Source organism: Microcaecilia unicolor, chromosome 11 (assembly GCF_901765095.1).
Source record: "Microcaecilia unicolor chromosome 11, aMicUni1.1, whole genome shotgun sequence".
Classification (NCBI taxonomy): Eukaryota; Metazoa; Chordata; class Amphibia; order Gymnophiona; family Siphonopidae; genus Microcaecilia; species Microcaecilia unicolor.
In genome coordinates this window covers 63,898,780-63,970,394 of record NC_044041.1, presented here as the reverse complement: position 1 = coordinate 63,970,394, position 71,615 = coordinate 63,898,780, and the positions used below count along the sequence as shown (strand labels likewise).

Sequence of the window (71,615 nt, the reverse complement as noted above, 5' to 3'; positions counted from 1 at the left end):
GTTTGTTTTGCTGCTGCATCAGGCTTTCCTCATGCAAAACGCTGCCCCTGCTCCCTCTTCTGATAAAGAGGTTGAGGTTCCCAGAGGTAAACGCCCTCGGGTTGATTTCCAGGCCTTGGAGGACTTTGTCTCCTCCGATGTAGATGAGGGCAGCGTGTCTGAGGTCTCCCAACGGTCCTTTGCGGATTCCTTGGAGGAGATAGATCCCCGCTCGGATGGAGCGGATGACCCCTCTGCAGCGCGGCTTTTTAGCCCAGAGGATTTGCCCAACCTGTTTTTACAGGCCATGGACACTTTGAAGATTTCCTCTCCGGAGGACTTCTCTCCCTCAGCCCCTGTTGGCTCTGCCATTATGCTGGGGACGAAGCGCCCGCCTAGATCCTTCCACGTGCATGATGCCATGCACACCTTAATTGCGGCTCAATGGGATGTCCCGGAAACGAGCCTTAAAGTGACTAGGGCTATGTCCCGCCTCTATCCTTTGGCTGTGAGTGAACGTGAGGCCTATCTGTGGCCTACCGTGGATTCTTTAATCACTGCGGTGACTAAGAAAACGGCGTTGCCGGTGGAAGGTGGCACGGCCCTAAAGGACGCCCAAGACAGAAGATTGGAGGCGGCCTTAAGGTCGTCCTTTGAGGCAGCTGCTTTAAGTTTGCAGGCCTCAGTTTGCGGCTCCTATGTGGCCAGGGCGTGCCTGACTATGGTGCAGCGGGCTTCCCCCTCGGATCTTTCCTTGAGGGCTGATTGGCCGGCCCTGGAATCGGGCTTAGCCTATTTGGCAGACTTACTGTATGATGTCTTGAGAGCCTCAGCTAAAGGCATGGCTCAGACAGTCTCTGCGCGGCGGTGGCTTTGGCTGAAACATTGGTCTGCTGACCACGCCTCTAAATCCCGCCTGGCTAGATTGCCTTTTAAAGGCAAGCTGCTCTTTGGGGTCGAGCTGGACAAAATCGAGACCGATCTCGGCACGTCTAAGGGCAAGAAATTACCAGAGGTCAGGGCTCGGGCTAGTACTCGTCCCGGTACCTCCAGAGGACGGTTGCTGGAAGCCCGTCGGTACCGCCCGGGCAAGTCGGGTTCCTCTGCCCCCTCTTCCTTCAAGAGGAATTTCTCCCCCAAGCAGCATTCCTTTCGCAGAGACCGCCGTCCCGGAGGTGCTCCCTCCGGTCCTCCCCCAGGGTCTCGTACCCAATGACGGGGCCTTGGTCCACGCCCCAGTGCAGATTGGAGGACGGCTGTCCTCGTTTCTGGGCGAGTGGACCACTATAACTTCAGACGCGTGGGTGCTGGAAGTCATCAGAGACGGCTACAAGCTGGAGTTCTGCCAACCCTTAAGAGACGGGTTTGTACTCTCTCCCTGCAAGTCTCCGGTCAAGCTGTGGCAGTGCAGCAGACCTTGGACAACCTGATCCGCCTGGGTGCGGTCGTTCCGGTGCCAAAAAATCAGATTGGCAAGGGACGTTACTCCATTTACTTTGTGGTTCCAAAGAAAGGAGGTTCTGTCCGGCCTATCCTCGACCTCAAAGGGGTCAATCGGGCCTGGAAAGTGAGGCACTTTCGCATGGAGACTCTCCGCTCTGTTATAGCGGCAGTGAAGGCAGGAGAGTTCTTGGCTTCCTTGGACATCAAGGAAGCGTGCCTGCATATTCCCATCTGGCCTCCTCTCCAATGCTTTCTGCGTTTTACAGTCCTGAGACGACACTTCCAGTTCAGAGCCCTCCCTTTCGGGTTGGCTACTGCTCCGCGGACCTTTTCCAAAGTAATGGGGGTCATAGCGGCCTTCCTGCTAAAGGAAGGAGTACAAGTCCATCCTTATCTGGACGACTGGTTGATCCGAGCCCCCTCTTATGCAGAGTGCGGCAAAGCTATGGACCGGGTAGTTGCTCTTGTGAGCTCCCTGGGATGGATCATCAACTGGAAGAAGAGCCAGCTGCGCCCGACTCAGTCCCTGGAGTATCTGGGAGTTCGATTCGACACCCAAGTGGGCAGAGTGTTCCTGCCAGACAATCGGATTGTCAAGCTTCAGGCTCAGGTGGACTAGTTCCTAGTAGCCTCTCCTATTCGGGCTTGGGACTACGTGCAGCTGTTGGGCTCTATGACGGCCACGATGGAAGTAGTGCCCTGGGCCAGGGCTCATATGAGACCACTACAGCTATCTCTGCTGCTGCGCTGGACTCCGATGTCGGAGGATTATGCTGTGCGCCTTCCCGTGGACCCAGCAGTGCGCAAGGCGCTGAGCTGGTGGACGCAGACAGACAAGTTGTCTGCAGGATTGCCTCTGGTGACCCCGGAGTGGATTGTCGTCACGACAGACGCCTCTTTGATGGGCTGGGGAGCCCACTGCTTGGGAAGGACAGCGCAGGGGCTCTAGTCTCCTGCAGAGGCAAGTGGTCTATCAACCTCCTGGAACTCAGAGCCATTCGGTTGGTGTTATTGGAGTTCATCCCGGTACTGGTGTTGTAGCCTGTACGGGTCCTGTCGGACAATGCCACGGCTGTGGCCTATATCAACCGCCAGGGAGGTACCAAGAGCGCCCCTCTAGCCAAGGAGGCTATGAGTCTTTGCCAGTGGGCGGAAGCGAACCTGGAGCAGCTTTCAGCGGCCCACATTGCCGGAGTCATGAATGTCAAGGCGGACTTTCTCAGTCGCCATACCTTGGATCCCGGAGAGTGGCAACTATCTGCTCAGGCGTTCTTGGACATCACGAAGCGCTGGGGCCAGCCGAGCCTAGATCTGATGGCGTCATCGGCCAATTGCCAAGTGCCGCGCTTTTTCAGCAGAGGACGGGACCCTCGATCCCTGGGAGTAGATGCTCTTCTCCAACAGTGGCCGACACAAGAGCTCCTCTATGTGTTCCCGCCCTGGCCCATGTTGGGCAGGGTGCTAGACCGGGTGGCAAAGCATCCCGGCAGGGTAATCCTGGTGGGTCCGGATTGGCCCAGACGTCCCTGGTATGCGGACTTGATCAGGCTCTCAGTCGACGATCCTCTGCGGCTGTCAGTGGAGCAGGGCCGGTTACATCAGGGTCCCGTGGTGATGGAGGATCCCTCTCCCTTTGGTCTTACGGCCTGGCTATTGAGCGGCAGCGTCTGAGGAAGAAGGGCTTCTCAGACAAGGTCATCGCCACTATGCTGAGAGCGAGGAAACGCTCTACTTCTACTGCTTACGCCAGGGTTTGGCGTATCTTTGCAGCATGGTGTGAAGCAGGCTCACTTTCCTCCCTTCACTGCTCCAATTTCTTCAGTGTTGGCGTTCCTGCAAGAAGGTCTGGAGAAAGGCCTGTCGCTCAGTTCCCTTAAAGTCCAGGTAGCGGCTCTGGCTTGCTTCAGGGGCCGCCTGAAGGGTGCTTCCCTGGCTTCGCAGCCAGATGTGGTGCGCTTTCTCAAGGGAGTTAATCACCTGCGCCCTCCTCTGCACTCAGTGGTGCCTGCGTGGAATCTCAACCTGGTGCTAAGAGCATTGCAGAAGCCGCCTTTTGAACCCTTGTCGAGGGCATCTCTGAAAGACCTGACGTTGAAAGCAGTCTTTTTGGTGGCTATCACTTCAGCCAGAAGAGTTTCCGAGCTCCAGGCGCTCTCATGTCGAGAGCCTTTTCTGCAGTTCACTGAGGCAGGAGTGACTATTCGCACAGTGCCTTCCTTCCTGCCCAAGATTGTTTCTCGCTTCCATGTGAATCAGCAGCTCTGTCTCCCTTCCTTTCGTAGGGAGGACTACCCAGAGGAGTACTCTGCTCTTAAATATCTGGATGTGAGACGAGTCATCTTCAGATACTTGGAAGTGACCAATGATTTCCGGAAATCGGATCATCTGTTTGTCCTGTTTGCAGGTCCTCGTAAGGGTCTGCAGGCTGCTAAGCCTACAGTGGCAAGATGGGTCAAGGAAGCCATTGCAGCGGCTTATGTGGCCGCGGGGAAGGTGCCGCCTATCCAGCTGAAGGCTCACTCCACGAGAGCTCAGGCGGCCTCGATGGCAGAGGCCGGATCCGTCTCCTTGGAAGAGATATGCAAGGCGGCAACTTGGGCTTCGGCTCATACATTCTCCAAGCTTTACCGTTTGACTGTGGCTGCACGGGCGGAGGCCCGGTTTGGAGCTTCAGTGTTGAGGTCAAGGATTTCAATGTCCCGCCCTGGGTGAGTACTGCTTCGGTACATCCCACCAGTCTATGGATTGATCAGCTTGATGATATGGAAGGTAAAATTACGTATAATCATACCTGATAATTTTCTTTCCATTAATCATAGCTGATCAATCCATAGCCCCTCCCAGATATCTGTTCTGTTTTTATTCTGGTTGCATTTCAGGTTCAAGTTTAGTCTTCAGTTATTTCAGAAAGACTTCGTGTTCAAGTTCTTTCACTTGGATTCTTCAAGAGTTGAGACGAGTTTGTGTTACAGTGAGCTGCTGCATTCCTCTCCCCTCCGTTTTACGGGGCTGGATTGAGACATAAATTCTGCCGGCACTCCCTCCCGCTTCTTGCGGCTGTAGGGCAGCTTTGTACCCCTCCCGCTTCGGCGGTGTTAGGGTCAGTCAGCTCCTCCCGCGGTTGCGGTTGCAGGATAAGCCAGATCCCCCCGCATCGGCGGGTGTGGTGTCCCTCCCCCGCTCCGCGGGGATGAGCTGGACGGATTCCCCTCCCCCACTTGTGTGGGGATGAGCTGGGTTAATTCCCCTCCCCCGTTTCGGCGGTGGTGAGCTGGGCAGAGTGTCCCTTCGTGGGTGTAATTCTCTAAGTGCTGAGTCCTGCGGATGGAGCTTTGATATCGACATACTGAGGAGTTTCCGGCAGCACATGACCACATATAGGGAGGCAAAAGTTTGCTCTCTATCTCCACCTGCTGGTAGATGGACACAACCCACCAGTCTATGGATTGATCAGCTATGATTAATGGAAAGAAAATTATCAGGTATGATTATACATAATTTTACCTTTTGTTCTCAAAGTGGGTTTCTAGTGTCTTGGGCTTAAGGTAGTTGCCCTAGGGGGGTAAGGGAAGAATGAAAAGTGGTAAGGGACCTTAGTATTTTGTAAAGAACTGTATTGTGGGCTTTAATGATTTTATCTCTGTAGTAATGCCTTTTTTGTTGCTATAAGAGCTGTCTTATATGAATGGACAGTACTTTTATAGATACAGATGGACAGGTGAAGGATGATGGCACCACATCCTTTCTGCCCGACAAAGCTGTCTCTTATGTTGTAATTCTTTAGTGTATCATGGGCTGTGTTTACGGTATTCAGGCAGCTGATGAATTTGTAAGCTGATCATTCCACGTTTGAATTTGGTCTTTTAGAGAAGAGGTGCTAAAATAGATAAAGTCCAAATTAGAGTAAGGTAACAGGGATGAGGAAATAAATGCCTTAAGATACCTATGTGGTACCTTCCTGATTAATGGTGAAATATTTGAAGCACAAGTCATATAAGTAAAGAGGATAAGTGAATGGTCAGACCAAGGTAGTGGATGCACTGAGGAAATGTGCATTAAATGGGAGGGAGCTGGAATAGATAGAATGAGATATAAAGTATTCCCCACCCCCCATGTATAGCTCCGATTACATATTAAAATAATTTAAGGTCGGAGGTAAGAACTAAAAAATCTTGTGTAAATGGAAAGGTAGGGTCATCAAAATGAATATTGAAGTTGCCTAAAGGATGGATTTGAGTAATGTTGAAATGGGGGGGGGGAGGGGGGAAAGAAAGAAAAACAGCACACATTAACAGTATTTTCAGATGTGCATAGAGAAGGAGGGAGAAACATCAAAGATGACCCAAGGTTTGTCACCAGAGGAACTGAAAGTTGAGAGTGCCATCTACAGAGATAGAAAAAGAGAGAAGAGGAAAAGTTGGGTCACGAGCAAAGATGGAAATTCTGTTTTGGCTATGTTTTAAGGTGGATGGTGGGATATCCAGGTGACAACTTTGGACAAACAAGCTGAAATTTGAAAGTGGATTCTTAGTGAAATTTCTGATTACGGAGAGAGAGATCTGGAAATCATCAACATAAAAATGGTACTGGACGCAGTGAGAGGAGATTGGAGCACCAAGGGAACAAGTGTAGAGAGAAGAGGGGGCGTGTGCCTGAGTCTGAGGTACACGGACTGATAGTGGAATAGCAGTGGAGGAAGAATCATCAGAGGGTACATTGAAAGTATGATGGGAGTGGTAAGAAGGATTTCAGAACTCAAAAATCTACAATTAGTCAAGAAGATGGTAATTAGCATTGTCAAAAGCAGTGAACATGTTGAAGAGGATGAGAACAGATTAAAGGCCAGTGGACATAGCCATAAGAAGGTCCCTGGAGACTGGCAAGATAAGTTCATGTGGAATGTGGAGGTAAAAAGCCAAACTGGAGTAGATGTAGAACAATTTGAGATCAAACTAAAGATAGTGAATGTGAATGTCACATGGAGCAGTTTTTATACAGAAGGGAGGAAGGAGATGGGATGAGTTTTTGAGGAGTTTTGTAATTCTATTATGGTTGAACAGTTGCCATGCAAAGCACTTGATTGAAGATGTCACAAATAGAGAGGATGACTCAAGATAAGAGAGACTTAAAAAGCTAGGAACAGGGTCATAGAGATAAGTAGTGGGTTTAGAAGAGGAGAGGTGGGCAGTTCCAATCCTTGTGATTAAAAAAAAAGAAGGGACAAATTGTAGTGTAGGGGTCAAAGGAAGGAGAAATCAAATGTAAAATTCAGTAAGGAAAACGACAGGGAAAATCCAATGAGAGCTTTCAGCTGCCAATGGCCTGATTTTTATTTACCTGTTAAAAAAATACTGAACAGTGCTTCAGTACTTCTTATCCTGGTCATATTATATTGTCATGTTCAGAGATATCACTTTAACTATGCATTCTAATCTTGAAAAAGAGTGTGCTGTGAATTGTTCATTTTTATTTTTGAAACATAATCCATTCCATGTAATGGATTTTATAAAGATGTTTGTCTTTGTTCATCCTGAAGACTTATGTTCCTTTGCAGAAAGTGCTTCTCCCAAGCACTTAAGCTTTCACAAAGTTTAATTTATTGGTTAAATGTTAGCAAATACATATAAAGAAACCTACAACTCACTGAGTCACTCACCATGAAAAGGGGTTATTTGGACTGTCAAAAGTAGTCATAAAGCAAGAATTCCAAAAAACCCTAGCAATCATCATAATGGGAAAAATTGGGATGTACAAAACTTTTAATCATATCAACATATAAAACAAAAATATTATTCAGGGACTCTTTTTACAAAGTGTAGGTAAGGCCAGTTTGGGCTTACTGCATGCTAACTCGGGAATACCGCTGGCCCAGCCTGGCTGCTGGTGGTAATTCCGGCTTGTGTATGCATCATTTCTGGCGTGCTGGAATTTTTTTTTTTTTTTTGATAGTACAGTGCTAACCTGGCAGTAATTGGGCATCACCACGTGCTGCCCGGTTACCGTGGGAGAGCCCTTACGGCCACCTCAATGGGTGGCGGTAAGCGTTATCTTGCTGCATGGCCATTTTTTTTGTGTGTGTGTGGGGGGGGGGGGGACTTTTAACCCGCTGCAGTAAAAAGGGCTCTGGCGCACGGGTAAAACGACCCCTGTCACTACCATAGGGCCCTTTTTTCCTGCAGCTTAGTAAAAAGACCCCTCCAGTGTGGTGGGTTGCCAAAATCCATCAGTGAGGCTGACAATAATACAGTCATTGTCCACTGTTAGTAGGTTGTATTGGAATCACCAGATACCAAGTGCCTGACATGTTTCGTTGTATTGCCTACTTCAGGGACTTCTCGTTTGGTGCAGCAGTGTGCCAACTACTAACAAAATGGAAATAGCTGTAAAAATTAAAATAAACACAAAATAAATAAAGAGAAAAAATGATGGCAACAAAAGAGAGTTGTCATATATACTTTACCACCCAATTTGTCCACATCAACTTTGAATGTCAAATGTGTGGGTGACTTCTGGGAAAATGCAGTGGTATAATAAGCAAACAGAAAAGAAAATTAAAAAGTTTTTATGCACACACACATGTAAAAGGTCTGGCACACATTGCTTCAAACCTTAGTAATGTCTCGAGTGTACTATAGCAACATGGCTTATACTGGGGTTTGTCGATATGCCCTAAAGTGTTTGGAGAAACTACAAAATGCTGCAATCTGTTTGCCTTTTTTGTGGCTAACCCTAGCTTGTTGGAATCTGCTTCCCATTTACTATTGGTTGGAAACTTCCTATAAGAAATTTTAAAACCTTATTGAAAACCAGCTTCTTTCAAAAAGCTTTTCAGGCATGGTCTAGGGATCCTACTGTGACAGGAAGGTACCTGTGAATGGATGTGTGTGCCCTTAATGAATGTGTCTTAGTGCTTTTGTATTGATTTTTGTAGTTTTTTTTATCTTGCTGTTTTTATGATGATGTACACCACCCTGACCTGTTATAGATTTGGCAGAATATCTAGGTTTAATAAATGATAAATGCTACAATTTTGAGGATGTGTCCTTTGATTTTAGGTACCCATTCAGAAGAGAGGTAAACAAATTAATTGTTGCTCAATGTTAGATCTGTGGGTGGTAAACTGAAATGTTAGAGATTTGATTATTGATTGTAAATTGTATGTTTTATTCTTATTTGAAATTTGAGTTAAAATGAAGGGGTCATAGTCTCTTTAAAGATTGGTCTCCAGGGTTTCTTAGAGGTGTATAAAGTCTCAAAAAGGAAGGAGCAGGTGGGGATTAGCAGTCCTTTTTGACTCCTCACAAGTTTTTATGATTTTGGAATCTAGGGGTGTTGGTTGCATCGAGTGTCTACTTGTTGGTTCCAGTGGACATTATCTATTTTACTTTAATTAGATCTCCATATATGTGTTCAGATAAATTATTGGAGCTAGCAGATTTTATTTCCAGCTAAGTGGATTATCTGTGTGATTTTAATATTCCAAGGATTTCTATTATGCAAGGTTTAGATACATATTTTCTGTATTTGTTGGATGATCTGGGGTTATCTTAGATAAGAAGTCTGATACAAAAAGACTGAGACATTTTACAATGCTCATTGGTGGGTTTAGGTGTGTTGTTTCCAGTACGTTGGTCTGATCATTTTTTTATCCTTTGAAATTGTTGTAAGAGGAAATTTTTGGGATGAGAAAATAGAAGGGCCTTCTTTAAAAAAAAAAAAAAAAAAAAGGAAATTACAAAAGTACCAGGGTCTAAATGTTGCTCCAAATTTAGGGCTTCTTTTATAAAGCTGTGCTAGCGATTCCTTCGCAGCAGGGCTTCCTCTCATTTGCCTCACAGGAATTGCTAATTTGGCTTTGTAAAAGAAGCTCTTAATAAATTAGATATGAACTTTGATGAGGATTTATTCTTGGATCATATGTAAAAGTCCCTTAAAAAAATCAGATTTCTTTACCAGTCACCTTTATGTATAAACAGTTTTTATTACGCGCAATAAACCATGAAATACAACAGCACAGTATCCATCAATTTGCATTATTGCATAAGAAAACAGTGTAACATTCCAACCACTCCCCCTCCCCACCCAGCTTACCAGCCAACTTTAAAAAGACTTTAAAGTGACAGTTGGGACATTTTCAGTGGATCTGGCTAAAGATTTGTAGACAGGAAAATTAGAATCAATATGGGATCTGTAATAGGTTCTGTCAATCTGAGGTAAGAGGAGGGAATGTGTTTATAAATATATATATATATATATTTTTTTTTTTTTTTTGCAATAGGTGGTTAACGCTAATAATCAAAATTTGCTCCAACTGGTAAACTTTCTGTTGGGTAAAGATATAGGGAAAGGGGATGAGACTTGATATACTGCCTTTTTGTGGTTATAATCAAAGCGGGTTACACATTATATACAGGTACTTATTTTGTACCTGGGGCAATGGAGGGTTAGGTGACTTGCCCAGAGTCACAAGGAGCTGCAGTGGGACTTGAACCCAGTTCACCAGGTTCAAAGTCCACTGCACTAACCACTAGGCTATTCCTCTACTCCCCCCTCATTCTATAACTTTGCATCTAAAGTTAGGTGTTGATTGCATGTGTAATTTATAGACTACTAGCTCTTACACATATATAATGCACACTTACATTATAAATGCTAGGTGCTATTCTATAACGTGCAGAAGTCGCTTAGGGCAGGCCTTGACAAATTTTTATTAAATCTAGGAGCCAGCCCAAAAACTTAGGAGCCAGCAGTTGAGACCTCTCTCAGTTCTCCTTCCCCAACCCTCCGAGAATCCCCTCCCAGATCAGCAATAGCACTTTGGAAACTGATTTACTAGATTCTTCCTATTCTGTGTCTGTGAGCAAAGAAACATCAGTAAATCAGTCCCAGAAGCCAGCAGTCCCCCTTCCCAAAGCATGCTGTCAGCAGTGTGACAGTACCACCTTGATAGGTGAAGCAAAGAGGCACAGTCCCCCAGCAGCACACCAAAATGTATTAAAGCCAAACAAGTTCTGCATCAACAACCCCCCCCCCCCCCGACCCTCTACCCAACAATGGGTGCGGAGCCAGAAAATTTCCCCATAAAACTCACCATACAGAAACATATCTAGTGTAATCTAGCTAACTTCAGCATAAATGCTCTCATTCCCAGGTACATTGTGAAGTAATACAACCCTACAAAAAAGTCACATAGGACCCAGATCAAATCTTCCATGCCAGCACTAACTTCCAAAACAAAGACCCTACTTGCATCCTTGTGTCACACCAAACCAAATTTTACAAGTTGTCATATTTGCTAGTCATTGGCCACTAGCCACATAACTGTGAAGTGCCAGAAAATGCACTTTAAACTAAAATGTACAGTATTAAAAGGGTAAAATATAGAAGAAGAGTATAAAGATCATGGCAGGATTTACTACATGTCCAGCTGTCCCTCTCCCCCCACACAAAGCCAGTCTGTCCATCTGCCACTTCTTTACGCTCCCTCTTCTCTCATACACCTACAGACATCCCATCCCTTTCTTTCATCTCTCTCCCCTGAGTTCTCACATGACCAGACTGTCCCTGTTTTTTGACCCCCTCCATTGCCACCACTTTCTGCCCCACACATTTCACAAACCTACAGCTAGCATATCCATCTCTGCCCCCCCAGTGCACATGACCAGCCTCTCCATCTCTACCCCCTTCACGCAATACACACTATCACCTCTTTCTTTCTGCACTATCCCCCACACACACACGCACTTACAGCCCATCCCATCCCTCTCTTGTCCCCTCCACCCCCAATTTAACATGGCAAGCCTGATCCTCTCTTTTGTTCCCTCCACCACCATGCACACTACCATCTCTGCCACCCCACCCCCCATCTACAGGCAAAATATCCCTCCCTATACACACGGCAAAACGTCCCTCTCTCCCTACACACACACACGGCTAGCCGGTCCCTCTCTCTGTCCTTCCCCAGTGCACATGGCCAGCCTGTCCCCCTCCTCTCTCTGATTCTCAAATGCACACTGCCACCTCTTTCTGCCCTAAACACAGCCAGAATATTTGTCTATGTCCCTCCCTCCCACACACAGCCAACCTGCCCTCTCCTCTTTCCCCAATGAACATAGCCAGCATGTTGCAGCATCATATAATGTTCTGCAAACCCTTATTACTGATCACTGTCTTTCCACAGCTTATCCCCTTATCCTTGGTGATTTTTATATCCATTTTGATGATTTAACTGCACCTTATAGTGACGATCTTCATGCATTTATGCTGTGTCGCATTCCTGTATGGCTTTGTAAAAGGGGAGGAGAGGAATCTGCCATAATGATGGAGCTGTTGCACCCATTGCTGACCCTGAAATCTGAGGAAAAAAATTGGCCTTCAAAATTTAAAATGGTTCTTTTGAAGAGTTAGACTAAATTTATCAAATACTCTTTTGAGATGAATGTGGTTGGAGCATATGTGTTTTTATTTTCTGTGATATGCTAGTTTATAAGGAATAGGCCAGTGGATCTCCTAGTGTATGTTCTGTACTGGCTAGAAATTGCCAAGACTGGAGTGTAACTTCCAATAAATAATACAGATACTAAAAAAAACCCAGCATAACCAGATAGTCTTGCTCAGACTATGGCACAGCGTTTTCCCTTTTTTTTTTTTTTTACAGATCTTCACTGAAGTTCATATAAAGCTAGAATATTTAGGTGAGTAGTGTTCAAAATTGCTATTCCTGAGGAAAAAAAAAAGATTTTAATACTTTCAAGGTTAACTCTATTCTGGATCTTCAGGCCATATGAGTCCCTGTAAAATCAATATTCAAAGTGATTTAAGAAGGCAGGAGAAGCTCCTGCTCACTTAAATCGCGCTCAGTGGGCCAGCCACAGATATTCAGTGGCATTGCCACTGAATATTGGCTCTAACTGCATAAGATAAAGCTGAGCAGTGTAAGGGTGTTCCAAGGGCAATGGGAGGTACTGGTGTATTCAGTGCTAGTTCTGGCATAGCTAGGCAAACAACCTTTTTGTGTAGTCCTATCTTTGGATGTCGATAGTGGCCTGATAGGTAGTGCGTTGTCCCCTTCCCTGAAAATGAGTTATGCCCTTCCCCAATCAAGTGCTCCTCCTGAGTTTCAAGTTTTTCATTTTGATATACCATCCTTTTGAAGGCTTTCAGAGTGGTGTACAAATATAAAACTTATTTAAAGGGAGAAGAAATCCATATTAAGGTAGAATAGGCCCCCCAATCAAGTGCTGCCTCCTGAAGACCCACCCACCTATAGGCGTTCCCGGGCCTACTTGACTGTCCTTGGTGGTTCAGTAGGGTAGTGCAGACAGACTGATCCACACTTCTGCCCATGGCGGCTTCAGGTTCAGATTTGCTGCCTCGACTTCTAGCAGCAGTCTCATGGTATTGAGGTAGTACTTGAAACTGCCAAGGTCATGGCAGCCATTTTGAATCTGCAGCCACCATGGGCAGGAGTGAATGGTTATCACTCCTGCCTGCTTTATTTTGCTGGACTGCCAGGGAGAGTCAGGTAGGTCTGAAGGGGCCTGTAGGTAGGTGGCATCAGAAGGCACACTTGATTTGGGAAGGGGGAGGAATGGACAGACTTTGAGGTACCCTTATGTGGGTCCTGGTTGATCGGCCAGGATCCGCATAACTCCCAGTGACCAGGCCATCCCATGCTGGTGCTTAGACATGGCCTAGCATTGAATATCTAGGTCTAATTTAGCTGGCAACAGTGCTTGAAAATCCTGAATATTTGGGGGGGGGGGGTAAATTTTCTGTATCAAGGGGCAAGTGAGAGGTGCTGCTTAATTTTCAAAATATAAAATATAATCCTTGTGGTTTTGAAGGACCATTACCCCCACCTTATGTGGTGGTTTGTCCAATATATTTCACTTCTGCCCTTTGAAGAGAGGTTTTTATGCCTGTGAGGAGCCTTATGTAAAGTCTGTGAGGACAATAGTTTGACTAGGGTCTGATGCTTTTCTTCTCAATTTAACTTTTTCATTTAATTCTATTTCTTGAGCATTTTCCAGCAAGCTTCCTGATCATATAATTGGGTTCTGATATTGTGGTCTTTATTGTTTTAGAATGCCTTGTAATATTGCCCCATTTTCGGATACCTCAACCTTGCAATCCTCCTGAGCTCTTACCAGCCACTGCCATTTAATCTGGCCCTGTTTCCTCCCTCATAAAAATTTACTCATTCATTTATCAAGTACCATTAGCCATTTCTGTTGATACCCAGATGGGAAGAGCATTAAATAAGAACATGTAGCCACAGCTGCACAGTAAGGCTGAGCCTAATGGCCACTCCCAGGTTCCTAGTTCCTGGACTGGACATGGTTGAGCGCAGACCATGTTCCTACTGTCCCCAGTCATACTACTTAGTGTCCCCATACCCCTCCCCGTTATAGCCTATACACCCTGTTTGGGTATTTCTCCTCCAAGCTCCCTTGCAGCTTCAAATAGGTTGTGCCTGGTTTAGCTTTATTCCCTTGTTCAGGGAATAAAACTAATTGAGGAAAAAAAAAAAAAGACTAAAGAGCAGAGCTTTTTTTTGAGGGGGTACTGAGTACCGGCACCTTTTCCATTGTCTTATAAAATTGACCCATGGACCCCAATGAAAGGTTCTACACACCGATTCTACCTTTCATAGAGTCTATGACTGGTTGCAGGGGGCCTGGCTATTCTGGGATGAGTCCCTCAGTGATCACCCCACCCCTGAAGGGTGGCCTAGCATTTAAGTACCGGCACCTTTTTTGCTAAAACAAAATGCACTGGTAAAGAGCATGCCCCAGTGAGAGGGTGGAGAGGATGGCAGAGATACAAAACTCCCAGGCTGAAATTGGCCCGAGCAGTCAGGCCTGCCTGTGACACTGTTCTGCCTGTAAGAGATTGCAGCTGAATACAGCTGCCAGCTCTGTCTACCCCTCTAGAAATGGACCGTTTTCAACTTTGGAAAGGGGGTGGGGTGTGACTGGAGCTGGCACTGAGGTTCCCTGCACAGAGGCATTGGGTCCTATGAGAACAGCAGTCATGGTAGAACATGCCTCTTTCCTGCTACAGTTTCTGTGCAGCAGGAAAGTTCACAGCCCCATCAATGTTTGCTGGGGTGGGGGAGGGGTCCCCACTCTGGATTCATCTGCAGGGGGAGGGAGTCCTGCTGGGGCCTCTAGCAATTTTTGGTTCCACAGTTTAACCCAGATTAAGCAGGCTCTGCAGGTGGAGCTGGTACCCTGGCTAGTGCCTGGAGAGACCTAGCTGGAGCTCCTTTCTGGGGGCCACGTGCCACAAAGGGAATCAAGTGGTTTCTGAGGCTCTGGATAGTCCCTAGAGGATCTGTAGGGGCTTTCAGACCACCTGTCCTCTACAGATTCTGATTCTGAACAAGATCCTCCGAGAGAGAAGGAAGATCAGTCTCGCGTGCTCCTGCTTTTCCGGTGGGAGGTGCTGTCTTGTCTTATTGACGTAGTTATGGAGGCTCTTGGGCTCTCTAGGCCCTCTGCTGCTAACCCCTATAAAGGAGACTCTTTGTTGGAGGGATTAGTAGGGCCCCTGAAGCATTTCTCATGCTACAAGGCCCTCTCCCACATGAGTTGGCACAGTGGGGGAGTCTCTGGATGGGACTCTCAGGGAGGACCAGCCCTTGCCCTGAGGAAGTGGAAATGTACTGGACATACCCCAGAGTGGACACACAGGTCATGCTGGTCACGAAGAAGACCACCTTCCCTGTAGAAGGGGGCTTGGCCCTCCAGGAGCTCTACGAGAAGCATGTGGAGCAGCCATCTCTCTCCTCTTCAATCTGTTCAAAACTCTGCCGCATGACTAATATTTCGCCAAAGCTGTTATGCCCATATCAGCCCTCTCCTGAAATCACTTCACTGGCTCCCCATCCGTTTCCGTATACAATTCAAGCGCCTCTTGTTGACCTATAAGTGCATTCACTCTGCAGCCCCTCACTACCTCTCCACCCTCATCTCTCCCTACACTCCTTCCCTAGAACTCCGTTCACTAGCCTTCAAATCCAGGCTAAAGGCCTACCTGTTTGATGCTGCTTTCGACTCCTGACTTATAACTTTTATCTTATTCTTATGTGTCCTTCTGTCTGTCCTTCCCTTCTCCTTTTTGGTCCTGTCTGTTTGTCCTGATTTAGATTGTAAGCTCTTTTGAGCAGGGACTGTCTTCATCATGTTCAATTGTAAAGCGCTGCATATGACTGGTAGTGCTATAGAAGTGATTTATAGTAGTAGTAGCAGTTTAGGCTAGGGTTTGCCTTTGAGGCATCTGGTGTTCAAGCTGCCATCTGTTTGGAGCTACATGGCTCAGGATATGCTTTGTTGGTTGCAGCCTTCCTGGCTGATGTCCTTTTACTCTTTGGTGCATCTTTGGTGCACCTTTCCTTCCAGTCAGTGGCCGCTGTTGTGCCATTAGACAGCAGACGTGGCCTCCAAGAAGCTTCTCAGCCATCTGCCCTTTCAGGGGCATTTGTTATTGGGATAGGACCTAGAGAAGTTAGTGAATGATAAGGGGGAGGCTTGACCTCTCCGGTTTCCTGAGCTAAGGCAAAAAGGTTCTCAGTAGTTTGCAGAAGTTGCTCCAAGGGAGAGGGTTGTTCTCAGCCAGCACAGGCTTTGGGTGCAGGGGCTTTTTAACCTAGGTTCCTTTCGTGACCCCGAAAAGATCTGGAGACTCAGGTTTCTCCAGCAAGGTGCTGGAGCTGCCAGGCCTGTCCAACAAGGGAGCACAGGACCTCTCGGTGGTTTGGTAGGCAGCAGGTGGGCCCACATCACAGATCAGTGGATTGAGTACTCCGTAGATTTTTTGGTGTTTCCCTGTGGCTTGGAGCTGATACTCTACAGCATCGTCTCGAGCTGGGGGTGGTGAAGCCTGTTCCATTGGTGAAACAGGGACTGGGGCGTTGCTCAATATACTTTGTGGTCCCAAAGAAGAAGGGAGGCTTTTGTTGGCCCATCTTGGATCTCAAAGGGCTGCATGTTTGCCTCTGCGTCTATCACTTTCACATGGAAACCATTCAGTCTGTGATTGCCTTGGTATGTCCAGGTGAGTTTCTGAGCTCCTTGGACCTCGTGAAGGCCTATCTGCACATTCTTACAGTGGATCATCACAAGCAGTTCTTCTGCTTTTGTGTGCTTGGGCACCGCTTTCAGTTTTGGGCCCTTCTCTTCGTGTTGGCCATGGTACCCCAAACCTTTTCCATGGTGATGGTGGTAGTGGCGGCACATCTGCGCACCAGGCATTAGGGTTATTCTTATCTGGACAACTGGTTGATTTGGGCCGACTCGGAGGTGGAGGCCAGGTTGACCACTTTTTAGGTCATTACCCTCTTGGAGGGTTTGGGTTGGGTGGTGAATTGTCAAGATTCACCTGCCCAAGTATTCCAGGACTTGAACTTCTCCTGGAATATTTGGGAGTCCACTTGGACACTGCTTGGGGGATGTTTTTTCCCAGAGGACCAAGTGGCCAAATTTCAGGTCCAGAAGCGCAGACTGTGCAAACTGCTGGCTGTCAGGGTTTGGGGCTATCTACATCTCTTGGGCTTTATGGCTGCAACTCTGGAGGTGGTGCCTTAGGCACGAGTGTACATGTGGCCTCTTTAGTCAGCTCTCCTGTCTCACTGGGCCCTGGTTTCTCAGAACTTTGAGTGCCTTTTGCCACTCCCCACAAGGGTGAGAGCCAGTTTGGAATGGTAGGACAGTATGTTTTCCTCCTGTGTGTGTGTATGGGGGGGTTTCACTGGACTCTCCTGAGTGGGTGGTGGTCACCACCGATGTAAGTGTCCTTGGATAGGGAGTGCACTGCCTGGGCCGAGTGGCACAAGGGACCTTTAAGCTTCTTGGTACATCAATCGCTTGGAGACTCGGGCAGTATGACTGGCCTTGATGGAGTTCCTTCCTGTGCTTTGGGGGAAGGCGGTTTGAGTGATTTATTTTAGTGCATTTCTACCCCACATTTACCTGCATGAGCAGGCACAATGTGGCTTACAATAAATCAGGTGGTTACAATACATGACAAAGATGGTATAGTAACAGAAAGTGACGGGTAGGGACAGGGGAAAACACAGAGGAAATGACAGGGGCGAGGCGACGGCAAGTGGGATATGCTAAATAGTGGAGCTGCCTGTGGAATAAGCCTTGCTGAATAAGAACGTCTTTAAGGACTTCTTGAACAGTTGGTGGTCGGCAAGCTCCTTAAGCTGTTTTGGCAGGACATTCCAATATTTCGGACTGACGTAAGGGAAGGATGATGCAAGAAGAGTCTTATATTTAACATTCCAGCAGGTTGGAAAATGGAGGACGAGGTAGGATCTTGCAGATATTATAGCATTTCTAGCTGGTAGATCAATGAGATCGAGCATGTATTCTGGTGCCTCGCCATACATAATCTTATGAGTAAGTGAGCAGATTTTGAATGTGATGCAGTCAGCTTCTGGGAGCCAGTGTAGCTGAAACCGAAGATGTTGAGCAGGTTCAAAGCGTCACGTCCCCAGAATGAGCCGAGCAGCCGTGTTTTGGACTGTCTGAAGCCTTTTCAGTATGTAATCCCGACATCCAGCATAGATCCCACTGCAGTAGTCTATATGGGATAGGACTAACCAGTGAACTAGGGTACGGAAAAGCTGTCTTGTCACGAAGTGTCTTATATGCTTCAGCCTCCACATGGTGAGGAACATTCTTTTAGTGATGATTTGCACTTGGTTATCCAGTTGTAAATGGCTGTCCAGCACGACACCAAAGTTTCGTAGGCTCGGTGATACCGAAAGTTTGTGATCCTTTAGGTTAAGCGTGGTTTGGACTACTTTATTGTACCGGGTCGAAAGGATGAGACACTGCGTTTTTTTTCTTGGTTAAGTTTAAACAGAAATGCCTTCGCCCAAGATTCCATGATGGAAAAACTTGCGTCTATTTTATCGGTGATATCAGCTAATGTGGTTACGTCGTCCACATAAATGAATGGATTAAGGCCAAACTCAGAGCATTAGCTAATGGAGTCAGCATAATGTTGAAGAGGGTCGGAGACAGCGGCGAGCCTTGAGGCACCCTACAATTGGATATCCAAGGTGCAGAAATGACGGAAGTGGATTTGACTTGGTATGTACAGAAGGTGAGGAAACCCTTAATCCAGTTTAGCACATTCCCACTTAATCCAAACGTGTCCAGCAGGTAGAGTAGAAGCTCATGATCCACCATATTGAAAGCACTGGACATGTCAAATTGAATTAATAAGATTTTGTTACCAGTGGACATTTCCCTTTTAAAGTGAGACAGAAGGGTGACCAGAATGGTTTCGGTACTGTACTGCAGATGGAACCCTGACTGATGACAATGCAGAATATTGAAATTATTCATGTAGTCAGTTAACTGAGAATTGACCAAACTTTCCATAGTTTTGACAAGCAATGGTATTGATGCTACTGGTTGATCGCTCTGAAAGATGAGTAAAAAAAGCAGTGCGCCGCTGTGGGAAAGCGAACGCCTGACCACAAGGCAAATAGAACGAGGCCTTGCCCGCCATGTTTCACCTAAGTCGCGATGTCAGTCTGAATCGGGCTCGGTTTCTTCCTGAGAAGAATGCAACGTAGGTACCGACCCAGCCCCTGCACAAGCCTTTCCGGAAGATATAGTCAAGAGCTTGGAGGCAATTCAAGCTGAGATTTTATCATCTAAGGAGGGAATCCTTGAACATGTAGACGCTTTGAGCTCGGACTTGAGAGAGCTTGGGGGCCGGGTGGAAGCCTTAGAGGTGGAAGCCTGAGGTACAAGGGGAGAAAAATGACGAGCTAGACAGACGTATGAACAAGCTTACTGATCAAACAGACGAACTTCAATATAAATTAGATGACCTCGAGAACCGGGGACGCAGACAAAACCTCCGGTTTCGAGGGATCCCAGAAAATGGCGATCGTGAGGCTGTCCAGACTGTAGTGCATGCCATATGTGCTCAGCTGATGGGAGATGATTTCGACTCCACCGCAATGGGTATTGATAGAGCACACAGAGTGCTGGGAACAGCGCGCAACAATAAACCGAGAGACTTTAAAAAAAAAAATTTTGTTACATTTGTACCCCGCACTTTCCCACTCATGGCAGGCTCAATGCGGCTTACATGGGGCAATGGAGGGTTAAGTGACTTGCCCAGAGACACAAGGAGCTGCCTGTGCCTGAAGTGGGAATCGAACTCAGTTCCTCAGTTCCCCAGGACCAAAGTCCACCACCCTAACCACTAGGCCACAAATTATACTTGTAAGGATCAAATATGGCAGAAAGCTAGAAAGAGCCCTGACCTGGAGTTTAATGGGGAACGTGTGGCTATATACCAGGACCTTTCTTTGTTTACCTTGAGTTTAAGGAGAGGCATGAGACCGGCTATTGAGATTTTGATGGAGAAGATTTATGATAGATGGGCCTTTCCATTTGCGCTATGCTTCTTAAAAAATTTAAAAAAAAATTTACTACATTGTAGCTTCATCGCATGCCCCCTAGTCCTAGTATTTTTGGAAAGCGTAAACAGACGCTTCACATCTACCCGTTCAATTCCACTCATTATTTTATAGACCTATATCATATCCCCCCTCAGCCGCCTTTTCTCCAAGCTGAAGAGCCCTAGCTGCTTTAGCCTTTCCTTATAGGGAAGTTGTCCCATACCCTTTATCATTTTCGTCGCCCTTCTCTGCACCTTTTCTAATTCCACTATTTCTTTTTTGAGATGCGGCGATCAGAATTGAACACAATATTCGAGGTGCGGTCGCACCATGGAGCGATACAAAGGCATTATAACATCCTCATTTTTGTTTTCCATTCCTTTCCTAATAATACCTAACATTCTATTTGCTTTTTCTTAGCCACAGCAGCACGCCCCTCCCCTTTCAACCCTGAAGTGTGGCTATGCCCCTGATCCACGTTGTCATTCTTTATTGTTGGTCCATCTGTAAGAAGTCTAAAGCTGTTTCAGTTGGATAGGCAGTGCCTTAAAAGGTGGAGGAGAAAAGAAATAACAATTGAATATCACTAAAACATCTTCAAAAATTATTGTAGCTGGTAGAGAAACTGCAATTATAAACTCTGTAGTTTGTGCTCATTTTTCTTCACTGTTGTTCTATACAATATAGATGGCCAGATTTCAGTGATGACATCCTGCTTCCTGATGGGTTCATCTTAACTGTTGTTGTAATCTGCCTTGGGAAGCCTGGGTTATAAATATGATGGAATATATTGAAATTAAATGGAGGTAGAATTAAATTCTCCTTTCTTTGGAGCACATGGAATCACATCTTCATCTGTTTTGTAGAAGTGTACCTTTTAGATACACAAATGGATTATTCTGTTTTGAACGTGTTTCAGGGGCAAGTGGTTTTATAAGTCAAAATAAAATAATATCTTTCATGCAGATCTCTTTTGTTTAAACGATCTGCAGCCCCTCACTACCTCTCTACCCTCATCTTCCCTTACACTCCTACCTGTAACCTCTGCTCACAGGACAAATCCCTCCTCTCAGTACCCTTCACCACCGCCAACTCCAGGCTCCACCCTTTCCGCCTCGCCTCACCCTATGCTTGGAATAATCTCCCAGAGCCCATACGCCAAGCCCACTCCCTGCCCATCTTCAAATCTTTGCTCAAAGCCCACCTCTTCAATGTCGCTTTTGGCACCTAACCATTACACCTCCATTCAGGAAATCTAGACTGTCCCAATTTGTTTGACTGCACTTTTTGTCCTTTAGATTGTAAGCTCCTTTGAGCAGGGACCGGCCTTCTTTGTTAAATTGTACAGCGCTGCGTAACCCTGGTAGCGCTTTAGAAATGTTAAGTAGTAGTAGTATAAGCCCCTAATGCAATCTATTAGTTTTCTTATATTTTGTTCTTCTGATGACTGTGCCAAAACTAAAAACTCTTAGCTCTATTTGGTTGATAATAAAAGGAACACTATCCACCCTAAAAGGTTGTTTTGTGGCTGTACATGAATTGTGATATTGAATAAATAAGTGTATGTGAGTGGAGGAGTGGCCTAGTGGTTAGGGTGGTGGACTTTGGTCCTGGGGAACTGCAGAGCTGAGTTCAATTCCCACTTCAGGCACAGGCAAGTCTGGGGCAAGTCACCTAACCCTCCATTGCCCCAGGTACAATTTCCTATCATCAAGCCGATCAATCCATAGACTGGTGGGTTGTGTCCATCTACCAGCAGGTGGAGATAGAGAGCAATCTTTTGCCTCCCTATATGTGGTCATGTGCTGCCGGAAATTCCCCAGTATGTTCTCTATCTCAGCAGGTGTGTGGTCACACAGCAGCAGCTCTGGCTAGGTCTCCAAGCCTAATTGTTTAGGTTTTGTTGAGTACCTGGGGTTGAGGGCTCTTTATGAGCAAGTGCAAACCTGGTGGTGCCAGGTCCCTCCTTTTCTCCCCCCTCCCGCTGGCTCCGTTAAACAAAAAAAAAAAAAATTTTAAAACGTTCAAAAAAGGACGTCATTTGCAGCTGCTCACTGGAACAAGTCGTTCCATATCATCAAGCTGATCAATCCATAGACTGGTGGGTTGTGTCCATCTACCAGCAGGTGGAGATAGAGAGCAAACTTTTGCCTCCCTACATGTGGTCATGTGCTGCCGGAAACTCCAGTATGTTCTCTATCTCAGCAGGTGGTGGTCACGCACAGCAGCAGCTCTGGCTAGGCCTCCAAGCCTAATTTTTAGGTTTTGTTGAGTGCCTGGGTTGAGGGCTCTTTTGAGCAAGTGCAAACCTGGTGGTGCCAGGTCCCTCCTTTTCTCCCCCCCTCCCGCTGGCTCCGTTAAAAAAAAAAAAAGAAATTTTAAACGTCCTTAAAGGCGTTTATTTCGACGTTTATTTAAACGTTCATTGCAGCTACTCACTGGGACACCAGTTCGTTACAGCTCGGAGCGGACAGCAGGTAATTTTACCTTTTTATAGCGGGCAGGGGGTTCCCCGATTCTTCTCCTCGTGGCATATGGCGTCGGAGGGCGAGGGCGCAAAGGGTCGCTCCCCGGATCGCTTGAGCGCTTCTAGAGGGGATGCGGGGGTCTTACAGCCTGATTCGCCCTTGTTGGGTGACAGTTTCGTGACCGATGAATGTCCCCGGTCCTTCCTCCGGCGTGGCGGTTTTTCCTGCCATAAACGCCCATCCCCCGCTCCTCGCCTCCGCCATCTTGGCCGGCCACGCGGCTCGGACGGCTTCTTCGTGGGCCGCCCTTGAGGTTGGAGACATTAATGCCATGAACGCCCTTAATTTGGGCGACGGCACAAAAGCGGCTAAAGTTAAGCGCCGTTCTTCCCGCGCGGCTCCTTCGCGGAGTGTCGCGCCGGACGCCATTTTGGATGCGCAGCATGTCTCTCCCCCGCTCTTGCGAGCGCCGGTTGAGGGTGCGTCTAGGGCTGTTGCCCAGGCTGCGGAAGTGCACAGTCTGGGGGGTTTCTCCCCCGAGTTTGTTTTGCTGCTGCATCAGGCTTTCCTCATGCAAAACGCTGCCCCTGCTCCCTCGTCTGGTAAAGAGGTTGAGGTTCCCAGGGGTAAACGCCCTCGGGTTGATTCCCAGGCCTTGGAGGAATTTGTCTCCTCCGATGTAGATGAGGGCAGCGTGTCTGAGATCTCCCAACGGTCCTTTGCGGATTCCTTGGAGGAGACGGATCCCCGCTCGGATGGAGGCGAATGACCCCTCTGCAGCGCGGCTTTTTAGCCCAGGGGATTTGCCCAACCTGTTGTTACAGGCCATGGACACTTTGAAGATTTCCTCTCCGGAGGACGTCTCTCCCTCAGCCCCTGTTGGCTCTGCCATTATGCTGGGGGCGAAGCGCCCGCCTAGAACCTTCCACGTGCATGATGCCATGCACACCCTAATTTCGGCTCAATGGGATGTCCCAGCAGCGAGCCTTAAAGTGGCTAGGGCTATGTCCCGCCTCTATCCTTTGGCTGTGAGTGAACGTGAGGCCTATCTGTGGCCTACCGTGGATTCTTTAATCACTGCGGTGACTAAGAAAACGGCGTTGCCGGTGGAAGGTGGCACGGCCCTAAAGGACGCCCAAGACGGAAGATTGGAGGCGGCCTTAAGGTCGTCCTTTGAGGCGGCTGCTTTAAGTTTGCAGGCCTCAGTTTGCGGCTCCTATGTGGCCAGGGCGTGTCTGACTATGGTGCAGCGGGCTTCCCCCTCGGATCATTCCTTGAGGGCTGATTGGCCGGCCCTGGAATCGGGCTTAGCCTATTTGGCAGACTTGCTGTATGATGTCTTGAGGGCCTCAGCGAAAGGCATGGCTCAGACAATCTCTGCGCGGCGGTGGCTTTGGCTGAAACATTGGTCTGCTGACCACGCCTCTAAATCCCGCCTGGCTAGGTTGCCTTTTAAAGGCAAGCTGCTCTTTGGGGTCGAGCTGGACAAAATCGTGACCGATCTCGGCACGTCTAAGGGCAAGAAATTACCAGAGGTCAGGGCTCGGGCTAGTTCTCGTCCCGGTACCTCCAGAGGACGGTTGCAGGAAGCCCGTCGGTACCGCCCGGGCAAGTCGGGTTCCTCTGCCCCCTCTTCCTTCAAGAGGAATTTCTCCCCCAAGCAGCATTCCTTTCGCAGAGACCGCCGTCCCGGAGGTGCTCCCTCCGGTCCTCCCCCAGGGTCTCGTACCCAATGACGGGGTCTTGGTCCACGCCCCAGTGCAGATTGGAGGACGGCTGTCCTCGTTTCTGGGCGACGTGGACCACAATAACTTCAGACGCGTGGGTGCTGGAAGTCATCAGAGACGGCTACAAACTAGAGTTCTGCCGACCCTTAAAAGACTGGTTTGTACTCTCTCCCTGCAAGTCTCCGGTCAAAGCTGTGGCAGTGCAGCAGACCTTGGACAATCTGATCCGCCTGGGCGCGGTCGTTCCGGTGCCAGAAAGTCAGCTTGGCAAGGGACGTTACTCCATTTACTTTGTGGTACCAAAGAAAGGAGGTTCTGTCCGGCCTATCCTCGACCTCAAAGGGGTCAATCGGGCCTTGAAAGTGCGGCACTTTCGCATGGAGACTCTCCGCCTCTGTTATAGCGGCAGTGAAGGCAGGAGAGTTCCTGGCATCCTTGGACATCAAGGAAGCGTACCCTGCATATTCCCATCTGGCCTCCTCATCAACGCTTTCTGCGTTTTGCAGTCCTGGGACGACACTTCCAGTTCACAGCCCTCCCTTTCGGGTTGGCTACTGCTCCGCGGACCTTTTCCAAAGTAATGGTGGTCATCGCGGCCTTCCTACGAAAGGAAGGGGTACAAGTCCATCCTTATCTGGACGACTGGTTGATCCGAGCCCCCTCTTATGCAGAGTGCGGCAAAGCTGTGGACCGGGTAGTTGCTCTTTTGAGCTCCCTGGGATGGATCATCAACTGGGAGAAGAGCCAGCTGCGCCGACTCAGTCCCTGGAGTACCTGGGAGTTCGATTCGACACCCAAGTGGGCAGAGTTTTCCTGCCAGAAATCGGATTGTCAAACTTCAGGCTCAGGTGGACCAGTTCCTAGTAGCCTCTCCCCTTCGGGCTTTGGGACTATGTGCAGCTGCTGGGCTGTATGACGGCCACGATGGAAGTTGTGCCCTGGGCCAGGGGCTCATATGAGACCACTTCAACACTCTTTGCTGCAGCGCTGGACTCCGATGTCGGAGGATTATGCTGTGCGCCTTCCCTTGGACCCAGCAGTGCGCAAGGCGCTGAGCTGGTGGATGCAGACAGACAAGTTGTTTGCGGGAATGCCTCTGGTGACCCCAGAGTGGATGGTCGTCACGACGGACGCCTCGTTGTCGGGCTGGGGAGCCCACTGCTTGGGAAGGACAGCGCAGGGGCTCTGGTCTCCTGCAGAGGCAAAGTGGTCTATCAACCTCCTGGAACTCAGAGCCATTCGGTTGGCGCTTTTGGAGTTCATCCCGGTACTGGTGTTGAAGCCTGTACGGGTCCTGTCGGACAATGCCACGGCTGTGGCCTATGTCAACCGCCAGGGAGGTACCAGAGCGCCCCTCTAGCCAAGGAGGCTATGAATCTTTGCCGTGGGCGGAAGCGAACCTGGAGCAGCTTTCAGCGGCCCACATTGCCGGAGTCATGAATGTCAAGGCGGACTTTCTCAGTCGCCATACCTTGGAGCCCGGAGAGTGGCAGCTATCTGCTCAGGCGTTCTTGGACATCACGAAGCGCTGGGGCCAGCCGAGCCTAGATCTGATGGCGTCATCGGCCAATTGCCAAGTGCCGCGCTTTTTCAGCAGAGGACGGGACCCTCGATCCCTGGGAGTAGATGCTCTTCTCCAACAGTGGCCGACACAAGAGCTTCTCTATGTGTTCCCGCCCTGGCCCATGTTGGGCAGGGTGCTAGACCGGGTGGCAAAGCATCCCGGCAGGGTAATCCTGGTGAGTCCGGATTGGCCCAGGCGTCCCTGGTATGCGGACTTGATCAGGCTCTCAGTGGACGATCCTCTGCGGCTGCCAGTGGAGCAGGGCCTGTTGCATCAGGGTCCCGTGGTGATGGAGGATCCCTCCCCCTTTGGTCTTACGGCCTGGCTATTGAGCGGCAGCGTCTGAGGAAGAAGGGCTTCTCAGACAAGGTCACTCGCCACTATGCTGAGAGTGAGGAAGCGCTCTACTCTACTGCTTATGCCAGGGTTTGGCGTATCTTTGCAGCGTGGTGTGAAGCAGGCTCACTTTCTCCCTTCACTGCTCCAATTTCTTCAGTGTTGGCGTTCCTGCAAGAAGGTCTGGAGAAAGGCCTGTCGCTCAGTTCCCTTAAAGTCCAGGTAGCGGCTCTGGCTTGCTTCAGGGGCCGCCTGAAGGGTGCTTCCCTGGCTTCGCAGCCAGATGTGGTGCGCTTTCTCAAGGGAGTTAATCACCTGCGCCCTCCTCTGCACTCAGTGGTGCCTGCGTGGAATCTCAACCTGGTGCTAAGAGCATTGCAGAAGCCGCCTTTTGAACCCTTGTTGAGGGCATCTCTGAAAGACCTGACGTTGAAAGCAGTCTTTTTGGTGGCTATCACTTCAGCCAGCTCCAGGCGCTCTCATGTCGAGAGCCTTTTCTGCAGTTCACTGAGGCAGGAGTGACTATTCGCACAGTGCCTTCCTTCCTGCCCAAGATTGTTTCTCGCTTCCATGTGAATCAGCAGCTCTGTCTCCCTTCCTTTCGTAGGGAGGACTACCCAGAGGAGTACTCTGCTCTTAAATATCTGGATGTGAGACGAGTCATCATCAGATACTTGGAAGTGACCAATGATTTCCAGAAATCGGATCATCTGTTTGTCCTGTTTGCAGGTCCTCGTAAGGGTCTGCAGGCTGCTAAGCCTACAGTGGCAAGATGGGTCAAGGAAGCCATTGCAGCGGCTTATGTGGCCGCGGGGAAGGTGCCGCCTATCCAGCTGAAGGCTCACTCCACGAGAGCTCAGGCGGCCTCGATGGCAGAGGCCGGATCCGTCTCCTTGGAAGAGATATGCAAGGCGGCAACTTGGGCTTCGGCTCATACATTCTCCAAGCATTACCGGTTGACTGTGGCTGCACGGGCGGAGGCCCGGTTTGGAGCTTCAGTGTTGAGGTCAGGGATTTCTATGTCCCGCCCTGGGTGAGTACTGCTTCGGTACATCCCACCAGTCTATGGATTGATCAGCATGATGATATGGAAGGTAAAATTATGTATAATCATACCTGATAATTTTCTTTCCATTAATCATAGCTGATCAATCCATAGCCCCTCCCAGATATCTGTACTGTTTTTATTCTGGTTGCATTTCAGGTTCAAGTTTAGTCTTCAGTTACTTCAGAAAGACTTCGTGTTCAAGTTTTTTCACTTGGATTCTTCAAGAGTTAAGACGAGTTTGTGTTACAGTGAGCTGCTGCATTCCTCTCCCCTCCGTTTTACGGGGCTGGATTGAGACTTAAAATTCTGCCGGAACTCCCTCCCGCTTCGTGCGGCTGTAGGGCAGCTTTGTACCCCTCCCGCTTCGGCGGTGTTAGGGTCAGTCAGCTCCTCCCGCGGTTGCGGTTGCAGGATAAGCCAGATCCCCCCGCATCGGCGGGTGTGGTGTCCCTCCCCCGCTCCGCGGGGATGAGCTGGACGGATTCCCCTCCCCCCACTTGTGTGGGGATGAGCTGGGTTAATTCCCCTCCCCCGTTTTGGCGGTGGTGAGCAGGGCAGAGTGTCCCTTCGTGGGTGTAATTCTCTAAGTGCTGAGTCCTGCGGATGGAGCTTTGATATCGACATACTGAGGAGTTTCCGGCAGCACATGACCACATGTAGGGAGGCAAAAGTTTGCTCTCTATCTCCACCTGCTGGTAGATGGACACAACCCACCAGTCTATGGATTGATCAGCTATGATTAATGGAAAGAAAATTATCAGGTATGATTATACATAATTTTACCTTGCTGCTCGGAGCAAGAAGCAGGTAATTTTTACCTTTTACTAGCGGGCAGGGGGTTCCCCGAACGGTCTCCATGTGGCTATGGCTGTGCATGGCAAGGGCGCGAAAAGACGCTCCCCGGAATGCGTTCGCGTGCCTAGCGGGGAAGCGGGGGGATCGAAGGTAGCGTCGCCCTTTTTGGGCGCCCATTCGGAACCGGGAGAGTTCACTGGTTTTTCCTCAGGCACGGCGGCCTTTCCCGCCTTAGGCGCCCATCCCCTGCTGGCCGCCCTCCCGGTCGTGACCGGCCACGCGGCTCGGTCGGCTTCTTCTTGGGCCGCCCTCGAGATGGGAGACGTTAACAGCTTGGTCGCCCTTGAATCAGGCGACAGTAAGAAGCCGGCGAAATTAAAACGCCCTTCTTCCCGCGCGGCTCCTTGGAGTTTCGCGCCGGACGCCATTTTGGACGCGCAACACGCCTCTCCCCCCGCTACTGGGAGCGCAGATGGAGGGCGCCTCTAGGGCCGCGGCACAGGCTGCAGAAATGCACAGACTGGGGGGTTTCTCCCCTGAGTTCATTTTGCTGCTGCATCAAGCCTTTCTTATGCAGAATACTGCCCCTGCCCACCCCTCTGATCGGGGTGATGAGGCCTCTATGCTTAAGCGCCCTTGGATGGATCTTCCACCCTCGGGGGCTTCTGTCTCCTCTGATGTGGATGACGGCAGCGTGTCTGAGTTCTCCCAGAGATCCTTAGCGGAATCGATGGAAGAGACTGATCCTCGCTCGGATGGAGCGTGGGGTACAAATGTAACAAAAAGAAATTCATGCATCCTATGTTTATATAATCTTTTCAAGTCCAGTTAATTGTGTAACTTATTAGTGGAACATAACCACAGTGGCATGGTATGGATGCATTTTTATGGTAATACTAGAGCCCAGATAAGGAACAGGTTATTTTGAGTTAGTCTTCACTGGACCAAACTTGCTTTCCTTGTGCCATCATTAAAGCAGGTAGGCGGTGTCAAAAGGTGGAGGATAAGGATTTTTAAAAAAACATTTATATCACACATTGAACTTGACTTTGCTTGGGATAATGTGGCTTACATTTTGAAATACAGTGAGGACAGAGTAATAGAATTCAGTTATATCATGGGATATATCTGAAACATTTAACAGCAGAACCCAAAGCACTCCAAAACAAGCAAAGTCAGAAACACAGTTTATAATAGCCTAATTTTTCAACCAGCCTTAGCATTCACCTTTGGGTTTAGAAAGCCAACCATGTGTATGTAAGGTATGGATAAACAAATTAAAACAAAATTTAAAACAAATGCCTATATGTAGTAGTAATAATGAAACAATGATGGAATATTCATATAGTAGGTAGCCTGTGCCAACAGATTTTTTTTTTCCACTGAACATAACTTTGTATGAACTTGGCAGCTAGTAGTGTGCTGGACCTGGACAATGTTGGCACATTTAGACTGACTCTGGACTGCTGCATGAAGGTAGTACCTCTGCCCTCATTATTCAATATATGTCTTTTAAATACTATTAAAAATATCAAGTGTATTTTTATAATATACCTAACAATCCACACAACAAAAGGAGCAAGTTCCCAAATGCCATTTTTTTTCTTTTGATCTAGGCACAGGAAAAAAAGACTTAAAATGCTTGCAGGTTTCAACCTAATTCATGTTTAATGTGGGGTATAAATGTTAGGAATAGATAGGTAGAAGCTCTATTGAGCACCAGAGTCTCATAAGATGATGTCTGCATTAGCGGTCTTTTACCAGGAGAAAAAAAAATCTCTGCAGGAATATAACGCGTGCTAGAGTGTCCCTATAACTAGCCCCTCCAAATCAAACACTGATTACGATTTATAACAAATTGCTACTCTACCTATGAAAATCTATTCCATTATTATACGGCCTCTGTGTACAAGTGCGATTCAATACAAATGCTACCAACAATAAAGAGCGACAATTTGGATGCAGCAGCTCATAGGTTTGCTTGCTTTGCTTTGGGAGTACGACGACGATGGCTGCGCGTGCGCGTGCGCGTGAAAGGGGAAACTGACACTGACCTAATTGGTTTCTACGTCATTTGGTCTACGGTCTATTAAACCTCCTTGGGCTGAGCAGTCCCATATCGGAAGTACTTGTGAAAAAATGCGCCGGAAGTTGTCAGCGAAGAGAAGTTCAGAGTCCAGGCCAGGGGAGAGAGAGAGAGGCAGGCAGAAGCAGGGGAATGGCGGCTATCAGACTGTCAAAACAGATCCGGAGCGCTGCCTGTAGGGGTGAGAGGCTCAATATAACGAGAGAAGCAGTAAAAGAGTAACGTGAATGGGGTGGGGAACATGGATATTACCTTTGCGGATGGTTCAGCACGCCCCAATATCGAGCAAATTCTTTCATTGTGGCTTAGGAGGGGTGAGGGTTGAGTTTGCTACCCCAATTGCTTTTAAAGTTGGTTTGTGTGGAGAGGAGGACAGACGATGAGGTGGGGGGGGGGGGGAGTGACAGGTGCACTGCGATGATGGGGGTGATAAGAAGAAATGCGAATGAGAGAGCAATAATAAACGCAGAAGGAGAGGAGTGGCCTGAGGTCTTGATCTCATCTTTACTCGCTCGCTGTCTTCAGCTTTGCTTTGCAGCTCCTCTCTATGCCGTTTGCACACCATGTACCACATGGCTGAGCTGCCAGAGACCCACCAGATGCTGCGTCAAACATGCCGGCACTTTGCTGAAAAGGAACTGGCTCCGATTGCAGCCAGCTGGACCGGGAGCACCGTTCCCGGCAGAGCAGGTAAGCTCACTTTCCTGCCCTTGCTTTGCTTCTTTTCTGTCGTTCTCTCTTTGACCATTGACAGTGATCACCTTCCTCCTTACCTACTTCTGCAGACAGCCACTGCCTCTTTCTCTTGCTCCTAGTGCTAGTACTCCTGTTGTAATAGGAGAAACATGATTGCAGTTAAGGACCAAATGGCCCATCCTCAGCATCCACTATCTCCTCCTTTCCCAAAGAGATCCCATGTGCCTGTCTCATGCTTTCTTGACAGTTTCATTTGGGGAGGGGGGGGGGGCAAAGGATGGGGTGGGGCATATTAGCATATTCATTTGTGTGTGTGTGTGTATGTATGTATATATATATATATATATATATATAATGAATATGCTAATATGAAGGAAGGGAGAAAGCTGGCTATTTTTGAGAATAACCGTAATGAATATGTATGAGATATCAAGCCAGCTCTTTCTCCCTTCCTTCCTTCCTTCTTACCCAGTAGTATTTCCCCACCCCCTTTCCCGTACCATGCCAGTGTTGACCTTATAAATGCATAGGCTCAATATGCAGATCCTTCAAGAGGTAGTTTTTCATGATTTAGGCTCTAAAACCCTTTCTGATGTTTTGGTGCCACCTCAGTAAGGCCGACACACAATCTCTCCACTGCAAAACGCTACACACAAACTTGTGCAAAAACACACTCATAACCTTACCAAATCATGACAGCACTAATTCCAAGGACAGGACGAGCTACAACCTTACGTGTGGAAAGGCAGAACTATAATTACGCCAGGCTCTTAAATCAATACACTACCTTGTGAAAAACAAAACAAAAAGGACTGCAGATACTACACACTAGCAGAATACTGCACCTTGATCACACATGACACAACAGACATGACACAAGGAACTAGAAGGCAAAATACTGAACTGCAAAGTTACCTCAAGAAGTCAGACTCGGCATGCAGCAATACTAGAGAAATTGAAACTTAAATGCAAAATATCACAGATGCACATTTCCAAAAGCTGACATATTCCAATTAATAAATTCTGAATAAAATACTTTTTTCTACCTTTGTTGTCTGAGCATTTAGTTTTTCTATTCGCTTTGGTCCCAGTGTTTTTTGTTTTATGCAGTGTCTTCTTTCTATTTGATATTTTTTCACTCACCATGTCCACCATTCTTCTGGCCCCTTATGCGTCCTGTCTACCATCTGTAGCCCTGTCCCTATCCTTCCTCCAGTTTCAGCATCTGCCCTCAAAGTGTTCTGATCCAGCCCTTAAATTCAGCAGTTTTCTCTCCATCCATATCCAGCATTTCTCCTCACTCCCCTCCCCTCCATCCATGTGCATCTACTTCCTGTCTTCCTCCATCCATGTCCAGCATTTCTCCTCTCTTCCCTGCCCTCCACTCCATCCATGTCCAGCATTTCTCCTCTCTTCCCTCCCCTTCATCCATGTGCATCTCCTTCCTGTCTTCCCTCCATCCATCCATGACCAGCAACTCTCCAGTCTCCCCTGCCCTTTCCTCCATCCATCCATATCTAGCAAATTTCCTCTCCCCTGTCTCTTCCATCCATCCATATCCAGCAAATTTCTTCTCTACCCTGCCTCCTCCATCCATATCCAGCAATTCTCCTCTCTCCCCTGTCCTCCCCTCCATCCATCCATGTACATCAACTCTCCATTCTCCCCTTCCCTCTCCTCCATCCATCTCCAGCAAATTTCCTTTCTCCCCTGCCCCCTCCATCCATCCATGTTGTCCATCAATTCTCCTCTCTCTCCCCTGCCCATCCTGTTTCTCCCCCCTTCTATCCAGCGTCTCTCCCCCCTCTCTCCCCCATCGCGGCATCTCCCATCTTTCTCTGTCTTTATCTCTCATTCCTTTCCATCGTGTTCTCTTCCCCCTTCCATTCAGCATCTCCCCTCTCTCTCCCCTTTGCAGAATCTTCCATCTCTCTCTCATTTCTTTCCATCCAGCGTCTCCCCTTCATCCCTCCATCAGTGTCCTCCCTCACTCCCCTTCCCTGCCTCGCCTGTCCTCTCACTCACTCTCTCCCCACCTCCCCAGCAAGGTTAGAGACATAAGCGCCAAACTACTAGCTACTCCTCCCAGCTGCTGCTATGGCAGCCCGGAGGAACTGTGAGCTTCTGTGCTTTACCCTGCCCTTTCCTGCTTCTCTCTTGCTCACTCTCTTCATCACCCCCGCACCCGACGCTTCTACAAAACAAAATAAAATCATGCGCGGGGCCGTGCTCCTGTGCGTGCTTCTGGCTTCCCTCCTTTCTCCGGAAACAGGAACTTGTATTATGAGGCGAGTGAGGGAGAAGGAGGGAGGCCGGCCGGCAGCGGCGTGCGCAGCAGGCGTATGGCCCCGCGCACGTTTGCATTATGCTTTGCCAAGGAGGGGGAGGGAGTGAGTGAGCGAGTGAGAGGGAAGGAAAGGGAGGAGCATGGAAGTTTGTGGTTTCTGCAGGCTGCCATAGCAGCGGCTGGGAGAAGAGATTTACTTCTACTCGTTCTACACCACTTAGGATTTTGTAGACCTCAGTCATATCTCCTCTCATCCGTTTGTTTTCCAAGCTGAAGAACCCTATCCTCTTTAGCCTTTCCTCATAAAGAGGCATTCCATCCCCTTTATCATTTTGGTCGCTCTTCTTTGTAGTCATAATTTCTTAATATATTTTTTTAAATGACCAGATCTGTATATTGCAGATATTTGATTTCAGGCAGCCACCATCTTCTCCTTCCTCCTGTCTAGTCGGCCTTTCTCTTCAATCCTATCTCCCCATTCTTCATCCTTGCTCCATGCTGACAGTCAACCCTCCTATTATTGTCCACACATTTTCCGTCCTTCCTTTTTCCTGCTGACAATTGACATGTCCCATCCTGTTCTTTTCCTGAACAGGTGAAAAAGATGGGGACACTGGGGCTACTGGCCATGGATATACCCCAGGAGTATGGCGGTGCAGGACTTGATTATCTGGCATACTCCATTGCTATGGAGGAAATCAGCAGAGGCTGTGCGTCTACTGGAGCTGTCATGAGTGTTAATAATGTGAGACCATTTCCACCCTTCCCCTTCCTTCAATTCTATCACTCAGGAAGTTCTGTCTAGTGCTTTACATTTCCTCTGTTTTTTTTTTTTTTAGTCACTGTATTTAGGTCCAATATTGGCATTTGCTTCAGAAGATCAGAAGCAGAAGTGGCTTTCACCTTTCTGCAATGGGGACAAGATTGGATGTTTCGCTCTGAGTGAGCCAGGTATTGTATACAGGGGACACATTCTGTTTTGTACCAAAGGATGGAGTTAATACCTCGATGGGTGACATATAGAGGAAAAGTTGCAGCTGTCGGGAGAAGAGTGTACAGTCTACAGATTCTTGTGCAACACTTGTGTGGAGAGTTGTCTCTTGCGGTGTGCCAAGATATGACATTAGGCGAAGGAAGGCTATGTGGGTTCTCATATTGGTGTGCAATGACTGAATGATGCCCAGCTTATCCACTGACCAGTACTGGACCTAGCTTCTCCAGAAATGGCCTAGAGTTGGGAACCAATGTTCTTGTATGAATACATTAAGCTGTGCTTTTTCTGACAGCTCTGTAACTCATACTCTGTTTAAAAATGTGATTGGACACAGCAGAATAGTGCAGTACATGGTTTGTGCATTATTTTCCTTGCATGGCTTCATTGGACAGGAAATGGCAGTGATGCAGGAGCTGCTACAACAGTTGCACAGTTGAAAGGAAATCAGTGGGTTCTAAATGGTACCAAAGCTTGGATTACAAATGCTTGGGACGCCTCTGCTGCAGTTTTATTTGCCACCACAGACAAATCCATCAAACATAAGGTGAGACTCTCTTTTGTTGTATTTCTCCATATTAGAATTTACAGTACTAAAATTAGTACTGGAATAAGTGGGGTAGGGCAGCCACAATTTGTTAATGCTACAAATTCTACAGACCAAGAGGGTTGTACACTTCCTATTTGGATTTGGCTTACGCCATTTCAGTAGTAGTTCAAGGTGAGTTAATTACCATACCTGCCGCTGAAGGACTTAGTTTGTTCTGAGGCAATGGATGATTAAGTGACTTATTCATGATCACAAGGAGCATCAGTGAGATTTGAACCCTGGTTTCCCTGATTCTAAGCTCACTTCTCTAACAATTGGACTACTTTTTCACAACAGGAGTAGCTATGTAAAGTATTGTGAAAGGCTTCAGATGGATTTTGAGGAGAGATCAAAGGTTTGTCTCCTACTCGCGTAGAATAAGACATCATAGGAGGGACTGTAAGGTTCATCAAATCTGCTCAGTTGAATTCCTGTTCTCATCATTCTCTGGTTGATTTGTCTTACCTTTCACAACTAGCAGTCCTCTGTGTTTATCCCGTGTTTTACCCCCTTACTCCTCCCCCCACAGCTAGGGATCCTCTGTGCATATTTGTACTCTTCCCCTTCCCAGGGTCACAGTTACATTGAGCAAGCCCAGGGCTGCCAGCTTTTGTAACAGTTCTGCCTCTTAGGTTGCCTATCTGTACCCCCCCCCCCCCCCCAATCCTTTAACCTTGTGGTCCACCTCCTCTAATGCAACTTCTGTGGACAAGACATGCAGAGGGATGACTCCAGGGTTGGATAAATGCAGTTTGTCATTGCAACTGCCAGAGACACACCACAAGGTTGGAGGGCCACAGGAAGGGAAGAGAGGATGAGATGCAGCTCTGTGTTCATCTGAATCTTTATACCCCTTGCTTCTCTCCCTCCCCCCCCCAACCCCAGCTAAGAATCCTCTGTGTTTATCCCAGTCTTTATATCTCACTTCTCTCCCCCACAGCTAAGGATCCTCTGCTCTTATCCTAAGCTATATACTCCTAACTCCTCCCTTGGTAAAAGATGCTCTGTGATAATCCCAGGCTTATACCCCTCACTCCTCTCCCCCTAGTTAAGGATACTCTGTTTATCCCAAGCTCTATACCCCTCAATTCCCCCCTCCCTTTTTCACAGCTAAGGATCCTCTATTTTTTTTTTTTGTTTTGTTACATTTGTACCCCGCACTTTCCCACTCATGGCAGGCTCAATGCTGCTTACATGGGGCAATGGAGGGTTAAGTGGCTTGCCCAGAGTCACAAGGAGCTGCCTGTGCCTGAAGTGGGAATCGAACTCAGTTCCTCAGGACCAAAGTCCACCACCCTAACCACTAGGCCACTCCTCCACACTTATCCAAGGCTGGATGTTCCCCCCACTCTCTCTCCCCTATAGGATCCTCTGTGCTTATCACAAGGTTTATACCTCCTCACTCCTCTCTTGGTGAAGGATGCTCTGTGCCTAGTCTGGGCTTTTAATTCTGTTAACATTTTCACCTTCATTGCTATTGTTTGTTGAGCCCTTATTGCAGTGGCTGATGAATGCAGGATGAAGTTTGCATTGATCTTATTCTCCAGGCCATTTATTGCAATGTTGCTGCAAATCCTGTTAGTGAATCTTCTTCCTGTTTCCCTTTTTACAAAAGGGAATTTTTGTATTTTCTCTGATTTTTTTTTTTTTTTTAATGTTTGTGTGTGTGATTCAGGGCATTAGTGCTTTTCTGGTTCCCATGCCAACCCCTGGACTCTCCTTGGGAAAGAAAGAAGACAAATTAGGAATTCGAGCATCTTCTACAGCCAATCTGATCTTTGAGGACTGCCACATCCCAAAAGAGAACCTGCTGGGACAGTTGGGTCAGGGCTTCAAAATTGCCATGGTGAGACCTGGGAAGCGTTGGGGGGACAAAGTTTAAGTGGAGGGAGGATCAGATGTCTCTTCCTTAGGGCTTTATTTCATTAGTTGTTTTCCCTTTCTCTGTTTATTAGGGAGGGAAAAGAAGCTTACTACGTCAGGCCCTTAATGCACAGTCACTCACACACACATTAAGGGGCATAATCGAACGGAAACGTCTATCTCCGAGAACGGGTCCGTGAAGGGGCGGACCGAACCGTATTTTCGAGAAACATGGACCTTTATCTTTTTTTGAGCTGGGTGTTTTTGTTTTTCAGCGATAATGGAAACCGAAAGCGCCCAGCTCAAAAACGAATAACTCCCAAGACATTTATTCGTGGGAGGGGCCAGGATTCGTAGTGCACTGCTCCCCCTCACATGCCAGGACACCAACCGGGCACCCTAGGGGGCACTTTTACAAAAAAAAAAAAAAAAAAGGTAAAACAGCTCCCAGGTGCATAGCACCCTTCCCTTGGGTGTTGAGCCTCCCAAATCCCCCTCAAAACCCACTGCCCACAAGTCTACACCATTACTATAGCCCTAAGGGGTGAAGGGGGGCACCTACATGTGGGTACAGTGGGTTTGGGGGGCGGTTTGGAGAGCTCCCATTTACCAGCACAAGTGTAACAGGTGGGGGGGGGGGGTGGATGGGCCTGGGTCCACCTGCCTGAAGTCCACTGCACCCCCAATCACTGCTCCAGTGACCTGCATACTGCTGCCAGGGAGGTGGGTATGACATTTGAGGGTGAAAATAAAAAGTTGTGAAACGGCATATTTTGTGGTGGGAGGGGGTTTGTGACCACTGGGGGAGTCAGGGGAGGTCATCCCCGATTCCCTCCAGTGGTCATCTGGTCATTTAGGGCAACTTTTGGGGCCATATTCGTGGAAAAACAGGGTCCAGGAAAAGTGCCCTAAATTCTCGCTAAAAACGCATATTTTTTTCCATTATCGGCAAAAGGCGCCCATCTCTGATCGCCCGATAACCACGCCCCAGTTCTGCCTTCACCACGCCTTCGACACGCCCCCATCAACTTTGTCCGCATCCGCGACGGAGTGCAGTTGAAAACGTCCAAATTCGGCTTCGATTATACCGCTTTATTCGTTTTTGTGAGATAAACGTCTATCTCCCGATTTGGGTCATAATATAGGCGTTTTTCTATTTCGATTATAAGCAGGATATTGAATTTGAGCCAGCCACCTTATCTGCTGAACAGCTCTTTTCTTGGGCACTTCACTGCTCTTTGAGGTTGAGCTTTATGGTACCTGAACTCCCATGCTAATCTTAATTAAGTTTTTCAAAACCATTGGCAGAGTTCAGGTACAGTGAGGCTTAGACTTGCCAAGAGCCATGATGTGTCAGCTTAAGTGTTGGTGAGAAGGAATGACATTCAGGTATCGGGGCACAATGCTTTCTTTTTGCTAACGATATATCCCAACACCCAGCCTCAAAGTGTGACTTTCTGTAAGTCCTTCCTGATGGTTAAATATATATAATCTCTTCATAAAGGCAGTTAATAAATCCCAATAAATATACATATTTGTTTTAAAGTTCTTTTGGAAACTGAGATTTTCTTTGGGTGACGTACACCTATATATATGGTACACTATCAAAGGCGTCTATACATAGAGATTTATTAACTTCAGTATCTTGTACTATTTTGCTGATACTGCATATTTAAAATCCAGTGGATGTTTACAATGGACAGCCTATCTTTGGTGAACCGTTTGGTCTGAGCCTAAAAAGAAAGTAATTGTTCCAAGCTGTGTTGCACATATTGGTGGTGGTAAAACGATTAGTGTGTAGGACCCACTCTGACATCTTACCTTCCTTAGGAATAATTACTATATGGGCATCCAGTAAGATACCCAGTGACACTCCTGAGGTAGTTTAATAATTGTTTCAACATGGGGGCCTGGCCAATTAACATTCTAAATGTTACCCATCAGGGTCTGGGCTCTTCTCAGTGGCCAGTCCCATAACTGCTTTATATATACTTAGAGAAATAATGGGTGCAATGTATTTCTCCAGTTGTTTGGCAGTAGTCTGGACAGATTTTAATCATTTCTAAACAGGCATAAATGTCTGAATATGACATCACTATCCTCTGAATATAACACTTCAAGATCTTAGTTAACTTGTTGAGTTCTATTTCTTACCTGATTCCCCCTGAATTTGAGGCTGGAAGATAGAAATTCAGCAGTTTCCCTGTCCTGAGCTTTTAGACTCTTTGAGTATACTGAATAGAGTGTTACTAAATTTTTGATTTAGTCTTGATGCAGGGCTTGAACACCCATTCTCAAGTACCAGGGCTAAGGGGATAAGATGGCCTTGAAGGGATTTTCTGTTTCCTCTCGTAAGAGATACCCAACAAGGCTGTCCCCCTTAATCTAGTGAATGAATTGATGCCTCATGGGATATGAAAACTAACTTCCAGGGTTCAAGATTAGGGGTGAACCATAAAATAGCCTTACATGCAGATGATATGGAGCAGTTTCTAATATCACCTAAAAGCTCTGGCCTGGGAGCTCTTCATTAAGTTATCCCCTGACTGTTATGAGTTGGCAGTATACCTACTCTGAACATTTGCATTCCTTAGCGTCTAACTACACTGCTCTGTACACGTGGGTGTTATCCCCTGCTACCAGCAGATGGAGGTAGTTTGAGTTTTATCTGTGATCTTACCAGTATTAGCTGGTGGTTCTCCCTGGAAAGATCCAACATTTTCTGTACCTTAACAGATGCTATTAATGCTGGTCATGCTGTTTGGCACTCCTGGTCCCTGGCCTAGCTCCTCGCTGTGCTGGCCATGGCCACGGTCACACAGCTTTATCGAGATGACAACAGCAACTCCTAGGTTATCCAGTAAAGCATGGAACTTGGCTGCACTGCTCTGAGTGGGGGTGGGGGGGGGGGGAGCTGTTTTCAGCCTAACTGGTGTGGTCTTTTTGGTCAGGTTCCTTTCATGGAGAGTCAGCCAGGTGGATCTGCTTCAGGATGTCCTGACCTATGATGCATCAGGCCCCTCAGAGGGACAGGTTGTCCTCCTTTTGCCTTACATGGGCTCAATCACCTCAGACCAATGGGTTCTGGAGGGATGAAAAAGGGAGTCCCTGGAACTTGCCTTCCCCTGTTCCCAGCACCTTCATGACTTCCCCATGTGGCTTAGGACAAAAGTGACAGCCTGTTGTCCTTACTCTGACATCTTTTAGAGTTTTGGGGCTGTAGAGTTGGTGCCTTGCAAAGAGCGCGAGCTGGGATATTATTCCATTTACTTTGTGGTCCCAAAGAAGGGCAGTTCCTTTCTTCACATCCTGGGCTTGAAGGGAATAAATGCCTGCCTGTGGGTACAGCATTTTCACATGGAAACCAGGTCGGTGATCACCTTGATTTGCCGGGTGAGTTTTTGACATCCCTAGACCTCCTCATCTTTATGGGAGAACAGTGCACATATCTATCAACAACATAACTAGCCTCAAATATATAAAAAAAAAAAAAAGAGGGAATCTACACAGCTCAGTTGAAACAAAAAAACATGGTAACAAATTTTAAAGAGGGACATATATTGCAAAAAAAAGTGTACAAAAAGGGAAGAGACAATGATCTCGACAAAAAATGGGCACAATGATCTCTTCAAAAAATGGGGGAGGAAAGGAGAAACAAGGGAAATGGGCAAAGAAGCAAAGGGGAGAGAAAGGGATGAAACACCCACCTAAAGCAGTGTGGGAAATGAATTGGAGTTAAAGAAAAACATTAAGATTTAAATGAACCTAGCCGCCTCTTTTAATAATTTCAGTGTCACCTCCTCTCTTCCCTGTATTAAATCTCTTAATCACAAAAAATGTTAACATTTCAAGAATGGCCTTTTTTTTTTTAAATTTACAAGAAGTCTTTATTAACAGTTCAGGCATGAAAGGAAACGTACAAGACATCTTCAATATCATTCTCTTATCTTACATAGACAAGTGTATAGTAGCAATGAAAGAGAAATACAAGACAAACTTTCCACCAGCCCAAACACCCATAATGTAGCTAAGTGAAACTTCAGAACTTTTTTAGAACATTTTGCACTGAAAGATTATACCTGCCCGCTGCCCTTCTCCCCAACCCCTCCCCCCCTCTCTCTTCTGAACAAGAAGGTATAGCCATTCTCCTACCCAAATCACACATTCCTCAGCGACCCTCCAGACCGGTCAAGACACTTGGGTTATGCACTCCTACTAGCAGAGGGAGACTGAGAAAAACTGAGCTTTGAACACTGTATATATAACCTGTGCTGACCCCCAACTAGCCAGTATTTTCTCAGTCTCCAGCAGAGGGTAGATGTGCAGTCTGACTGGTCTGGTAGGCCTAGGGGTTTTCTCGGGGCTTTTGATTGTTAATTAAATTGTACCACATCTTGTTAAGCCACTTCATCAATGAGGGTACAGTTGACTGTTTACAATTCGCAGCAACTGTTACTCAGGCTGCAAACATAGCATGCCATACCAGAATGGCCTGAGAAGATGTTAACCCAGGAATCTTCTAAGGAAAAGGACTGGTGCCCAAGGAAGTGAGCACCCCAGCCATTTCTGCAATCTACAATATATTGTTTTCCAGACAGCCCAAATTTTACACTGGACCACCATATATGACCCATTGTACCAATTTCACCACATCCTCTCCAACACATGCCCGATAACGCTGGGTAGATGCGCTGAAGATGAGCAGGTGTTAAGTACCACCTAAATAAAACTTTGACAGCATTTTCTTTGAAGGGTACATAGAGAAACACCCTCGCCAATGCCTTTTCCATGGCCTCCCATTCGTCAGCTCCAGATCCAACTCCTCCTGCCAGTTTTTTTCTGTGGAGAATGTAAGGTTATGAGGCCTCTAGTGGTCTTGGAGTCCTCACATAAATCCTCCAAGAAAGAGCTTTCTCGTATGGTTACTGAGCGGATAGATGCCGCACAGAGAAAGTGAGAGACCTGGATCTATGCATATCTATTCTTATTATAGAAAGATACTCCTCCACCATGGCGGGAAAGTTAACATGGATTCTTCCTCAAACAGTTGACCCCCTGACCCCAAGTTTTAAGACCCTCATTATATCAGCGAGTGAACACACCCTGCATATTCCCAGGAGGAAAAAGAGGGTTGAAAGCTATAGGCGATAGGTGAGATAAGACCCGGTCCTGATGTGGAAAGAGGCTATCCCAGTAATAGAAGGTAGTGTAGATTGAAGGACACAACCCGCCCCCAGGGATCTATGCTTACGCGGAAGCGACATGCATCCAATAGCCTAAAGAAAACTGTTCCAAGTGAATCCATAGTTTGAGGGTGTGCATGGTACCACTCTATTGCTGCACGTGCCTGAGCTGCCCTATAGTACCAGTAAATATTAGGGACTCCCAGCCCTCCCTTCTTCCTATCTTGATAAAGAAATGACCGTGATAAACGGTGTCCAGCAGCCCAAATGAAACGTACGATACGATCTTGTAAGGTGGAAAGGAACCTCCTAGGCATCTTCAAAGGGAGCACCTGAAACAAATACAGCAGGCGAGGTAAAATACTCATTTTGACAATAGCTATTCTACCAAACCAAGAGAGAGTCAAGTCCTCCCACCTTTCCATATCTGCAGAAAGGGTTCTAACCAGGTCCGAGTAACTAGCGGAAAATAAGTCAGAAAGATGCAGAGTCAAGAACACACCAAGGTAGCGAATTCTCATAGTCGCCCAGCGAAAGGAGAAGGAGGTTTTCAAAGAGTCCACCAATTCTGTGGGAAGGGTAACATTTAGGGCCTCTGATGTAGTCATATTGATTTTGAACCCCGTTACCGCTGAATAGTCGCCAATGGTTTGCAAAAGGTTGGGAAATGTAATTAAAGGGCAAGTCACAGACAACAATATGTCATTGGCAAAGAGTGCCATTTTGTGTTCTTTGCCCACTAGGCAAATGCCAGAGATGTCAGGGTTCAAATGCACTTTCACCGCAAAGGGCTCCTTAACCATTGCGAACAGCAAGGGAGACAAGGGACATCCCTGACGAGTTCCTCTATGCAATGTGAACAATTCAGAGTTGCCCCCATTAACTCAAACACAAGCTTTTAGGAGAATGATAAAAGGCCTGGATCCAGCCACAAAACAGGGGGCCTATCCCAAAACCTTCCATTACCTGGTACATAAAAGGCCAGTGGACCCTTTCAAAGGCCTTCTCTGCATCCAGATAAATACATTAATTCCACCACTTGCCTAATATTGTCCATAGCTTGTTGCTGAGGTATAAACTCCACTTGATCTGGGTGTATGAGCGATGGCAAGAAGGAAGCTAAACGATTTGCTAAAACTTTTGCTAGAATCTTGATATCGGTCGATATGAGGCACGTTCAGTTTGATCTTTATCTGGTTTTGGTATTACTGCTATCCAGGCCTCCACCATTGAAGGGGGTAAGGTCGCTCCGGTTCTGATCTGGTTAAGTAAATCTGTAAGAAGCGGAGCAATTTCTGAAGCAAACCTCTTATAAAACTCATTTGGGAACCCGTCTAAACTAGGTGACTTATGCGAGGGGAGGCCTTTAATAACCTTTTGTATCTCTAATGGTGTTACTGGCTTGTCCAGGTCTGCCGTCTGTGCAGGGGTTAGTGAGGGTAGGTTGCAAGATGCCAAGTACTCGGTAATAGCCTCTGGAGTAGGGTGATGCTCCTGTGAATATAAGGCTTGATAAAACTGCCTGAAGCATAGATGTATCTGAGTAGAGGTGTTCAATATGCTACCCTTACCATCTCAGATACGCAATATTGTACAATCAACCTTTTGCTTGCGCAGCCATATGGCAAGGGTACGCCCCACTTTATTAGTAAATTCATAGGAACAAACCTTATTTCTCGCTTGCAACGTGCTGAGTTGTTCTGAGTAAATGGATTCTAATTGAAGCCTTAGACCGCGTAACTCCTGCATTATTTTGGAGAGAACCTCTTTAAGACTGGCCTCCAAACGATGAATTTTATCCAAGTAATTTGCTAGCTGCACCCTTTGGAGGCGGGCATGCTTACTGGCAACTTGTAAAAAGTATCCCTTAGATACTGCCTTCATGGCGTCCAAAACTATATTTAGAGGGGGGCCTGAGTCAATATTGGTCTCCAAGTATTCTTTTAACACTTTCCTGTAACACTCCACCACATCAGCATCAGCATCTTGTAAAACGTTGATATTCAAAGTCCATCTTTTGTCCTTAACCTCTACCCTAAGGGATGGCAAAGAGACCCATATCGGCGCATGATCTGTTATAATCATGCTACCAATACCCGCCTCCGGCCCCCTCTCAACTAACCTAGTGTCCAAAAAATATAATCAATGCATGAGTAAGAATCGTGCATAGGAGAATAATAGGTGTAATCCCGGTCCCGCGTGTGAGTAAGTTGCCATATGTCTACGGTTCCCAAAGAGTGTGATAGAGAGCCCAGAGCTAAAGATTGCTTGGTGTCCACAATGGGAGAAGCCCCTGTACAATCTAGGGTCGGGCCATCACTGCATTAAAGTCCCCTCCCAAGATCAAAGAACCTTGAATAAATGAAGAAAGAGTTCCACACACGAGCATAGAAGGCCTCCTGGTAGTCATTGGGAGCATATATCGATGCCAGGATAACATCCACTTCATCAATGGTAATGTGTACAAATAGGAAGCACCCGCCCGGATCCCGTTTAAGCTTAACAACTCGAACTGGTATTGAGGAGTGTATCCATACAGCCACTCCACATTTCTTAGAGGATTCAACAGATGATGCAAAGTAGGCAGTTGGATAACTGGAATAAGAGAGAAGCCTTTCATGCACTTGTTGAAAATGTCTCCTGCAAAAATACAATGTGTGGTCTAAGCTGTGAGAATTCTTTGAAGTGCTTTTGACGTTTGAGGCATGTTAAGGCCTTTGACATTATAAGACATAACCTTTAGATCAACACTCATCATTTAGTAATAATATAAGACATTTGCATATAATTCTAGGTACCTATTCATCATAACACAATGAACCTCTCAAACTGCAATGTTGCATATATTTAAATCCCTCTCTTCTTTCCCAACACAAGCCCTGCCCCCCCACAATATTCACCAGACAGAGAACACATGACCCCTGAATGGGAATTCAAGGAACTAAGCCACCACACCCCAGACAACCTGTCAACATGCACTCCTCCCCCCCCCCCCACCAGCACACATCCCCACACTCTGACATCAAAGAATTTATCCCTCACCACCTATACATATAGTCCACCATGTAGCCCTATCCACATCCTCACACAACCACACTCTAAATACCAACAGTCAACTCTCCCGCACATCTTCCTCCCTCTTCACTTACATAGCTACCCTCTGATAACAGCTGTCCTCCCAAACACTATACATGACCCAGCCATACATCTCAAGACTTAATATAGCATAGCTATTCAAGCTTTACAGGGGCATATACATAACCTTACTCTCCTTTAGGGAAATCTCGTTTAATCAGAAATATGTTTCCTCCCATCGCCGTTTTTTCAAAGTCCACTCCTCAAGAAAAATAATGTATAGTGTACACTGAGTGATTATTGCAAGCAGTTCAGGTCTCCGCGACCGAAGCTATTGCTTTCTGTATATTCTTCCTGGAGGACGCAGCAACCCTCTGCCATCTTTGAAATTTAGCTCTCGTTGCAGGAGCCATTGTGTTCGGAGGTACAGCCGAAGCTGCCATCCCCGCTGTGTGCAAGATTTCCCAGGCTCCTGCCAGGGACTGCACTCAATGCTTTATACCTTTCAAAGCAAAGTTCAGTGAAAACGGAAACCCCCATCTATATTGAATTTGCTCCTTATTTAATATGTCTAGGGACGGCTTCATCAACCTCCACTGCTGCAACGTATATTGTGAGAGGTCCTGATATACAGCAATCCTGGAGTTGCCGTACTCTAGGTCAGGCATCCTCCAAGCTCGAGTAAGGATAAGTTCTTTGCGAATTTGAAAAAAACGCAAAATTATATCTTGCGACCTGTGGTCCAAACGCTGACCCAGTGAATGGTGCACTCTTTTTCCAGTTCAACCGGGTCCGCGCCCAACTCGGACCCCATCAAGATGGCACACAGGGACAGTATGATCGCCGGGATGACCTCAGTCGACCCCCCCCCCCCCCGGGACACCCCGAAATCAGAGGTTGTTCCGGCGGCCCCTGTTTTCTAAATCATCCATTATATAGGACAGGTCTGCATACTTCTTCTCCAGGTCCTGGATACTGGAGGCATGTGTATGGATAGATTCTGCATGCTCGTCCAGCTTCAATTCAATGTCCTCCACCCTTCCCCCCCCCCCCCCCCAGCTCCCGGAGATCTGAGCTTAATGTGTCCATGCCGTCCAGAATTTCCTTCTTGGAGGTTTTAATGTCTGCTTGGATTCTGGATGAGAACTTTCGCAACTCACTTGAAATACCTTTTTTTGAAAGAGGCAGTCTCGATAGCACCAAGTCTGAGTTGGACGGAGAGAGGCACGCTGGTGACATATGGCGGCTCACAGCCTTGCTCCCTTCTCGACCTGGCGGCCAATCAGTCTCCTTTTTTCATGCAGAAGCAGCTTTACTCATGGTTGTAGATGCACTGCAGTTTCACAGACGCCTATACGACATGCGAAAAAGGCTGATGGCTTTGGATATTGCAGTTAGCTGTGTGCGAGAGTGATGAAACTAGGCTGCCATTTTGTGCGGTGACATCACGTCCTCCCCAAGAGTGGCCATTTTTGAGGCAATAACTCAATCATCCTGATTTTCACTTTTCTCGTAGTCTTACTAGCATACAACAAGGGACATGGGCAAACAATAATGTAAATGATGTGGGTTGTGTTACAATCCAAATATAGTCTAATATGAAACTTCTGTTATCAGATATTCAAACATTGTAATAGTCAGAGTTTGGACACACTACAGAATTCCACAACAAAAGTGCCCATGTTTTTCAACCTTTTCTACTGTCAGCTCAGGAAGAAACGATGGTACCAGCCTTTCCTTAAGCTTTCTGTCCCTTGAGTATGCAGTGGTGACCCTTTTATTCCTGAAACATTCGTGGCCCTCTAAATATATACCAGTTCTCTCTCTTTTTTTTTTTAATTTTTTTATTTATAGAAGTAATTTATTGAGAGTCCAGACACAAAAACAATTAGAAAACAGGAAAATACAAAAAAAAATCAAACAGTATCCAGACACTCCAACAACCAGAAATAGAATGGCAACAATTCCAACACTGTTTTTGGTAATAAATTTTTTTTTTTTTTTTTTTAGTATGGAGAGAACAACAGAAACCACAGCTGTGAAACATTAGCAAAATATACTAGTTCTTTTTAATAATTTTCTGGATCTCTGCTAAATGGGAGAATCTTAATGTGCATACAATATCAACATCTCTATCCTTTTTCTGACCCTCTAACAGTACTTCCTAACATGCACTTCTAGCTCTAAGGTAACCCTCATTCTCCGAGGACAAGCAGGCTGCTTGTTCTCACTGATGGGTTGACGTCCTCGGCAGCCCCCTCCATCGGAAAGTTTACTAGCAAAGGCCTTTGCTAGTCCTCGCGCGCCCATGCGCACATGCCGCATGCGCATCCGTCTTCCCGCCCGAAACCGGCTCGAGCCGGCCAGTCTTCTTTCGTCCGCGCTCGGTACGGTCGTGTTACGCCGTTCGTGCCCCAGAGAGTCGACCTCGCGCGTCCTTTTCGACGTGTTTTCTCGTGTTTTTTCTTTCAAAAAGTTCGGGAAGTGCTCCGGAAGACCCTTTCGGGTTTTCTGCCCTTCCCGTATTTTTCTCAGCTTTTGCCCCGTAAGTTTTCTTTCGTTGACGGGGTAGGCCTAGTTTGGCCTCGGTTGAGATTTTTCTCCCTCTAAATTTTGGTGCTTCAATTTCCGCCATTTCGGCTTTTGATTTCGCCGGCGTGATTTTTCCGCCCATGACATCGAAGCCTTCCAGCTGCTTCAAGAAGTGCACCCAGTGCGCCCGGGTAATCTCGCTCACTGATAGGCACTCTGCGTGTCTTCAGTGTCTAGGGGCCCAGCACCGCCCTCAGAACTGCAGTCTGTGTTCCCTGTTACAAAGGCGGACTCAGGTAGCGAGATTAGCCCAGTGGAACGTTTTGTTCTCGGGCTCTTCGTCGACATCGGCACCGGAGGCATCGAGTGCATCGACGTCGTCAGCGTCCGGACCATCTTCCTTGGCTGCCGCTCCATCGACTGCATCGAGGCATCGGACCTCTGCATCGGCGCCGAGGCATCGGGCGACTGCATCGACGGTCGGTGGTACCGAGACTTCGTCTGCTGATGTCGTCGGACGGAGGTGCATCGTCAGGAGTGCAGGTGAGGGCTGTCCATTCCCCTGCTGGTGGCGGTGAGCCTTCGGGTGGGTCTCCCCCTACCCTGAGGGCTCCTGCGGTACAGCCCCCCCGAGATCGACCCTCTTCGGTCTCGGCCCCGAGGAAGCGACGGATGGATTCTACGTCCTCCTCGTCGGTGCCGGGGAGCTCCGGTGACATGCTTCGGAAGAAGTCGAAGAAGCATCGACACCGTCTCCTCCCCGTGTCGGCACCGAGAGCTCTGGGTCGCCGAGGGATTCGGCACCCAGCAGGCATCGGCACCGGAGAGGACCGCTCACCCGCTGTTCAGGAGGTGTCGATGCGCTCCACTCTGGACAGCCCGAACAGCCTCCTCGCCCGGAACAGGTTCTGACGTCGACGCCTGCATCGACCTCTCAGCCTTTCTCTGCAGCCACTCTAAACGAGAGCCTCCGGCCGTTCTCCCAGAGATTCTGGGAGAGCTGTTGCGCCCTACCCCTCCGGTACCGGCGGTGCTTGCGCCTCCGGTACCGTCGAGCGTGGCGCCGGCTGGCCCATCGCCCAGGTTGAGGTCCCCGACGTCGGTACCGCCGTTGCGGTGCCGACCGCGGCCACCTCCCAGGAAGGCTCCCCGACTACGTCGGCGGAGGGAGCTTCGCCGATGCGGGCGAGGGAGTCTACCTCTCGACGCCCCCACCGTGGACGGGGTTCAACCGAGTCGAGCAGGGCGAGGTTGCAGACACAGGTTCGTGAACTTGTGTCTGACACCGAGGGTGAGGCCTCGTGGGAGGAAGAGGAAGATCCCAGATATGGTCTCTGACGAGGAGTCTGAGGGTCTTCCTTCTGATCCCACTCCCTCTCCTGAGAGACAGCTTCCTCCTCCCGAGAGTCTGTCTTTTGCTTCCTTTGTCCGGGAGATGTCTACGGCCATCCCCTTCCCGGTGGTTGTGGAGGACGAGCCCAGGGCTGAAATGTTTGAGCTCCTGGACTATCCTTCTCCACCTAAGGAAGCGTCCACTGTTCCCTTGCAACCATGTCCTAAAGAAGACATTGCTTGCGAACTGGACAAAACCTTTAACTAATCCCCACATCCCCAAGAAGATCGAGTCCCAGTACCGGATCCATGGGGACCCAGAGCTGATGCGCACCCAGTTGCCATCACGACTCTGGAGTTGTGGATCTGGCCCTAAAGAAGGCTAAGAGTTCTAGGGAACATGCTTCTGCGCCCCCGGGCAAGGACGCTAGAACCTTAGACTCCTTTGGGAGGAAGGCCTACCATTCCTCTATGCTCGTGTCCAAGATCCAGGTCTTACCAGCTCTACACGAGCATACACATGCGGAACAATGTGCGGCAGTTGGCGGGCTTGGTTGATGCTCTTCCCCCTGAGCAAGCCAAGCCTTTTCAGGAGGTGGTCAGGCAGCTGAAGGCGTGCAGAAAATTCCTGGCCAGAGGAGTTTATGACACTTTTGATGTTGCGTCCAGGGCCGCTGCTCAAGGTGTGGTGATGCGCAGGCTCTCATGGCTGCGTGCCGCCGACCTGGAGAATAGACTCCAGCAGCGGATTGCGGACTCGCCTTGCCGTGCGGACAACATTTTTGGTGAAAAAGTCGAACAGGTGGTAGAGTCTCTCCACCAGCGGGACACCGCATTCGACAAATTCGCCCGCCGGCAGCCTTCAGCCTCTACCTCTACAGGTAGAAGATTTTTCGGGGGAAGGAAGACTGCTCCCTATGCTTCTGGTAAGCGTAGGTACAATCCTCCTTCCCGACAGCCTGCGGCCCAGGCTAAGCCCCAGCGCGCTCGCTCTCGTCAGCAGCGCGCGCCTCAGCAAGGCCCCTCGGCTCCCCAGCAAAAGCAAGGGGCGAGCTTTTGACTGGCTCCAGCAGAGCATAGCCGACATCCAAGTGTCAGTGCCGGGCGACCTGCCGGTCGGGGGGAGGTTGAAAGCTTTTCACCAAAGGTGGCCTCTCATAACCTCCGATCAGTGGGTTCTGCAAATAGTCCGGCAAGGATACACCCTCAATTTGGTCTCAAAACCTCCAAATTGTCCACCGGGAGCTCAGTCTTACAGCTTCCAACACAAGCAGGTACTTGCAGAGGAACTCTCCGCCCTTCTCAGCGCCAATGCGGTCGAGCCCGTGCCATCCGGGCAAGAAGGGCTGGGATTCTATTCCAGGTACTTCCTTGTGGAAAAGAAAACAGGGGGGATGCGTCCCATCCTAGACCTAAGGGCCCTGAACAAATATCTCGTAAAAGAAAAGTTCAGGATGCTTTCCCTGGGCACCCTTCTCCCCATGATTCAGCAAAACGATTGGCTATGCTCTCTGGACTTGAAGGATGCCTACACTCACATCCCGATACTGCCAGCTCACAGACAGTATCTGCGATTTCAGCTGGGCACACGCCACTTCCAGTACTGTGTGCTACCCTTTGGGCTCGCCTCTGCGCCCAGGGTGTTCACAAAGTGCCTAGCTGTGGTAGCAGCGGCACTTCGCAGGCTGGGGGTGCACGTGTTCCCATATCTCGACGATTGGCTGGTGAAGAACACATCCGAGGCAGGAGCCCTGCAGTCCATGCAGATGACTATTCGCCTACTGGAGCTACTGGGGTTTGTGATAAATTATCCAAAGTCCCATCTTCTTCCAATGCAGAGACTCGAATTCATAGGAGCTCTGCTGGATTCTCGGACGGCTCGCGCCTATCTCCCAGAGACGAGAGCCAACAACTTGTTGTCCCTCGTCTCGCGGGTACGAGCGTCCCAGCAGATCACAGCTCGGCAGATGTTGAGATTGCTAGGCCACATGGCCTCCACAGTCCATGTGACTCCCATGGCCCGCCTTCACATGAGATCTGCTCAATGGACCCTAGCTTCCCAGTGGTTCCAGGCTGCTGGGGATCTAGAAGACGTAATCCACCTGTCCACGAGTTTTCTCGAATCCCTGTCTTGGTGGACATTTGGTCCAATCTGACTCTGGGACGTCCCTTCCAAATTCCTCAGCCTCTAAAAAGTGCTGACCACGGATGCGTCTCTCCTGGGGTGGGGAGCTCATGTCGATGGGCTTCACACCCAAGGAAGCTGGTCCCTCCAGGAACGCGATCTGCAGATCAATCTTCTGGAGTTACGAGCGATCTGGAACGCTCTGAAGGCTTTCAGAGATCGGCTGTCCCACCAAATTATCCAAATTCAGACAGACAACCAGTTGCCATGTACTATGTCAACAAGCAGGGGGCACCGGATCTCGCCCCCTGTGTCAGGAAGCCGTCAGCATGTGGCTCTGGGCTCGCCGTCACGGCATGGTGCTCCAAGCCACATATCTGGCAGGCGTAAACAACAGTCTGGCCGACAGGTTGAGCAGGATTATGCAACCTCACGAGTGGTCGCTCAATTCCCGTGTGGTACGACAGATCTTCCAGGTGTGGGGCACCCCCTTGGTGGATCTCTTCGCATCTCGAGTGAACCACAAAGTCCCTCAGTTCTGTTCCAGGCTTCAGGCCCACGGCAGGCTGGCATCGGATGCCTTCCTCCTGGATTGGGGGGAGGGCCTGCTGTATGCTTATCCTCCCATCCCTCTGGTGGGGAAGACTTTGTTGAAACTCAAGCAAGACCGAGGCACCATGATTCTGATTGCTCCTTTTTGGCCGCGTCAGATCTGGTTCCCTCTTCTTCTGGAGTTATCCTCCGAAGAACCGTGGAGATTGGAGTGTTTTCCGACCCTCATCACACAGGACGAAGGGGCTCTTCTGCATCCCAACCTCCAGTCTCTGGCTCTCACGGCCTGGATGTTGAGGGCGTAGACTTTGCCTCTTTGGGTCTGTCACAGGGTGTCTCCCGCATCTTGCTTGCTTCCAGGAAAGACTCCACTAAGAGAAGTTACTTCTTTCATTGGAGGAGGTTTGCCGTCTGGTGTGACAGCAAGGCCCTAGATCCTCGCTCTTGTCCTACACAGACCCTGCTTGAATACCTTCTGCACTTGTCTGAGTCTGGTCTTAAGACCAACTCCGTAAGGGTTCACCTTAGTGCGATCAGTGCATACCATTACCAAGTGGAAGGTAAGCCGATCTCAGGACAGCCTTTAGTTGTTCGCTTCATGAGAGGTTGCTTTTGTCAAAGCCCCCTGTCAAGCCTCCTACAGTGTCATGGGATCTCAATGTCGTTCTCACCCAGCTGATGAAACCTCCTTTTGAGCCACTGAATTCCTGCCATCCGAAGTACTTGACCTGGAAGGTCATTTTCTTGGTGGCAGTTACTTCGGCTCGTAGAGTCAGTGAGCTTCAGGCCCTGGTAGCCCAGGCTCCTTACACCAAATTTCATCACAACAGAGTAGTCCTCCGCACTCACCCTAAGTTTCTGCCAAAGGTCGTGTCGGAGTTCCATCTGAACCAGTCAATTGTCTTGCCAACATTTTTCCCCGTCCTCATTCCTGCCCTGCTGAACGTCAGCTGCACACATTGGACTGCAAGAGAGCATTGGCCTTCTATCTGGAGCGGACACAGCCCAACAGACAGTCCGCCCAATTGTTTGTTTCTTTTGATCCCAATAGGAGGGGAGTGGCTGTAGGGAAACGCACCATTTCCAATTGGCTAGCAGATTGCATTTCCTTCACTTACGCCCAGGCGGGGCGGGCTCTTGAGGGTCATGTCACGGCTCATAATGTTAGAGCCATGGCTGCGTCGGTAGCCAACTTGAAGTCAGCCTCTATTGAAGAAATTTGCAAAGCTGCGACGTGGTCATCTGTCCACACATTCACATCTCATTACTGCCTGCAGCAGGATACCCGACGCGACAGTCGGTTCGGGCAGTCAGTTCTTCAGAACCTGTTTGGGCTTTAGGATCCAACTCCACCCCCCCGAGGGCCCTGTTTGTTCTGTTCCAGGCTACACTCTCAGTTAGTTGGTAATTTTTAGGTCAATCTCAGTTATGTCCTCGCCGTTGCGAGGCCCAATTGACCATGGTTGTTGTTTTGAGTGAGCCTGGGGGCTAGGGATACCCCATCAGTGAGAACAAGCAGCCTGCTTGTCCTCGGGAGAAAGCGAATGCTACATACCTGTAGAAGGTATTCTCCGAGGACAGCAGGCTGATTGTTCTCACAAACCCGCCCGCCTCCCCTTTGGAGTTGTGTCTTCCCTTAAATGTATTGTCTTGCTACATACTGGACTGGCCGGCTCGAGCCGGTTTCGGGCGGGAAGACGGCTGCGCATGCGCAGTGCGCATGGGCGCGCGAGGACTAGCAAGGCCTTTGCTAGTAAACTTTCCGATGGAGGGGGCTGCCGAGGACGTCAACCCATCAGTGAGAACAATCAGCCTGCTGTCCTCGGAGAATACCTTCTACAGGTATGTAGCATTCGCTTTACTACATTTACTAGGGTATGTTTTGAACCTGTTAGTCTATCCTTGGCCTGGTGTCATGTTCGTTAAAATCAGTTCACTCTGTGTAATCTTAAAAACCATATGGCACGTTTCTCTTCAAGCTCCTGGTGTGAAAATTACTGTAATGTAAATATTTTTGTCAGATGGATTTTGATAAAAGGTGGTTTTGAAACTGTTCCTGTCTTTTCTAATAATAATGTCCAGTTATGAAATTTCTTTTAAAATCAAAATGCATCTTACATTTAAGATGAACATCCCTAGTGTTTAACCAAGTATAAAATTCCTGTAGTCTTGCTATATCCCTGTTCCATAGCATAAAAACAACATCAGTGTAGTGTTTCCACATTTTAACTTCCTTCGAGAATGGATGATTACTCCAAGAAATGTTCTTCAAACCACACTACATATAGAGGCTCCCATTACCGTCCCCTTGACGTGAAGAAAGCATTTTCCTTGAAACTTAAAAATAATTTTAGTTAAGGAAATGGATGCTAAAATAACAATGAAATGAGTAGGTATCCCAAGGTTAGATGTCCTTTGTAACAGTGTGTTATACATAAGAACATAAGCATTTTCATATTGGGACAGACCAAGGTCAGTCAAGCCCAGTATCCTGTTTCCAACAGTGACCAGTTCAGGTCACAAGTACCTGGCAAGATCCCAAAAGAGTAAAATAGATTTTATGCTGCTTATCCTAGAAATAAGCATTGGAGTTTCCCAAGTCCATCTTTTCTTTTTCAAACATTTTTAAAATCCTGCTAAACTAACTGTTTTTACCACATTCTCTGCAGTGAATTCCAGAGTTATATGTTGAGTGAAGAAATCTTTTCTCTAGTAGTAGCTTCATTGTGTTCTCCCTAATCCTAGTAAAACAAGTGATTTCACATCTACCCATTCCACTCCATTTGGTGTTTTGTAGACCTCTCTCATATTTCACCTTCACTGTTGGAGAAGAAACTCAACCTTCACTGTTTCTTCTCCAAGCTGAAGAACCCTAGCTGCTTTAGGCTTTCCCATAGAGAATTTGCCCATCCCATTTATAATTTTTGTTCCCTTCTCTGTACCTTTTCTAATTCCACTATATCTTATTTTGAGATGTGATGACTAGAATTGCACATAGTATTTGGGGTGTGGTCGCACCATGGCGTGATAAAGGCATTATAACATTCTTTTTGTTTTACATTCCTTTCCTAATAATTCCTAACATTCTATTTGCTTTCTTAGCCACTGCTGCTGCACACTGAGCAGAGGGTTTCAACGTATCATTAACGATGACACCTAGCAGTGACGCCTAATGTGGAACCTTACATCACGTAGTTATAGTTTGGGTTTCTGTTTCCCATATGCATCACTTTGCACTTGCTCACATTAAATGTCCTCTGCCATTTGGATGCCCAGTCTCATAGGGTCCTCTTGTGATTTAACAACTTTTAATAACTTTGGCATCAGCAAATTTAATTACCTCGTTCCTCAGCGACCCTCCAGACCGGTCAAGACGCGTGGGTTATGCTCGCCTACCAGCAGAGGGAGACTGAGAACACTAACTTCAACTATGTACATATAACCTGTGCCCATCCCACAAAAAGCCAGTATTTTCTCAGTCTCAGCAGAGGGTAGACAGGCAGCCTGTGCAGCTTGTCCGGTCTGGTAGGAGTCAGGGATCAGGAGAGTTTTAGCCTGGTCTATTGTTCATTCCTGAGGAACATCCCTGTGCCTGGACTACTCTGTGTGCTGGGGGTTGGTGGTGCCAGTGGGGCCTGCCATTGTCCCCCCTGGGGTGTCACACCCGGGTGGCCGGGTCCCTCCCCCGAGCTAGCTCTCCAGTTTGGGCAGCTTTGTGCCTCGGCTGCACTTGTTATATTGCAGCCTTGAGTGCCAGGGATTTAATAGCAGCAGGGCTCAATTGTGCTGCAATAAAGTTAAAAAAAAAAAAAAAAAAAACTTCATAAAGACCCAGACAGTGTGGAGAGCGGTGCAGCTGCACTCCGGAGTGCCGGAGCTGGGCAGCCGTTCGAGTTGGGCTGTGAGTGACTTCTTTGGGGTGAGTCCCAGTTCTTTTACCTTTGGGGAGTTTTTGGCGCGAAGATGGCCTCGAAGCCGCTTCGCTGTCGTTTTTGCGCGCGTCGGGGGGGTCGATGCGATTGGCGGTTCCTGCCGCTTTTGCGGGGAACCGAAGCCTCAGTCCTCAGCTCCGCCGGTGTTAGCTGCGGAGCTTCCCGCGCCAGCCTTGCAGGAGGTTGCAGGGGCTTCGGCTAGCGGTTCAGCGGCGGTCCCGGTTTTGGCGGGAACCGCCGCCATCTTGGATTCGGGCCCGAGAATACCGGATTTAGTCGGCGGTCCTCAGGGCAGCCCGGTGGCTGGTGCTTCTGGAGGGGACGTTTCGGGAAGGATGGGTTTCCCTCCGGAATTTGTTTGGTCCTTATTTCTAAGCCTGGCAGGCGGGACCATCGCGCACGGAGCCCCTTAGTCTGGGGGGGGGGCTTGGGCGCTAAGAGGCCACGTGTTTGAGTGGGCTGAGGACCTGGACTGTTTTTCTCCTCCAGAGTCAGAGGGCGACTTTAGTCCCCTGGAGGAGGAGGAGGGGTCCTTGTCCGGCCAGATAGAGAGACAGTGCCCGGGGAGGATCCGTCGGTGGTCCGCATTTTTCACAGGGAGGAAGTGGCGGATCTTATTGAGCAGGTGTCTGCTATGCTCAAGTTTGACCCGGCAGTAGATCCTGCTCCCTCTGAAAAGCAGGACCCGTTGGTTAAGGGGATCCGCAGGGTATCTCGGACTTTCCTATGAATGCGGATCTTAGAGAGATGGTAACGCAGGAATGGCTCTCGCCAGAGGCGCCTTGTAAGGTGGCACGGGCCATGGCTAAGCTCTATCCCCTTCCGCAGGAAGATAGAGACTCTTTAAAGCCTCCGACTGTGGATGCCGTAGTGACGGCGGTGACTAAGGCTACTGCAATTCCTGTAGATGGAGGGGCTGCCTTGCGGGACCCTCAGGACAGGAAAATTGGAGACATTCCTGAAGCGCAGTTTTGATTTATCGGCGCTGGCTTTGCAGGCTTCAGTTTGTGGAGGTCTGGTGGCTCGAGCATGTTTCCGCTGGCTGAGCGGCTGCTAGATGCTCCGCAGGTTGATAGAGCCGCCTTAGTGCAGGATTTGGCAAAGTTGGAGATGGGCTCGTCCTTCTTGGCAGATGCGCTATATGATTTGTTGCGTGCATCGGCGAAGAACATGACCCTCGCAGTGGCGGCTCGAAGGGCCCTGTGGTTGCGGGGCTGGCTGGCAGATGCTGCGTCCAAGGCAAAGTTGTGTTCGCTTCCTTTAAGGGCGCTTTGCTTTTGGAGACGAATTGGATAAGTTGGTTAGGGGTCTTGGTGATACTAAGATCCCGCGGCTTCCAGAGCTTCGGCCCAAGGCGTCTAGGGGCTCTGCGGTGCGAGGCCGTTTTCAGGAAGCTAGACGGTATCGGCCGGGTAGGGTCCTCGGGGGGGTTCCGGGGTTCGTTATTTCAGAGAACCCAGCCCTTTCGTGGGGGCCGCCGGGGGGGGCGAGCTGCTCTTCTGGAGCGGCCAGTACGTCCCGTGGGTCGCAATGATGGTTTGGGGGGTCCAGCCTCTGGTTCGTGTGGGGGCTCGCTTACGCTTGTTTTACCAGAGGTGGGCCAAATCACGTCAGACCAGTGGGTACTGCAGATAGTGCGAGACGGGTACGCGCTGGAGTTCGACGGTCCTCTGTCCGATTCTTTCTCGTCTCTCCCTGTCATTCAAGGCGCAAGGCAAGGGCAGTGCGAGACACTCTGTCACGTCTGGTAGAGTTAGGCGCTGTGGTGCCTGTTCCGCCAGAAGAACGAGGTACCGGTGTTACTCCATTTACTTCGTGGTACCAAAGAAAGAGGATTCTTTTCGGCCCATTTTAGACCTCAAGAGGGTCAATGCGGCTCTAAAGATCCCTTCCTTTCGGATGGAAACGTTGCGCTCGGTCATTGTAGCGGTTCAGGAAGGGGAATTTCTGACTTAATTGGATTTGACAGAAGCTTATTTACACATCCCCATTCTAGAGGCGCACCAGCGTTTCTTCGTTTGTGGTGTTAGGGAGTCACTTTCAGTTTTGTGCGCTCCCATTCGGCCTGGCTACAGCTCCTCGCACTTTCTCCAAGGTGATGGTGGTCGTGGCAGCAGCGTTACGGTTGCAGGGCATTTTGGTGCATCCGTATCTCGACGACTGGTTAATTCGAGCCAAGACGCAGGCGGAGAGCGAGGAGGCTACCGCCCGGGGTGGTGTCCTTTTTGCAGTCGCTGGGTTGGTTGTCAATCTGGCCAAGAGTCACCTAGTCCCGTCACAGTCTCTAGAATATCTGGGAGTTCGGTTCGACACGGAGCGAGGCCGGGTGTTTTTGACGGCTCCTCGCATTTCCAAACTGCAGATTCAGATACGTCAGCTCCGAGCTCAGAGGGCGCCTGCGGCGCGGGAGTATCTTCAGGTGTTAGGTCTGATGGCGGCATCTATAGAGGTAGTACCTTGGGCCAGGGCCCACATGAGACAGTTGCAGAGTTCGTTGTTGACTCGTGGTCCCCTCAGTCCCAGGAGTTGGAGGAGCGGTAGCGCTGCCGGAGAGGGTTCGGCGCAGCCTCCGCTGGTGGCTTCACACTCCGAATCTAGCGAAGGGTATGCCGCTAGAGGGTGCCGAATTGGGTGGTACTGACCACGGATGCGAGTCTGTTAGGCTGGGGGGCGCATTGTCTAGGGCAGTTGCCCAAGGGCGCTGGACGTCGGAAGAGGCGGCGTGGTCCATCAACCGCCTGGAGACTCGGGCAATTCGGTTGGCTCTTCGGTCCTTCCAAAGTCTGCTAGAGGGCAAGGCGGTCAGAGTTCTTTCCGACAATGCCACGGCCGTCGCTTATGTGAATCGGCAGGGGGGGACGAAGAGCCCGGGATTAGCCGTAGAGGCAGCGGAGTTGTTGGGGTGGGCAGAGGGCTCATCTTCAGGGCTCTTTCGGCAGGCCACGTAGCAGGAGTGGACAATTGTGGACGCGGATTATCTGAGCAGGCACATGTTGGATCCCGGAGAGTGGGCTCTCCATCCCTCAGTGTTCGAGCGGATGGTGTTGCAGTGGGGTCGGCCGGTGTTGGATCTCATGGCATCGGCCGACAATGCGCAGGTCGCGCGGGTACTTCAGTCGTCGAAGAGATGCTCGAGCCGAGGGTCTCGACGCGTTGGTTCTGCCGTGGCCGACTCAGCAGTTGCTCTATGTGTTTCCGCCGTGGCCGCTGGTGGGCCGCGTGGTACAGCGGATCGGTCGTCATCCCGGCTTAGTGATTCTGATAGCGCCCAATTGGCCTCGTCGGCCATGGTACGGAGATCTGGTGCGGTTGTTAGTGCAGGATCCTTTTTTTCCCCTGGGGTCTCGGGTGAGACTGGTGCAGGGGCCGATCGAGATGGCCGACCCCTCTCCATTCTTGCTTACGGCTTGGCTCTTGAAAGGCACAGATTGAGAAAGAAGGGTTTCTCGGCCAGGGTCATGATACAATGTTGCGTTCGCGTAAGAAGTCCACGTCGTTGGCTTATGTGCGGGTGTGGCGCATCTTGAGAGTTGGTGTCTTGAACGGAATGTTGTCCCTTTGCGGGCTTCGGTGATGGAGGTTTTGGAGTTTTTGCAGGATGGTTTGGACAGGGGGCTCTCCCTTTCTTCCCTGAAGGTGCAGGTTGCTGCTTTGTCTTGTTTCAGAGGTAAGATTGGAGGAGTCTCCTTGGCAGCTTCTCCGGACGTAGGGCGGTTCCTGAGGGCAGTGAAGTTGATTTCGGCCGCCCCGTCGTCCGATGGTTCCGCCTTGGGATTTGAATTTGGTCTTGGAGACTCTGGTGGGTCCTCCGTTTGAACCATTGGCGTCCATCACATGTAAGGATCTTACCTTGAAAACAGTTTTTCTGGTGGCCATTGCTTCCGCTCGGAGAGTTTCAGAGTTTGCAAGCCTTGTCTTGTAGGGAGCCTTTTCTGTCCTTTGCGAAAGAGAAAGTGACTTGAGGACGGTTCCTTCCTTTGTTCCTAAGGTGGTTTCAGCGTTCCATGTGAATCAAGTGATTTCATTACCGGTGTTGGGGGATCGTTCGGGGGATGCCTCTCAGCGTCGGTTGGCTAAGTTGGATGTTCGGCGCGCCCTTGCGGTCCTATTTGAGCAGAACGCGAGAATTCCGGGCTTCGGATAGATTGTTCGTTTTGTTTGGAGGTCCCAAGAGAGGAGCTGCGTCCTCCAAGGGGACTCTGGCCAGGTGGTTGAAGGAGGCTATTGCCTCGGCTTATTTGTTGAGGCGGCGTTCGGTGCCCCCGTTACTTAAGGCGCATTCAACTCGGGGGGTTGCGGCTTCCTGGGCGGAGAGTAGTTTTGTTCCTCCGCAGGACTTTGTAAAGCAGCGGCATGGTCGTCCATTCATTCCTTTGTGAAGCATTATAGGATTGATGTTCAGGCAAAAGAGGATGCATGTTTGGAGCGGCTGTGCTGTCTTCTGCGTTGCGAGGGTCCCACCCTTAAGTTTCTACTGCTTGGTACTTCCCACGCGTCTTGACCGGTCTGGAGGGTCGCTGAGGAAGGTGAAATTAGGCCTTACCTGCTAATTTTCTTTCCTCTAGACCCTCCAGACCGGTCAAGAGCCCGCCCTATGGATTTCAGAGATATTGTTCGTATCAGAAGTATTTGAGCCGTGTTCTGCTTATGACTATTCCTTTTATCTTTCACTGGGTCGGAGAGTTTTCTTCGTCCATAATACTTGACAGAGCGGGGCGCTTGACGTTCCGTCTGTCTGAGCACACTGTTGGTGTTGACTATTGGTTTTCCAGGTACAGGGGTTTTCTAGATTCAGAGTTCAGGTTGCAGGGGGTTTCTCTGCTTTGCTAAGCGTATACTGGCTTTTGTGGGATGGGCACAGGTTATATGTACATAGTTGAAGTTAGTGTTCTCAGTCTCCCTCTGGGTAGGCGAGCATAACCCACGCGTCTTGACCGGTCTGGAGGGTCTAGAGGAAAGAAAATTAGCAGGTAAGGCCTAATTTCACCCTAGTTATTCCCTTCTCTAGATCATTTATAAATGTTAAAAAGCAGTAGTTCCAGCACAGACCCCTGCAGAACCCCATTATTTATCCTTCTCCATTGAGAATATTGACCATTTAACCCTACTCTGTTATTTTTTTTTTTTTATCTTTGTTGCAGAATGTTGGTGTAGAGGGAATCGGTATCAAAGGTGACCAAAAATTACTGAGATGTCTGCATTAAAATCATTTAAACGTATTTATTATATTACTAGAATCTCTAACAGATTACTGTGTTTTTGGTACAAACAGTCTAAGAAATTGATGTATAAAAATAGAAAGTGGCTCAATATGGAACTATTACCAGAAATAATGGGCCTGTCCAGAGAATTTGTGCACTTCAGGTAAATCTGTATCGTAGGAATGGTTGGAGATTTGGTGATAAAGTTTTTCTCTTTCCTCAGTAAGGGGTTTTGAGGCAGGTTATGTTGACTGTTTTCACATTTCTTTTTTGTATATCTGTAGGATCTTTTCAAGCAGGGAGTAAAATTGTGGATCATATATTTGTGTCTCTAGCTCTGTAATTAGATTCCTGTTGAGGGTTACTATACTACCATCCTTATCCGCAGGTTTAATGATAATGTTTTTGTTATTTGCAAGAGAAGTGATCTTTGTTTTCTTTCTTACTGATTTGAAATACATCATCTTATTTTTGTTTTTTACGTGCAACGTGCAGATATTTCTCACCAGACACATTTATTAAATGTGTTTATAAGTGGATTAACTGGGCCAGGGGGTGTCCATCAAGATTGACGATTTATCTATTCTTAAAAAACCAACATGGCAGTGTTTACAGAAAAAAATGTCACCTTTGGGCAGTCATTACATACTCTATCTCCTCCCCGAGTCCTCAGAGGATTCCAAACATTGACTGTGTGAAACATCCCCATCCCTGGGCTAGCTAGTGGAAGTGTGACTATGATTGAATAGGGGATATTCCACACAACAGTTGTAACTTGAGTCACCAGGCAGGCCTGTAAAATTATTAGATTTTGGTTCTTTTGGCAAATTGATCCTGAAATTATCTCTTGGCCTGCCATAGTGCAAGCAGAATAAAGAAACTTTATTTTAGCAACAAGGGAAGGGAGCCAGAGTCAGAGCAAATTAAGGACATGTGCCATGCCTCAAGCAAAGCACAGGTGTTAGCTTAGGACAGCATCTTCTGGATGCCCCTGTTATCTATACTTTTGAGAAATATTCAAAGCTGGAGCTGCTATGGACATTATTTTAATTTCTTTTCCAGCAAACTCTTGACGCTGGCAGGATTGGCATATGCCTCACAAGCACTTGGGATAGCCCAAGCAGCCTTGGACTGTGCTATTGACTACTCTGAGAAGCGTTTAGCCTTTGGCTCTTCAATCAGCAAACTACAAGCCATTCAGGTATAACAAGTTTCTGCTACTACTGAGATAAAACCCAGCCACATTCACACTATTGTGGATAGAATACTGTCGCTGAAGCGTTTTTCTCCTTGGCCTACATGCCCTGCTTCCCAGTAGTGGGAAGGGGCACATACCCTGAAATGATATGTGTGCATGCTGAGTTCTGAAATTTTCTTCATTATAGTTCAAGCTTGCAGATATGTCGCTGGCTGTGGAGAGTGCTCGTCTACTGACCTGGAAAGCAGCCATGTTAAAGACACAGAAACCCTATACCAGGTATAACAGCAAAGGGCTTGAACATCTTTTATACAGGTATCTTATATAAACAAATATACCTAAAGCAAAATACGCATAGTGCTTACAGAGGTCCTGTACTGTAGTATATTTAGGACACTAACAACCCTACAGAGAATACAGCGGTGCTTATGTACTGCAAGGAAGTGAGCATTTGCAGAAAAAAGTAATTAGCGAGAGAGATCCGTATAGTTTGCAACAAGTATCTCTCTACCTCTTACATGTGGGTGTGAGAAACATGAAGAGTACTTTCTTATTCAAATCTGCAGGCTACTTCTAGAGAAACTACTACACTAATCATTTCTATAGCGCTGCGAGACGTACACCAGCGCTGAACATGTCATAGATTGGTCACTGTCAAGGCAGTATGATAGGCTTAATGGACCATTGGTCTTATCCATCATAGCCCTTCTTATGTTCTTAAACCTTATACCAAGGTTTCCAGTAGATGACGCTAACATACTCCTATCTTAGAATTACTGAACACAGAATATAACTACAGGTGTAATATGTTGTACTGGAGATCTGTACTCAGTCTGCACATACAGCAGGTCCTAGAGGACAGTGTCTTTACCTTCTTTTGATAAGTACAACCCCAGGGAATTCACCAAAATGTTAAATTACACTAACATCATCTATTTAATATATTGTATAAAATATTTAACACTATAAATCCAATGTAGGGATGAGAGGCACAGTGTGGGTGATGTGGCTGGAAGGATAGGGATGTAAGCTGTTCCACTGACTTCAGGGACAGCAAAGTTGCTTACCTGTAACAGAAGAATTAATCAGGCATACAAGTGGGTAATAGTTATTACAGTATGCAACTTTGCTTTTTCCATTGGCAAGCAGGATGGAATTAGGACACAAATGAGTGTTGAAGATTGGTCCAAACTGTAGTTTAAAGTGTAAAAGTGGGGTGAGGACCAATTAACTGCTATGCATTACTTTACAGCGAAGTAGACTTTTAGAGAGCTACCATAGCAGCATTGGTTCATTCTGCTGGGGTTTTATTTTATTTTTTGTTTTTTTGTCCAACTTACATTTTCATATTCAGGCAGTTACACTAAAACGAATTTATAAATACAATAAGAACATAAGCTTCCTTGTCACTTGCAGCAGATGAATCCAGGAACTAGTGGGTTAAGTCCTGCCTACCAGCAGGTGGAGATAGAGATAAACAAACTAAAGGCAATGATGCCAGACGGCCAGCTCCTTCCTCAGTATGTCCTCTATCTGAGGAGTGGTAGACGCTTTTTCTCCAGCTCCTGGGCCCAAGGCCTCTGAGGGGGCTCCTGGGCCGGTGGCCAGTTGAGCCGGGGGGTGGCAGCCTGGTGGTGCCCCCTTTGGCAGCATACGCAGTTGCTGGGTCCTTTATGCACCTCAAATTCCCTCTGAACAGGCTTTTGCTGTTCCTTTCCTTCACTGATTTTCTGCCTCCTCACTAAAAAAAAAAAAAGAGAGAACCATAGAATTTATTTAAAAGAGAAACACAGAAGCACAGGGAAGTGTGTTTTTGCAGAGAGCAGGTTTGTGTTACTGCTGTCCGAGTCCTGTTTGCTGTTGCCTGCTTGTCTGAGCCTGCCTCGAAGTGGAGTCGGGAGTCGGAGAGTTTTTTTTCTTCGGCTCAGCTGTCAGTTCCCGCGCTTCCCTGGTCCGGGTAAGTCCTTCTGGGTTCCTATTCAGGGACAGGTGATGGCAGTGGAGGCGGTAAAATGCTGTTCCCGAGGCGGGAAAACGGCATTTGGCAGTGGCCCTTTGCAGCGCGGGGTGTGCTGATTTCAGGACTCGAAGGAGCAGTGCCCCCCCCCCCCCGAGAGCGTGCCATTTTGCGATCAGTCGCGGAGCCGGCTCCGGTAGCGGTTTTGAGCAAAGCTTCTTCTCCGCTGGTAGGGGGGGGGGGGGGGGCGTCAGGCACTGTGGGCGGTGGTGCAGGTGCCATGGCTGTGACCTCCATTGCGGGGGAGGGGTTTTTGCCAGTTTATTTTGCTACTCCATCAGGCGTTTTTGTTGAAACGGGCCTTGCCTCACGCGGCTGCGACAGCTTCGGCCTTTGATTCTCTCAGGGGGTGTGGGGGTAACCAAGAGATTTGGGGTTTTTACCCAGAGGATTTCTCCTCCCTTAAAAAGCCTAGTCTTTCTTTGAGGTCTGAGGAGGGGGCCTGCAGTTTCCTTCATGGTGGCTGTCTCGGAGCAGACGGGGGTGGAGGACGGTGTCCTCACTGACCAACTGGAGGACTTTTCCGCCGTGAGGATTTTCCATAAGGAGGAGTTGTCCTCCTTTGTCTCTCAGGCACTGCACGCCCTGAATATAGAGGACCCTGAGGTTGCGGCTTTTCATGCGGTCAACCCCAAGATGGCTAGTACCAGACGACCTTCTAAGGCCTTTCCGGTACATGAAGCTATTGAAGAGTTGATTTTGGCCCAATGGGGGGGCTGAAAGTAGCCAGGGCTATGGCCAGGCTGTATCCGGTTTCAGCGGGCCGTTTAGAGCAGTTCGCTGTACCTAGGGTGGATGCCCTGGTGACAGCAGTCACCAAGAAGACTACTCTTCCAGTGGAAGGTGGTGTGGCACTTAAGGATATGCATGACAGACGGCTAGAGGCCTCTTTAAAACGTGCCTTTGAAGCGGCTGCTTTGACACTTCAAGCTTCTGTTTGTAGTTCTTATACGGCTAGAGCTTGTCTCAGTTGGCTACATTCTGTCATGGATTCGGTTTCGGAGTCTGATATGCTTGGAACTCCTCAGCTGTCGCTGATGGATATTGGGCTGGCGTACTTGGCGGATGCCTTGTATGATTTGGTCCGAGCTTCAGCCAAACTCATGGCCTTGACCGTTTCCTCTCGGCGTCTTCTGTGGCTCCGTCATTGGGCCGCAGATATGGCCTCTAAGCAACGGCTCATTAAATTGCTTTTTGGGGAAGACCTAGAAAAGATTGTTAAAGATTTGAGGGATTCCAAATCTCAGCGTCTTCCGGAGGATAGGCCCAAGTCTACTTCCAGGCAGGGAGCCTCGAGGTCACATTTCAGAAAGACGCGACGGTATCGCCCGGGGCGGTTCAATGCAGCCTTTCAGCGTCCTCGTTTTGGGCAGCGTTCTTCCTTTTGCAGCGAGCCCAATGCCACATCCGGACAGCCTCCTGCCACAGGGGGGTGTGATCTGCTTGTTGAGGTAATACAGTGCAACCTGATTGGCTGTCTTATCAAATTATTCTTATTGAAATAGACAATCTCTGAAAGCCTTTTTAGAGCGTTCCAGATCACTTAGAGCTCCAGGAGGTTGATCTGAAGATTTGTTTCCTGGGAGGACCAAGCTCCGTGAGTGTGAAGCCCATCTATAAGCTCCCCATCCCAGGAGAGATGCATCCATTGTCAGCACTTTTTGTGGCTGAGGAATTTGGAATGGAAGTCCCAGTCAAATTACATCGAATTGTCCACTACTGAAGAGAGTGTAGAAGCTCTGGGGACACTTAAATGACATCGTGCAGGCTTCCCATGGCTTGATACCATTGAGAAGCCAGGGTCCGTTGAGCTGATCTCATGTGAAGATGTGTTGTGTGTAACGTACACTGAGGAAGCCATGTGGCCCATCAACCTCACACCTGCTTAGCTGTGACGTGCTGAGAGGCACTAACCTTGGACGCAAGTGAAACAAGATTGTCCGCTCTTGTCTTCCGGAGGTAGGCTCGAACCCTCTGTGTGTCGAGCAGGGCTCCTATGAACTCCAATCGATGGACAAAGTGTAGATGGGACTTGGGGTGGTTTAAATTGAACCCTAGTAGCTCTAGCACCATCCTCTGAAGTGCTCTTCACCAGCCAATCGTCGAGATATGGACTCCCAGTCTGCGTAGCAATGCTGCAGCTACCGCTAGACATTTGGTGAAGACCCTGAGAGCTGACTTGAGGCCAAAAGGCAAACGCGGTACTGAAAGTGATGTGTTCCCAGCCAAAATTGAAGATACTTCTTGTGGGCTGGAAGTATCGGGATGTGAGTATATGCATCTTTTAAGTCCAAAGAGCATAGCCAATCATTTTTCTGAATCAAGGGGCGAAGGGTGCCCAGGGAAAACATCCTGAACTTTTCTCGGACTAGAAATTTGTTCAGGGCCTTTAAGTCTAGGATGGAATGCAACCCCCCCCCCCCTTTCTTCTGCACAAAGAAGTACATGGAATAGAATCCTTACCCTTCTTCCCCTGGTGGAACGAGTTTGACCGCATGGGCCTCGAGAAGGGCGGAGAGTTCCTCTGCATGTACCTGCCTGTGCTGAGAGCTGAATGAATGAGCTCTTGGTGGGCCGTTTGGAGAGCCAATTAAGGGTGTATCCAAGATGGACTGTTTGAAGAACCCACCAGTTGGAGGTTATAAGAGGCCACCTTTTGTGGAATAATTTTAGTCTCCCCTTGACCAGCAAATCTTCCGGGATGGGCACTTTTACTGCAGCTATGCTATGCTGTGCTGGAGCCAGTCGAAAGCACAGCCGTTGCTTTGACTGGGGAGCAGCAGGAAGCATTGGGTGCACGCTGTTGATGTGACTGAGCAGGCTGACGAGCCAAAGGAATGTACCTACACCTAGAATAGTAGTAGGGACCGCTCCATGGCTTGCCAAAAACACTCCTCGATGAGGAGGTGGATGCAGAAGGCGACTGGTGGGAGAGAGAAGAGGTGGTATACGTGTGTTTCTTGATTTGGTCTGCGACTTCCTCAACCTTCTCTCCAAAAAGGTTATCCTACAACCTTTGCTGAACAGAATGTTCCAAGTCAGCAATATGCAGCTATAAGAGTCTGCGCATTGCTATACTTTGAGCAGAGATCCTGGATGCGACATCAAAAGTGTCCTGGCCAAGATCTTTTGACATGCTTATGCTGCTGACCAACTGGCGAAAAGGCTTGATCTGGTCCGGAGGGCGCGGGTCCACCAACTCTGACAGCTGTCACATACCAAGTTTCATAAGTAAACGCTCATGAAGAGTTGGTAAGCATATATACGGGAGATCAGCATTGAAACCTGGTGCATCTTCCTCCCAAAAGAATACAGGGTTCTAGCTTCTCTGCCTGGGGGTGCGAAGGCATAGTCCCTAGTACTCCTGGCTCTTTTGAGAGCAGACTCCACCACCAAGGAATCATGAGGCAACTGAAGCCTAACAAACCCAGGTTCATTGTGGATCTGATACCGGGTGTTAGTCTTCTTGGGCATGACAGGGACCGACAGTGGGGATTCCCAGTTCCTGATGAGGACTTCCTTGAGTACATCGTGGAGAGGGGCAGTCACAGCCTCCTTAGGAGGAGATGTGTAGTCCAGGACCTCGAGCATCCTGGTCTTGGACGCATCCTCCACTTCTAAATGGAATGGCATCGGTCATTTCCTTAAGAAAAGATGGGAATGAAAGGCTCTCCGGCGGAGACCATCTCCTTTCAGGTAGTGGGGAGGGTTCAGAGGGAATCCCATTAGACTCATCTGAAGAAAAGTTATCTGGGATCTTCCTCTGAATCCCATGAGCACTCGTCATCTGTTTCGGACAATGTCTCCCTATGGAATCTCCGAGACAGAAGCTACCTCGATGCAGAGGAACCATGCTCTCGAGAGTGGCGTAGAGAAGCTGGCTCCCATCTCAACTCTGCTGAAGCTTCCTCTACCAACGTCGAGGGGGTACCAGCTTAGGCAGCAGTCAATACTGGGAGCGCAAGCGGCATTGGAGGCTGCACTGCAGCCTGGGGGTCAGTCAAGGCCGCAGCGGGAGATACGGCAGGTGCAAGCACCCCCAATATTGATGCACACTACTGCATAAGGCTATCTGGCAGCTCAGGGAGCAAGACCCGGATGCGTTCATCGAGGGCCGATACCTGGAAAAGTAGGGGTGCCGGTTGAGGTACAGGTTGTAGAGTCGCTGGGGTCAATGCAGGTGCAGGATCTCGGCTGCTTGGAGACAAGTGCATGAGCACTTCCTGTATGGAGGGGGGAGGGAGAGCGAGTCTTCTAGCGCTGATGCTTCTTGGGTGCTGACTCCTTCGATTCCCCAGAGCTCCCGGCACCATGTCTCAAGGGTGACTGATGATGCTTCTTGTTCTTTGCCCGAAGCATGTCACTAAGGCTCCTTAGTGCCGACGTCGAATCCTCACATCACCTTGGGGTTGGGTCCGATGGATGGTCCCGGGGGACTTGCACAGCAGGTGGAGACCCTTTTGACACATCACTGCTCCTAGTGTCTAAGGGTCTTGAAACAGCCATGCTTACTGATGCTTGATATCGATGCCTCTAACCTCGATCCTGATGTCAAGGAACCGGAGTTGGCTCCAAAAATCTTCTGTCGTTGAGCCTCTCAGGAAACCTAGGTCCTCTTCTTCATAAGAAGACAGAGAACACAGCAAGGCTGTGGTCAGGCCCAAGACACTGCAGATACCAAGAACGGGTGTCTGTTTCCAAGATCATCAGCTTGCACCGGGTACAGCGCTTGAAGGCACTGGGTCTTCGTGGACATGGATGGGAAAACCTTGTTGGCCAAATTAAATGACTTGGTGCTTAAAAAAGGGGCAAGCCACAGAAAAAAAAAAGAAACAACCCGACCAAAGTCAGGGCCTAAAAATGGCCCAATGATGATGGAAAATAAAGAAAACTTAAACCCGGGCAAAACAAAACTAAGAAAAAATAGGACCCAAAAAAGAAGAGCCACAAGAAACTGAGAAAATAGCTGGAAGGCACTGAAAAACCTCTCAAGACCGGGCAAGTGAGGAGAGAGCAAAAAAAGCACACCTTCTACTCATGCAGAGTCATGACCTGGGTAGGCTCTCCATAGGTGCATCATTATTCTGCACCCTCTGAGGTCACACAATTTTATTTGGCCATGAGTATTGGGTTCACCTTGGGGCTCAGCACCTAAGGAAAAGATCTAGGTGTCATTGTAGACAATATGCTGAAATCATATGCTGTGTGGCCGCCAAAAAAGTAAACAGGAAGCTAGGAATTATTAGGAAAGGGAAGATAAGACCAAGAATACTATAATGCCTCTGTATTGCTCCATGGTGTAACCTCACCTTGAGAATTGTGTTCAGTTCTGCTCACTATATCTCAAAAAGATATAGCAGAATTAAAAAAAAAAAAAAAGAGCAACCAAAAGGATAAAGGGGATGAAACTCCTCTCAAGTGAGGAAAAGCTAAAGTTAGAACTCTTCAGCTTGGGTAAGAGATGGCTGAAAGGAGATATGATTGTACTTTTTGAAAGAATGAAAAAAATTTGATTTACTTCTACTCATTCTACACTACTCAGGCTTTTGTAGATCTCAGAGACTAGGGGACACTCAGTGAAGTTCATGGAAATATTTTTAAAACAAACAGGAGGCAATATTTTTTTCACTCAATGATTAGTTAAGCTCTGGAATTCATTGCTAGAGGCTGTAACAACAACTGTTAACGTATCTGGGTTTAAAAAAAGGTTTGGAAAAGTCCATAGTCTGCTATTGAGATGGGGAAGTCGTTACTTATCCTGGGATTGGTAGCATGGAATGTTGCTACTATTTGGGTTTCTGCCAGGTACTTGTGATCTGGATTGGCCATTGTTGGAAACAGGATAGTGGGCTACATGGACCATTGGTCTGACCCTGTATGGCTATTCTTGAGGTCAAGATGTGGAAGTCCACACAGCAAAGGGTGTTGGGGTGCTAGATAGCCTTTGTTAGTGGGTTCTGAAGTCACCCAGAAGTAGGCAGAGGGATGGTGCTGCTTGATGGAAAATCTAAGCAAATGTGTGGTACAGCAAACTAATTTATAATTGTATTCTCTTGTAGGAGGCAGCAATGGCAAAGTTAGCAGCATCAGAAGCAGCAACTGCTATTTCGCATCAGGTAAGATGTAAATGGCAGTTGTAGGGGGAAGGGGTGGTATGTGGTTTCTGTGCTTACATTTTATTGCTCTTCATTTCAGGCCATCCAGATCCTGGGAGGAATGGGGTATGTGACTGATATGCCAGCTGAAAGACACTATCGAGATGCTCGCATCACTGAGATCTACGAGGGAACTAGTGAGATCCAGAGACTAGTAATAGCTGGACAGTTGCTAAAGGAGTTCCGTTGCTAGCAGAACCCAACCATGAGGCCCAGCTGGCCAATAGCTTGTGAACTATAGATAGTGAACCCAGGCTCTAATAAATTGTATGGCCTGGCTGAGGGAAGCAGCAGGTGCCTTCTGTGCCATTTGCTTTCCTAACACTGAAATTTACAAAGAAAATGCAGTACTACAATACAAGGAAGGGTCATAGCATCATCTGTCTACAAGGGGGAGGGGCAGGTTTGCCTTTAGCATTAAACATAAAAGAGCCTTCCAAGAAACAAAACACAGTTCATTGGACATGTTATAACTGGTTGGTTGCAATTATTTTATTCATATAAAGATAACAGTGCACTACCCTTTACAACACTCTAAATTAGTAAAGGCACATCAGTGCACCATGGCAGTTGTAAGGATAGTTCAGTGGTAGTGTGTGTTACCATGCAGGATACAGCCCTGCTGGACTTATACAAGGGTACATACTGATATTGCTGCCTTTAGCCACTGCATAATGACTTGGCCCTTGACTGCCTGGATGAGATAGATGGGGTGTTTAGAGAATAGAGAGAGAACCCTGTATTACTACAAATGAAATTTTTGTGATACTGCAGCCCAGTTCCAGTGAAGCTGAAAGCCAAAAGAGCAAGAGGAAAAAGCTAAGCCAATATTAATGGCAAAAACCAACAACGAAAAGGAATGAGGCAGGAGAAACAAAGTTAGGACTAAGGTTGCTCAGTGTTGGCTAGTGTCCAGATTGTTATGTTCTGTATATGTTACAAAAAGTTCCAGACTACAGCCCAGAATTAAGTTACACGTCTCATGTTCCTATATACCTGAGAAATACAAATTGTTTTCAGTGCCTTAAGTAAGTCATTTTGGCTTTTACCAAAGTTTGACACTTTAACACTCAAAATGTATCTTATAAATGACTTAATAAAAAATTTAATAATGTGGCATGGGTTCTGTGTATTATGTTATAGACCAAAGGAGAATAAGGAGAGAGGACTCATTGATATGGAGATCCAACAAAATAAAATATTCAAACAGGCTATACTTATAAAGAAAGTAACCAGCAGTGTACCATCTAATTAGTTATATCAAGAAAAGATATTCTGGGGCAAAAAAAAATACATATTTCATTCCCAGGTATTTCACCGTACACCTACACGGGTACGCTACTCAAAAAGTAGCTCCCAATTTTTTTTTCTCTCATCACAAGGAATTATTTCCATATTTCCTGAGTTCTCTGTCACATCTGGATATAACCAAATCTTTTGACCACAGAAAACAGTGCCAGAGTTCCTAAAATAAAGTTGCACTATAGTTTAAGGGCCCCATTTACCAAGCTGCGCTAGAGGTACGTTAGTGCTTTTAGAGCATGCTAACCATTAGCGCATGCTGTGTAGGCGCCAACAGTATTCCTATGGGTGCCTACATAGTTAGCCCACGCTATTTTTGTGCATGCACTAAAAACTCTAGAACACCTTAGTAAACAGAGCCCTAAGTCTTATTCAAAAACAAAGGTAACTAACAATGTTCCACATTTGGAGGTTTCAGAAAAAGAATTCTCCAAAAATGCTGAGAGATCTTTTAACTCATCCTTATTAGAAGAAGATTGAACATGTATATCCATCACCTGTGGATTGGGAAATAAACTCTCTGCAGGATTTTTCTGAGCAGTAGGCAAAAAGTCAACTTTACTAAAACAGAGGCACAGCTTCCTGAGGCAACTTCAAACATTCTGTAAGAAATGTTTTAAAGGAATCCACAGGAGTTACTCCCATTAGTCTAGGGAAATTCAAAACTCTTAAATTCAATCTTTGCTCAAATGTTCTATGC

At 48.1% G+C, this 71,615-nt stretch overlaps 1 protein-coding gene across 1 annotated transcript; it reads left to right on the top strand.

Moving 5' to 3' along the window:
- Positions 1–29,944: 29,944 nt before the first annotated feature.
- ACADS (acyl-CoA dehydrogenase short chain) lies at positions 29,945–70,727 on the top strand. The gene is given in 12 exon segments (XM_030218389.1): positions 29,945–30,066; positions 30,411–30,539; positions 30,542–30,560; positions 33,451–33,613; positions 33,708–33,819; positions 34,255–34,406; positions 36,124–36,294; positions 61,306–61,335; positions 61,337–61,444; positions 61,629–61,719; positions 69,516–69,574; positions 69,654–70,727. Coding segments are annotated over 12 exon segments (1,236 nt in total). The 5' UTR covers positions 29,945–30,017; the 3' UTR covers positions 69,807–70,727.
- The last annotated feature ends 888 nt before the right edge of the window (positions 70,728–71,615 follow it).